Source organism: Pristis pectinata, chromosome 4 (assembly GCF_009764475.1).
Source record: "Pristis pectinata isolate sPriPec2 chromosome 4, sPriPec2.1.pri, whole genome shotgun sequence".
NCBI classification, from domain to species: Eukaryota; Metazoa; Chordata; class Chondrichthyes; order Rhinopristiformes; family Pristidae; genus Pristis; species Pristis pectinata.
Genome location: NC_067408.1, coordinates 113,091,201 through 113,163,289, shown reverse-complemented (window position 1 = coordinate 113,163,289; position 72,089 = coordinate 113,091,201).

Genomic DNA, 72,089 nt, shown 5'->3' with positions numbered 1-72,089 from the left:
CAACTCATTCTAAATACGCATCACCCTTTGTATGAAGCTGCTGCCCCAATGTCCCTTTTAAGTCTCTCACCTCTGATCTTAAACTCATGTCCTCTTCCTTGTAGCTCCCCCTCCTTGCAAAAAAGACTGCTTTCACCCTGTCTATGCCCCTCATGATCTTGTATACCTCTATCAGGTCACCCCTCAATATTCTAGGTTCCAGGGAATAAAGTCCTCATCCACAAAACCTCTCCTTGTAACTCAGGCCCCCAAGTCCAGGCAACATCCTGGTAAATCTTTTCTGCAATCTTTCTAGTTCCATAACATCTTTCCTATAACAGGGTGACCAAAACTATACATAATACTCCAAATGCAGCCTCCAAGGGTAGTATGGAAGAATAAGATTTCTCAGAAGCCTATAAAAGTCTAGTAGGACTAAACAGACGCAATACAGGGAAGATGTTCCCAGTGACTGGAGAGTTGGGAACCAGAGATCACAGCATCTGGACATGGAGTGCACCATTTAGAATTGAGGTCAGGAGAAATTACTTCATCCAGAGACTGGTGAACCAGTGGAATTCTGTACCTGAGATGTCAGTGGGGGCCAAGTCATTAAATATTTTCAATTAAAAAAAAGTAGATGTACTTCTTAATGCCAAAGGGATTAAGGGATATGGAAGGAAGGTGAGAAGAGGATACTAAAATAGATGGTCAGCCCTCAATCCAATATTTGCTCCTCTGTACCTCTTCCTCTCATCTGGTTTATGGAATATACCCAGCAATACAATGTTCTCTCCCCCATTCCAACAAACAGCAACCAGATTCCAGCATCTACTGTCTGGTAACTGGTTTATTTATTATAATCTGGGCAAGTTGATGGTAATTGGTTTAGTATTGTCACATGTACTGAGATATAGTGGACAGTTTATGACAGGGAATAAGTAATTTTATATTTAAAAAGCAGGAAGTACAGACAGAGTCAATGGAGGGGAGGCTGGATTTTGTGATAGACGGGGCTGTTCACAACTCTTTGCAATTTCTTTCAAGTCTTGTGCAGGGCAGTTGCCAAACCAAGCCGTGATGCATCCATATAGGATGCTTTCTATGGTGCATCTTTAAAAATTGGTGAGGATCATCGGGGACATGCTGAATTTCCTTAGCTTTGAGGAAGTAGAGGTGCTGGTGAGCTTTCTTGGCCATAGTGTTGATGTGGTTGGACCAGTCTTCTCTCCCATTTTGAAGCTTTAACCAGATTGTACCTTTGACCCCTCTGACCCATCCTGTCTTGCACTGTAATGTTCCCTTGAATCAATATTCAAGGGAATATTACCTTTCGCTGCCTTGGTGACCTCATGATCTACCTTGTGACCTTGCACCTTATTGCATTGCACTTTCTCTGTAGCTGTGACACTTTGTACTGTTATTGTTTTTATCTGTACTACATCAATACACTCTGTACTAACTCAATGTAATGGCACTGTGTAATGAATTGACCTGTATGATCAGTATGCAAGACAAGTTTTTCCACTGTACCTTGGTACAAGTGACAATAATAAACCAATACCAATCGGTATTGTTACCACTTCTTTTAGTTCCCATCCTTCTTGCAGAATTTGTATCCAGGAATATTTCACACTCAGTCCTGCCCCCCTTTGAGCTGAATTTCTGTTATTGCCACCACATCATTTCACAATGCTATCTGTACCTTTAATTCACCAAGCTTACATCAGTGGCTCATAATACAAGTTTACTTCAAGCTTATATCAAATAGATGTGATTATTCCTTGCGGTCTATTGGGTAAATGCATCTCATGGGGTGGAATGAAGGTGTACAGATTGGAATGACCAGCTTGCTGTTTGTGCTGTTGGCTGAATGTTACACTTGGCCACTGTCACTTGGAGAGAGGCAGCAGAGACTATTCAATATTGTGGTTGTCAACTGCTCTCAGGTTACTCATTTCTGGAGAGTGCAGATATGTGAAGGGTCAGACCAGGACAGGCTCAGATTCACCATCGGCATTTCACATACAAAGAAACCTTGTATTTATGTAGAAGTCAAAAGTTGAGTTTATTGTCACATGCACAACTATATCTATGCACAGTGCAATGAAAAACTGTACTTGCAGCAGCATAGCTGCACGTACTTAACATTCACAAAGACAAGTTGTACAATTTTTAAACATTTAAAAATTACAATAAACTTTTTATAAGAAAGATCACAATTAGAACAAAAAAGATCTATTTTAGTGCAAAATGATTAAAGTGGTCATAGTGTTGCTAAACTGCAGTGATTAGGGTTGTGCAGGTTTGTTCAAGAACCAAATGGTTGAAGGGAAGTAGCTGTTCCTGAACCTGGTGGGTGGGACTTCAGGCTCCTGTACCTCCTGGCCCAATGATAGCTGCAAGATGGCATGGCCCAGATGGTGGGGATCTTTGATGATAGAAGGCAACATCCCCTGTAGATACTACCAATGGTGGGGAAGGATGTGGGGTGTGCTGGCTGAGAGAAGGTGTGAAGGCTGGTTGATTGCAGCAGAGAAACAAGACTGCCGATGCTGGAATGTAGATGAAATACACAATGATGCTGGAGGAACTCAGCAGGCCAGGCAGCATCCATGGAGACAAGCAGGCAGTCAAAGTTTTGGTTCTGAAGAAGGGTCCTGACCCTTAGTTCTAGTCACCTCACTACAGGAAGGATGTGGAAGCCATAGAAAGGGTGCAGAGGAGATTTACAAGGATGCTGCCTGGATTGGGGAGCATGCCTTATGAAAATAGGTTAAGTGAACTTGGCCTTTTCTCCTTAGAGTGGCAGAAGATGAAGGGGGACCTGATAAAGGTGTATAAGATGAGAGGCATTGATTGTGTGGATAGTCAGGCTTTCCCCCCCCCCCCCCCCCCAAGGGATGAAATGGTTGCCACAAGAGGACACAAGTTTAAGGTGCCAGGGAGTAGGTATGGAGATGTCAGGGTAAGTTTTTTTAAACTCGGTGGTGAGTGTGTGGAATGGGCTGCCAGCAACAGTGGTGGAGGCGATTACAATAGGGTCTAAGAGACTTTTGGATAGGTACATGGAGCTGAGTAAAATTGAGGGCTATGGGTAAGCCTAGTAATTTCTAAGGCAAGGACATGCTTGGCACAGCTGTGTGGGCCAAAGGGCCTGAATTGTGCTGTAGCTTTTCTGTTTTATTCAAGACTCTTCATCTGGACTGAAGATAGGAGAGGTAGTTAGTATAAAGAGGTGAGGGGAAGAGGTGGAGCAAGAGCTGGCAAGTAATAGGTGGAGCAACAAACCATCTGCTTGTGGAACTCAGTAATATTGCAGGGTTTTGAACTGAAACGTCGACAGTTCCTTTCCTCCCACAGACGCTGCTCGACCCGCTGAGTTCCTCCAGCAGATTGTCTGTTGCTGCAGTTTCCAGCATCTGCAGCTTCTTGTGTCTCCAGGTGAGGTAGGGTGATAGGCAGATGTAAGAGGGAAGAGTAGAGATAGTGAGGCTGGGAGGTGATGTGGAGAACAAAGTAGATTAGAGGTCCACAGAAAGTTTGGGAGAATGAGGCCTGGAGCTTGGGAGAGAAAGAGTAAAGGCCAGAAGGTACAGACACATGGTTGAGACATGAAGGGTAAACTATTGGGAGAAGCAATGAATGGAGTGTAAATCCTGGCTGGGAGCAAACTGGGAGGCCTGCAAATGGAGCTGGAAGCCAAACAGGGTATCACTCAAGATGCTGGAGGAACACAACAGGTCAGCCAGCATCTGTGGAGGGAAACAGACAGTTGACGTTTCAGGTTGAGACTCTTCATCTTGTTTGTAGATTCCAGCATCTGCAGTCTGTGTCGCTAAGATCGCTTGCAATGTTGGTTGAGGAAAGTACACCCCTCTTCTTCAAAATAGGAAAGAGGAGTATAGGACACAAGAGAGACTGCAGACACTGGAAATCTGAAGCAGGATGAGAGTCTGGTTTGTGTCAATTGAAAGACATTACCTCTGAGTGTGGCACTACCTCAGTGCTGCTTTTGAATGCCACCAAGTGAAAAATTACACAATATTACTCAGATAGAGGACATGTAGCTTCTGATGGAGATGGTGCAGAGGTTAATCCATAATAGCATAATTAATAACCAGTGTTTTAGACAAGACTGGTAGTTAGCATTGAGGACCACAAAACTAAGATTGTTATTAATACCCACTGTGTTCACTAATATTTTTTGGATGAGAGGAGAAACTCTGCTAGCTTTACCCAGTCTAGCCTTTGTGTCTACTGACCAACATGGCTGTCTCTTAAATGCTGCTAAACTCAAGGGATGGTCAATAAATGCCAGCTCATAGCCATATATAGAACATAATAGCACTGTACAGGCCCCTTCCCTATTATTAAAGGGAACAGCCACAGGGGTACTCTGCACTACCTGCCTATTCTCCATCTTTCTGACAGTCACCCAGCTACCTGCCTCCTGTAGCTTAGGAGTGACTGCCTCCCTGTAGTTCTTATCTATGAACTCCTCATTATCCCATAGGAGCCAAAGGTCATCCAGCTGCAGCCCCAGTTCCCTAACATGGTCTGTAAGGAGCTGCAGCTGGATGCACCTCATGCAGATGTAGTTATCAGGGAGACTGGATGTCTCCCAGAACTCCCACATCTCACAAGATGAACACACCATTGACCATGGAGCCATTCTAATTACTCTTGCCTGGCACTAAAGGAAAAAAAAATCAAACAAAGGAAGAAAGAAATTTGTCAGAGACTTACCTTAATCTCCACCTCCTTTTGCTGAAGCCTCTTGAGCCAAAGCCTCAAATACTCCACTCCAACCCTGGTCCACTCACACAATAGCTACTCTGCTCATACCTACTTTCCTTTTATTTGTTGCTGTTCATCAGCCAATCAACTATTAACAATTTGCAAATGTGCCTCTTTTAGACTCTTGCAAGGTGAAACTCACAAGCACACGCACAGAGACTCACCTCTTTTCTAAGCTCTTGCTCCAAATCTGGCTCCAATTCCCAATTCTGCAAGGTGAAACTCATTTGATATGTCCAGATCTTGAAAAATTAAATAGCTTTAAGACAAGATAAGATAAGATAAGATTTCTTATTAGTCACACGTACATCTAAACACACAGTGAAATGCACCTTTTACATAGAGTTTTCTGGGGCAGCCTGCAAATGTCGCCATGCTTCCGATGCCAACATAGCATGCCCGCAACTTCTTAACCCGTACGTCTTTGGAATGCGGGAGGAAACCAGATCACCCGGAGGAACTCACGCGGGACACGGGGAGAATGTACAAACTTCTTACAGACAGCGGCCAAATTGAACCTGGGTCGCTGGCGCTGTAATAGCGTTACGCTAACTGCTACATTACCGTGTTTAAGCTCTCCTCATTGCGTATCCCACATCCAACTTGACCGGCATAACAATCTATTCTCTTCTTCCCTATATCCCTGCAGATTTGCTTTAATTGCAAAACACTTACTTTTCTTGACTCCTTGAGGTCTTGGCTTCCACATCTTTCATTTTCTGTTGACAGTGACAATGCACAGCCTTTCAATCAGTTGACTCTTCTAAGCAGGTGAATTTGATGTGTTTCTCTCATGCTTTCAATGAAGTAAAAATCTAGCGATGCGTCACAGTAACATTGACAAGTCATTTAAGGGGATATTGCAGACAGTGTTGACTTTTTTTTTTTTGTGTTGAAACACACACGTTGCTGCTATAGATAGCATTTTTGGGGAAATATACCTGAATTCTTAAATTGGTTACAATGACCAAGCATGACAACACAATTGAGATCAGGGTCAATGGGCAGAAACTTGGTCAAAGAGGTAGGTTTAAGTCCATCTTAAAGCAGGAAGGATAGCGGACAAATGGAGAAATATTAAGGAGGAAACTCTGGGGTTCAGGCAGCTGAAGGAATGGCCACCAATGGGAGGGGCAATTATATTTGGGAATGATTAAGTGGTCGGAACTGAGGCAACACAGAGATCTGGGAGGGCGGTGCGGAAGGACAAAATTACAGAGCCAGGGAAGAGTGAGACCTGTCTCCATAACGACACACATTCACTAACTGTCAACACAACCATGAAAAAAGATACAATAACAAACGATCTACTGGAGGAACTCAACTGGTCAAGCAGCATCTATGGCAGGTGGGGTGCGGTCTGTATCTCCATGAGAGGATATGGTAACATTGGAGGCAGTCTTAAGAGGTTCACCAGGCCAATTCCAGGGGTTGAGAGGGCTGTCTTATCACGAGAGGTTGGGTCTGTAATCGTTGGGTTTTAGAAGAACGAGGGATGACCTAATTGAGACATATAAGATCCTAATTGGGACATGACAGGATAGGTGTTGTGATGTTTTTTGCTAGTGGGAGAGTGTTGAATGAAGGAACATAGCTGCAAGGTAAGGGGCTGGTCATCTGAAGGTGTAAAGAATTTTCTTTTCACAGAGTGTAGTGAGTCTCTGGAATTCTCTATCCTGGAGGGTTGTGGAGGCCAGATCAATAGAGTCATAGAATCCCTCATGATTTTATACACCTCTATAAGATCACTCTCAGTCTCCTACGCTCCAAGGAATAAAGTCCTAGCCTGTCCCCACCTCTCTCTCTATAACTCCATCAAGTCCCTCAAGTGCTGGCACATCCTTGTAAATCTTTTCTGCACTCTTTCTGGCTTAATAACATCTTTCCTATAGCAGGGCAACCAAAACCAAACACAATACTCCCAGTGCGGCCTCACCAGCATCCTGTACAACTGCACCATGACCTCCCAACTTTTATATTCAATGCCCTGACTGATGAGGGCCAAGATGCCAAAAGCCTTCTTCTCTACCCTGTCTACCTGTGACTCCACTTTCAGTGAACCATGTACTTGAACTCCAAGGTACTTCTGTTCTACAACACTCCCCAGGGCTCTACCATTCAATGTGAAAGTTCAACCTTGATTTGACTTTCCAAAATGCGACACCTCGCACTTATCTGAATGGAAGTATTTAAGAATAGATAACTGCCGGGAATTGAGTGCTATGGGGAACTGGCACAGAAGAGGAGCTGAGGCCAGCCATAGAGAAGCCAGAATCATATTGAATAGCAGTGAGGGCTTGAGTGACCTGGTGACCTACTCCTTCTCCTGTTTTCATGTAACTCTGTTGAGTGGAGTTAATCCCATTCAGGAGTGTGTCTTGACTTCAGATCCTCATGCCTCTGGAGTTCTTGTAGGTTGTGCCACTAAAGACTGTTTGTTGAATTTCAGTCTTCTAACCATGATTGTAACTTTTACAGTTTACGAAAACCTCAGGCTAACCTTAAACTGTGCCTGATCGTCCCTCGAAGTATATTCCACCATCTGAGATATCCATACAGTTCACATCACGGGCACTGTAACAAGATACCGAAAAGGCAAATTAAAGCAGGGCACGTTGATGGCCCAAATTCTGCTCAGCTCTTAAGTGGATTTTAAAAGCAAATAAAGTTCAAAGCCTTGAGCTTGGCTGTTTCTTTTTTTTCTTAAATAATACATGTTTTTTTTAAGTGAAGTCAAGAATGATGAGGATGTCAGGCCCATTAATGGAAGACTTGGCTACATCAGGATTGGCTTCAGACTGAGTTTGAGGAGCTGAAAATAATGTGAGCTCTCCCACTCCATCCTGTAGTCAAGCTCTTTAGCTTTCAAAAACTTGTGGTGCACATCAGTCGAAATGTCACACCCTAAACAAAATGTTAGCAACACATGCTGCAGCTCCACTGCTGGGCTATTCCAGAACAGTACCTCCCTTTAGTGTGACGTAGTGTCTCAGCTAGAAGAGCTTGCTGCCTCACAGCATCCGCAATCCTGGTTCAATCCTGGCCTCGGGTGCCTGTCTGTGTGGAGTTTTCACATTCTCCTTATGACTGTGTAGGTTTCCCCCTGGGTGCTCTGGTTGCCTCCCACAAAGATGTGAGGGTTGGTAGGTTAATTGGCCACTGTAAGTTACCCCTCATGTGTATAGCTGTTAGCGTAACACTATTACAGCGCCAGCGACCCGGGTTCAATTCCCGGCCCGCTGCCTGTGAGGAGTTTGTACGTTCTCCCCGTGTCTGCGTGGGTTTCCTCCGGGTGCTCCGGTTTCCTCCCACATTCCAAAGACATACGGGTTAGAAAGTCGTGGGAATGCTATGTTGGCGGCGGAAGCGTGGCGACACTTGTGGGCTGCCCCCAGAACACTCTACGCGAAAGATGCATTTCACTGTGTGTTTCGATGTACATGCGACTCATAAAGATATCTTATTAGGTGAGTGGTAGGATCTGGGAAGAGTTGATGGGAATGGGGGAAGAATGGATTTCAGGGAAGATTAGTGGGGAATGGAATTACTTTGCAAGTTGGCATGAACCCAATGGTTCAAACTCATCTCCAATGTCGTAAGAAAATATTGACACAAGGAAATCTCTTAACCTCTATCATCAAGGACAAGGGCCTCAGGGGCAGAGGAACACTGCTGGTTCCCCACCAAGTTGCAGACCATTCTGACTTGGAAATATATCGCCAGTCATTCATTGTCACTGAGTATAAATCCTGGAACTCCCTCTCCAACATCACCATGGTGCACCATGTCAGAAGGACTCCAGTGAATCATAAAGGCAACTACCAAATCCTCAAGGGTGTTTAGAGATGGGCTAATAAATGGTTGTCTTATAAGTGACTCCCACATGGAACATAGAACATTACAGCACAGTACAGGCCCCTCGGCCCACAATGTTGTGACAACATTTTATCCTGCTCTAAGATCTATCTAACCCTTCCCTCCCACATAGCCCCCCATTTTCTCTATCATTCATGTGTCTATCTAAGTGTCTCTTAAATGTTCCTAATGTAGCTGCCTCCACCACCTCTGCCGGCAGTGCATTCCACGCACGCACAATGGCCGCTCTGCTTTATACCTACCTTCCTTTTATTCACTACTGTTAATTAGCCAATCAACTATATAACAATTTGCAAATGTGACTCTTTTAGACTCTTGCAAGGTGAAACTCACAAGCTCAGGCACAGAGACTCACCTCTTTTCAAAGCTCCCACTCAAATCTCGCTCCAACTCCCGAATTCTGCATCTTGTAGAATGTAGTAACAGAAAGCAGAAACTGTTTTCTCCTCAAACTGCTTCTGTTATTATTGGGCCATGAAACTGCTCAGGGAAAGATGACAGTCAGTGGTAGTGATAAACCTGCTTCATTGGTTGGACTAGGGAAACGAGCAGTGATCGTTCTCCATCCAAAATGATCAAGACAAAACCTCATCCAGTGATAATCTTGGCTTGATCTTATCCCAGGACAATTTCTGCACAAGATTGGGGCCACTTTACGGGCTTAATCGTGTTAACATAGAACAGTACAGCACAGGAACAGGCCCTTCGGCTCACAACATTGTGCCAAACTAATTAAACTAGGAATCAAATGCCTAACTAAACTAATCCTTTCTGCCTACACAATATCCATATCCCTCCATTCTCTGTGTATTCATGTGCCTATCTAAGAGCCTCATAAATGTTTCCATCACCATCCCTGGCAGTGCATTCCAGGCACCCAAAACTCCCTGTTTAAAAAAACTTGCCCCGTACATCTCCCTTGAACTTACCCCCTCTCACTTTAAATGCATGCCCTCGAGTATTAGACATTTCGACTCTAGGAAAAAAATACTGGCTGTCTACCCTATCCATGTTTCTCATAATCTTATAAACTCCTATCAGGTCTCCCCTCAGCCTTCGCCACTCCAGAGAAAACAACCTAAGTTTGTCCAACCTCTCAGAGCACATGCCCTCAGGCAGCACCCTGGTGAACGTCTTCTGCACCATCTCCAAAGCCTCCACATCCTTCCTATAATGGGGCGACCAGAATTGAATGCAATACTCCAGGTGTGGTCTAACTAGAGTTTTATGAAGCTGCAACATAACTTCCTGACTCTTGAACTCAGTGCCTCAACTAATAAAGGCAAACATGCCACACGCCTTCTTTACTACCCTATCAACCAGCCATTTTCAGGGAGCTATGGACTTGGACCCCAAGATCCTTCTATACATCAACACTATTAAGGGTCCTGCCATAAGCGTACTGTCCCTTTACATTTGATCTCCTAAAGCTCAACATCTCACAATTGGCCTGATTAAACTCCATCCGCCATTTCTCTGCCCATATCTGCAACTGATCTATATCCTGCTGTATCCTTTGGCAGTCTTCTACACTAACCACAACACCACCAATCTTTGTATTGTCTGCGAACTGAATGCAAATTCAAAACATTTCATTTTGATTGGTAGGATTCCTTTCCTGTAGCATTCTGATTGGGTGAACTCCAGGACGTTTCCTCAAATAATCTGCATCAGCTCACCACACCACTCTCCAAGTGTTATCCTTCAGCTGCCCAACACTTCAAACGTCATGGAAAATTCTTCTCCCACTTCCAGATGGAAAGTCTTTGTCACCTGATGAATTGACTCATGAACCTTAAGATTTTTTCCAGGATTTTTCTGACCTATTAATAAATGTGTTTTGTACAAAGCAAAAAAGAATTTTTAACGGTCTTTTAGTTATCTTTTCTGGTTATGCAGCTGTGTAGTAGAGACAAATCCTGGAAAGTCCAGGAACATCATTTTGAGTCTGACAATTCTGGTTGTTTTGAACATGGATTTGGACCCAGTTCTTCTGCATCATAATTGAGGTGCAGTGTACAAAAGCAGGAAGATTATGTTGAACAGTTTAAAATGCTATACAGAGTGCAACTGGGGTACTGTGTACAGCTGTGGTCACCTAAACTCTGGGAGGATATGATTGATTATCAGAATAGATCCAGAGATTTCAGTTAGACTGGAGAAGCTGTTCTCCTTGGAGCAAAGAAGGTTGAAAGCAAAGCAAATTGGGCAGAGGAGACCTCAGATCCAACGTGGGTAACTGGATGCAACACTTAGCACGGACATGGTGGGCTGAAGGACTGTTTCTCTCTCTCTCTGTGACTCAATGACTCTATGAGATTTGATAAAGGTGTATACATCATGTTGATTGTGTATACATCAAGAAGATTTACTTGGATAAACAGAGGGAGCTGTTCCCACTTGTGGAGGGTTCAGGTACTAGAAAGAATCGAAGCAGTGCCTTCAAAACAGATTGAGCACTTGAGGGGGATATAAGGGATTTCAAAAGGGAATTGCAAAGGCAGTTGGGGAAAAGTAACTGCAGAACTCCGGGGAAAGAGTGAGGGAATATATATTTCAAGGTCGGTATGAAATGTTGGAAGGCTAGAAGGGAACATGTTGATGGCGGTGTTTCTAAGTGTGTGCTGCCCTGGTCTTACTGCATGGTAGAGACTGCAATTTGGGAAGTGCTGTCGGAAGAGCTTTGGCAAGTGAGTGCACATTGATTGATTTGAGGTACAAGAATGCAAATAAGTGAAGGATGGAAATATGAGAGATTCCCTGTTCATCCTGAAAGAAATTTGGCATGTCCCCTTTGACCCTCACTAATTTTTATCAATGCATCATAAAAAGCATCCTTTCTGGATGCATGACAGCTTGGTATGGCAACCGCTCAGCCCGAAACCGCAAGAAACTGCAGAGAGTTGTGGACACAGCTGAACACATCATGGAAACCAGCCTCCCCTCCATGGACTCTGTCTACACTTCTCGCTGCCTCAGTAAAACAGCCAACATAATCAAAGACCCCACCCACCGGGATCATTCTCTCTTCTCCCCTCTCCCATCGGGCAGAAGATACAAAAGATTAAAAGCACATACCACCAGGTTCAAGGACAGCTTCTATCCTGCTGTTATAAGACTATTGAATGGTCCCCTAGTACAATAAAATGGACTCTTGACCTCACAATCTATCTCATTATGGCCTTGCAGTTATATTCCAGGTACGGTCTCATCAACATTTTGTACAGCTGTAATATAACATCCAAGTCTTGTACTCAGTACTGTGGAGACTCAGTTGCTGAGTATATTAAGAAACAGAGATCAATAGGCTCTCATATATTTGAGGAATTAAGGGGTGCAGGGTTAGTGCAGGAAAAAGGTGCTGAGGCAAATGATGTTTTTTACTGAGAGAGTGGTGAATACCTGGAATGCGTTGCCTGACAGGGTGGTGAAGGCAAATTCAGTGGGGGTTTTTAAGAGGTGCTTGGATGGGCACATGAATGAGGGGAAAATCGAGGGATATGGGCATTCTGTGGGTAGGAGGGATTAGCTATGTCGGCACAACATTGTGGGCCAAAGGGCCTGTTCTGTGCTGAAGTGTTCTATGTTCTAAGCCATTGACTTATTGAATGGTAGAGCAGGGATGAGAGGCCAAATGGCTTATACTACTTCTATTTAATTTCTTCTTAATCAGAAGGTTGGTGCCTGCACTCCTTCTGTACTGCAGTGGAGGGTTAGGTTAAATTTCATGCTGACCTCTGGGCTGAGAGGGAGAGTGAGTGGATTGTTCTGTATCCAGCATCAAGGATAAAGAGTAATCGTGCAGCTCCAGCGGGAACCTGCTGCATGTGGCAAACAGAAATTGGGAAAAACAAACTACTTATTGCTGCTTAATGGAAAGGAATAAATCACAGTTACACCAGGAAGGTGAAAGCAGAGGGGGAGTGGGGGGAGTTCTTGTGTAAAAAAAAGCACAAGAAAGTGAAGGCTCTGAGCCATGTTATTTCCTTTCTCCTGCCCCCCAAGGAATTTAACAATTACAGTGATATTGCTGCTTTGAGGCGAGGATACTGTGGTCACTTTTATTAGCCAGATGATTTGTGGGGAACTGTGGAGGTGTAACACTGGAAGCTCTCTATGCCCTTGAGCCTGTGTTGAGGAAATCAGATTTACAGCACTAAGTTGTTTGGCTTTCCTTTTGAAGTGTTGGTGTGTTGTATTGTCAGATATCCAGCAGTCATTCAGAGGATCGTACTGCTGGTTCTGTGTGTGTGCACTTGTGTGCACGTGTGTGTGTGTGTGTGTGTGTGTGTGTGTGTGTACACTTGTGCGTATGTGTGTGCACTTTGTGTGTGTGTGTGTACGCCTATCTCTATGTGCATGCATGTGTGCCTATGTGTGTGCATGTGTGTGTGCATGTGTGTGTGTGTACACATGTGTGTGTATGCACTTTGTGTATGTGTGTGTACATCTATCTCTATGTGCATGCATGTGTGCCTGTGTCAATGTGTGTGTGTTTGCGTGTGTGTGTATGCCTATCTCTATGTGCATGCATGTGTGCCTGTGTGTGTGTGCGTGTGTGTGTGTTTGCATGTGTGTGTGTGTGCGTTTGCGTGTGTGTGTGTGTGCATGTGTGTGTGTGTGTGTGTGCGTGTGTGTGTGTGCGTGTGTGTGTGCGTGTGCGTGTGTGTGCGTGTGTGCGTGTGTGTGTGCGTGTGTGTGCGTGTGTGTGTGCGTGTGTGTGTGTTTGTGTATGTGTGCGTGTGTGTGTGTGTGTGTGCGTGTGTGCGTGTGTGTGTGTGTGTGTGTGTGTGTGTGTTTGTGTGTGTGTGTGTGTGTGTGTGTCTGTGTCCTTGAACACAATCCATTACCAGAGATTCAAATTCTTGTGAGTTTCTGAAAGTCGTTGTAAGTGGGTCCAATAAGGGAAACAGCATGAGTTTTAATTGGAGGATCTGCTATCCCTCTCGTTTCGCCATGGGCCAGAATGTTCTGCCCCAGAAATTCAACTGATCCATCAGATGCTTGAGTGGGAAGTGATGAAGAATCCAAATGGCTTGTGATTTTCACTGGAATATTAATCATCCTGTCCACCTGCCTGAAACGGATGACAAATCCATTGCTTGGCCAAGTGAAGGCCTTACAAGCTGGACCAGGCCCCTTGTGGTACTGGGTCACTCCACCAACCAACAAACCTTAGAGAGATTTCTGGAGGTAAGGAGGAAAGGAAGGAGGTTCTCATTAATACAGAGTTAGGATGCAGCCCTCCACATACCTCCTGTTGTATCACTCCCTCAATGACCTGTGTCTTTCCTTTGGAATCATCACCTCCCAGGGATGATAGGTGCTTAATTGCCAGCCTTTCCAGGAGTAGGACAAACTCTGGTCCTGTAGAAGTTCAAGACCATCTGTAGTGAAGAAGATATATCGACTGATATAAGATAAGATCTTTATTAGTCACATGTACATCAAAACACACAGTGAAATACATCTTTTGTGTATCTCAGCATAGAACAGAATAACTCAATGTTACCTGCCCACTTGATCTGATCAGGTGTGGAAGGTATTGCTCAGCATGTACTTTGTAAAGTAGGCCAGTCCTAGCTGATCAGCAGGGTTCCAGCACAGCACAGGATCCTTCCAAATCCACCACCTGAAATGTCCTGTCAGTTAGTCCTGTAAGCTCTGCCTCAAGGCTTACCAGCAGTTACAGTTCTCAAAGAACTTGAATGTTAATGAGAGTCTTCCTCATTCACAAATAGTGAAAATCTGCTAAAATAGTAAGCACACCAATAAAAGAATTAAAATTAGCCCATGATTTTGAAATTACTAATAAAGTAAAAAGACTCTATGACTATGATGAAGAGTGGGACAGTGGCATAGCTGGTAGAGCTTCTGCCTCACAGCTCCAGCAACCTGAGTTTGTTCCTGGCCTCTGGTTCTGTCTGTGTGGAGTTTGCACATTCTTTCTTTGACTGCATGAATTTCCTCCAGATGGGCTAGTTTCCTCCCACATCCCAAAACCGTGCGGGTTGGTAGGTTAATTGGCCACTATAAATTGCCCCTAGTGTCTAGGTGAGTGGTAGAATCTGGGAGGAGTTGATGGGAATATGGAGAATAAAATGGGTTAGTGAGGAATCAGCATAAATAGGGGCTTGATGGTTGGGACGGACTCAGTGGGCTGAAGACCCTGCAGCTTATGACTATCTATGGTTATTAAAATACATAACAGTACCAGAAAAACAAAAGATACGTGCATAAATTAATTCTTGTATGATAAGATGGACTCTTGACCTTACAATCTACATTATGACCTTGCACCTTATTGTTTACCTGCACTGCACTTTCTCTGTAGCCGCTACACTTTACTCCGCATTCTGTATTGTTTTACCTTGTACTACCTCAATGCACTGTGTAATGAATTGATCTGTCTGAATGGTATGCAAGACAAGTTTTTCACCGTACCACGGTACAAGTGACAATAATAAACCAATTCCAATGCCAGTTCCAAAATCAATGCTAATTCTATTTACTCATCACCTCTCAAATGCTCCACATCCTCCCAATGAACAGGTTTATTGGAATTGGACCATCCGAACTGGCACAGATTCAGTGGAAAGATTTCCCATAAATGCCGGGAAACCTGCAAATACTCGTGACCCGGGAGCGGAGGATAGAATGCACTCAGAAAACCACAGGAGATTAGATGTGCGGAAGCTCAGCATTTGGCATTGGGGCTGGACTCTCGAGTTTACGGAGGAGAGTGAAGCCATTTCCTTTAGTTGAATGGACCTCAGAAGTTTCAGAAGTAGAACTAAACAAATGGAAGAAGTTTGTGTCATTGTGAAGCTGTGACGACTGCCTATGTAATCTGTGAAATGGGTGTGTGTCCGGGGACAGGCTGACTTTTGAGGGCGCGTTGTTCCTTTTGCCTTATTTGTTCTCATCCTGGTAGAGTCACCGTGGACGCTAGGAAATAGGAAGGGAAAAGCAATCAAAAAGGAAATCCTACCAGAACGTGGCAGTCTAATCCTAGAAGGAGAGGTTAACACATGCTTCCTTCCTGCACTGTGGTAGGGGTATTTTCAAAACCTCCATCAGTCATTTCCTCTTCAGTGGTGGGTGGATGGCAGTGTGGCCCTGAACTTGCAGCACAGATGGTTAACGTGTGCGTTGCTGTGCGTTGGAGAGGGGATGCAGGAAGTCACAGCCAGGATTTGAAAGGATGGCAAGGTTGTCCTGGATTACTAATTGGGAGTGTCAAATATCTCACTGGGAATTCAGATTGGGTGTAGATCTTTTTTACATATAAAAATACAGGAAATCCCAAAGAATCAAATTTGCAGGTTGCAATGAATATTTCAGTCCGTGGCATTTTTTGTTGTAAATTGTCAAATTTGCTACAGCTTTCCACACTGCTTTCTTTGTACCACTGACTGATTCAACAGTGCTCACTCCTTCAGCAACTTACACAAGTGAGTTTATAGCTCATTTTCAACTTTCTCCTCTGATAGCCTGGATTTTGTTTTGTTAAACCTCGATATCATAGAACACATTGATGAATCTGCAAGTGTTTGTCCATCCCAAATTGTGATGGTGAGTTGCCCTCTTGAACTACTACACTCAGCCAACTCCATCACGGGCACAACCCTCCCTGCTATCGAGGACATCTTCAAGAGGCGGTTCCTCAAGAAGACGGCATCCATTACTAAGGACCCTCACCATCCGGGACATGCCCTCTTCTCGTTACTACCATCAGGGAGGAGGTACAGGAGCCTGAAGACCCACACTGAACGATTCAGGAACAGCTTCTTCCCCTCCACCATCAGATTTCTGAATGGTCCATGAACCCATGAACACTACCTCGTTATTCCTTTTTATTTGCACTATTTATTTATTTTGTAACTTATAGTAATTTTGATGTCTTTGCACTGTACTGCTGCTACAAAACAACAAATTTCACATCATATAAGTCAGTGACAATAAATCTGATTCTGATTCTGTGTCACAGAGTCAAGAGGTCACACAGCACAGGAACTGAACCTTCAGTCTATCAATCCTGTGCCACCAGGCATCAAGCCCAAATTTTACACGAAACCTATTGATTTTTCCCACACTTCCGTCAACTGACCCCAGATTCTACCCCTCACCCACAAACTAGGGGCAATTTACAGCGGCCAGTTAACCTACTGAACTGCATGTCTTTCCGATATGGGAGGAACCTGGAGCACTCAGGGGAAACCCACTCGATCGCAGGGAGAACGTGCAAACTCCACACAGACAACACCCGAGGTTGGGATTGAACCTGGGCCACTGGAGCAGTGAGGCAGCTACTTACTCACTGCACCTTCATATATAATTCCCAAGATTTCCCAATTCCCAATAATTCCCAATAATTCTTAGATAGAAAGGTGCATGATTTTATCCCATTGACAATAAAATGTGGTACCAGAGAGGGCTGTGCTTCTGTGTTCAGTGTTAGCAATCTGAGGCAAAGATTGTGGATTCAGGCTCCTTTTCTGGAATCTAGATTTTCAGTTGACACATCAGCACAGCAAGGAATAGGAGCAGGAATGAGGCAAACAACCCAATGACCCTGCTGTGAAATCTAATTAGATTGTGGCTGATCTGATCTTGGAGACCTGCACTGTTGGAGGTTGTATCTTTGAGATGAGAATGAATTGTATTCCATCTCAGGTGAGTTCATCGACATGTTGAGAGCCCTTGCTGATATTTATACCTCAGCCATCATGATATTGGATTATCTGGACATAATCTCATTGCTTGTAGGACCTGACAAGAACATAATTTAAGGCTATGGACAAAATGGCTGCTGTGTTCCCCGTGTTAAAATATTAGCTCCAGTTCAATGGTGGTAATCGGTTTCAGAACCTTCTGAGGCTGAAATGGTGTTTGGTTTGTTTGTTTGTGAGGAATGGGTGTTGCTGGTTAGGCCAATATTGATTGACCACCTCCAATTTCATTCCAAATTGTCCCCTGAGCAAAGAGGTTAATCAGAAGGCAGTTAAGAGTCTGAAGTCACATATAGGTCAGACCAGGTAAGGATGGAAGATCTCTTTTTTCTGAAGGACCTTGGTGAATCCAATGGGTTCAGCAGTTTCATAGTCACCATTACCAATAACCTACTTTTTAAGGTGCTTTATGAATGCAACTCTTTCTCTCTGGTTCCCAAATTGAGAGAAAGTAATTGGTATATCTGGCAGGCATGGGAGCGTAACGGTTAGCGTAACGCTATTACAGTGCTAGCGACCTGGTTTCAATTCCACCGCTGTCTGTAAGGAGTTTGTACATTCTCCCCGTGTCTGTGTGGGTTTCCTCCAGGTGCTCCAGTTTCCTCCCACATTCCAAAGATGTACAGCTTAGGAAATTGTGGGCATGCTATGTTGGCGCTGGAAGTGTGGCGACACTCACGGGCTGCACCCAGCACATTCTCAGTAATACAAAAAGATGTATTTCACTGTGTGTTTCAATGTACATGTGACGAATAAAGAAATATTAAAATATTATATTATTATAATTGGTTTATTATTGTCACATGCACCAAGATGCAGTGAAAAGCTTTTGTTTGCATGCCATCTAGACAGATCATTCCGTACATAAGTATATTGAGGTAGTACAAAATAAAAAACACAGTAGAATACAGAATAAAGTGTTACAGTTACAGACAAAATGCAGTGCAGGCAGACAGTAAGGTTCAAGGGCCATGAGAGGTAGATTGAGAGATGAAGAGTTCATCTTTAATGTATAAGAGGTTCGTTCAAGAGTCTGATAACAGTGGGATAGAAGCTCTCCCAGGGCCTGGTGGCACGTGTTCTCAAGCTTTTGTATCTTCTGCCTGATGGAAGGGGGGAGACGAGAGAATGAGTGTAACATGCGGTGTCATTAGGACTTCAGGTGATTTCCCCCCATTCCAACTTAACCCATGGGATCTTTCTATGCAAGTAACACACACTCCTACTTCATACCAAAATGATCAGCACACACTAGACGGGGTGGGGGGGGGGGGATGTGGTGAGGTGAGTGCAGATGTAACTGAAGAAGGTTGTCTGTGGGATATCAGGGGGAGAGCTCATACAACCTTGAGGCAGATTGGTTCGGTCATTACTTTCCAGCGAACCATTCTGCAATCTTTGCTCCTTCGTGCTGACTCTGCAGCGGAAACCTCCGCCGTACGGCGATACTAATGAAAGCCTAGACATGACTCTGAGGCTGAAATGGAAAGTCTTCCGCCTGACGGCACTAACATCTCTTTCCATAATGAGAGAGAAAAACAAAATCCCACAATATATTTTCCAACCTGATAAAGGGAATTCTCAGCTTCAAAGGACCGCAATGAAAACTTGTTAGGATTGTTCCTTCTGCAAGCATAATTTTAACAAGGTTAATTTTGACAGAATGTCTCCACTCCATAGTTTCCCATTTGGATTTAATTCTTGCTTCGGGTTTAAGGTGGCTTTAATTAGGAGTGCCACATGGTGTAAATTAGAAAAAGCTTGTGAGTTTTTCTCAGACCGGCCACATCTCATGAAATACCGGATGAGGCAGTGCTGCTTACGTCTATTTACTCGTGCTTACAGACCTTTGATGGCATTTAATGTAGAAATGGGAACCTTTCCCACACTGGATTGGTTTTTTTGTTCCCTGCGATGGTTTGGCTTGGTGAAGGATATAATAAGGCCATCAGGTTTCAGATTGGTCGTCAAGAAAGAATCCCAGACTGCAGTCACAGACTGTGAGGTAACCAAGGCATTAAACCAATAAACTCTGTGGTGTATTATATATCTTCCTTTCCTTTCAAAATTAATATCATTGAGTGTTGGTTGCTCTGTTGATGACGGGAATTCATCAGGTTCAATTCGTCCATTAACACTGAATCAACTGGGGAACTAAAGTAGGCCTCTGAACCTCTGTCCTAATGAAGGTCTGCTGAGGTCTACACTTTGAGTACCGGGTACAGTTTTGGTTGCCCTATTATAGAAAAGGTGTGGTTACACTGGACAGGGTGCAGAAAAGGTTTACACGGATGTGGCCAGGACTAGAGGGCCTGAGTTATAGGGAGAGGTTGGCCAGGCTAGGTCTTCATTCCTTGGAACGTAGGAGAACGAGGGGCGACCTCATAGAAGCGTTTAAAATTATGAGAGGCAGAGATAAGGTGGATGGTAACACCTTTTCCCCAGGGTAGGGGAGTCCAAAACTAGGGGGCATAGATTTAAGGTGAGAGGGGAAAGATTTAAAAGGGAATTGTGGGGCAACTTTTTCAAACAGAGGGTGGTGAGTATATGGAACGAGCTGCCAGAAGAAGTGGTTGAGGCAGGTACAATAGTATCATTTAAGGAGCACTTGGATAGGTACATGGAGGGGCGGGGCCTGGAGGGATATGGGCTGAACACAGGAAATTGGGACTAGCTGGTTGGGCACCGTGGTCAGCATGGACTGGTTGGGCCGAAGGGCCTGTATCTGTGCTGTATTGCTCTATGACTCCATGTAGTACTACCCCGCTCTCACTGGTACTGGTAATGTCTCAATCCCCTTGCCCTGGTACACTTTACACCCTGAGTTTTGTCATGTTATATGACCATAGCATTTCCACTGAGGTCTGTTGTAATGCATTGGGTTATACCTTTCTGTCCAGAGGTTGGAGTAAACCTTGGCTTCTTACACTGTGATGGAAAGAACATGGAACCTACAACAGTACAGCACAGGAACAGGCTCTTCAGCCCACCGTATCTGCAACAACCATGATGCCAGTTTAACTTAAGCCATCTGTCTGCATATGGTATATATCCTCCACTCCCTGCCTGTTCATGTGTCTGTCTCAATGCCTCTTCAATGCCCCTATCGTATCTGCTTCTACCACCACCCCTGGCAGCACATTCCATGCACCTACCACTCTCTGTAAAAAATTTGCCTCGCAAATCTCCATTAAACTCTTCCTCCCTCACCTTAAAGCTATGTCCTCTAGTATTTGACATTTCCACCCTGGGCAAAAGGCCCTGATTACCCTCTCTATGCCTGTCATGTAGCGACTCACCGCACCGGCATCGAACCGGCTCCCGACATCGCGAACGTCGTTGGAGGCCCCGATCCAAGATGGCATGGGGCCCTCCTTCTTCCCCATCGTCGGGCTAGGAAAGCCCGCGCGCGGGAAGGTCAGGTGACCCGCGTGTGATGTCAGCATGGGAACTGTAGCGCGGGAAGTTTTGGGATATTAAAGGCGCACTACGCCCCTGTCATTCATTCGGCTTCTGATTTCGAACCAGCGACTCTGTGTCTTCATTTCGTAGTGTGTAGCTAGCCGCTACAGTCATAAATTGATATACTTTTATCAGGTCTCCCCTCAGCCTCTCCTGTTTGTCCAACCTCTCCTTATAGCTAAAACTCTCTAATCCAGCCAACATCTCGGTGAACCTCTGTACCCTCTTCAAATCCCCCACATCCTTCCTGTAATGTAGATGCCATGGCCAAGAAAGCTCACCAGTGCCTCTACTTCCTCAGGAAGCTAAAGAAATTTGGCATGTCCCCGTCGACCCTTACTGATTTTTATCAATGCACTGTAGAAAGCATCCTATCTGGATGCATCACAGCTTGGTATGGCAACTACTCTGCATGCGACTGCAAGAAACTGCAGAAGGTTGTGGATGCAGCTCAGCACAAAACAGAAACCATCTTCCCCTTCATGGACTCTGTCTACACTTCTTGCTGCCTTAGTAAAGCAACCAGAATAATCCAAAGACCCCATGCACCCCAGACATTCTCTCTTCTCCCCCCTCCCATCAGGCAGAAGATACAAAAGTCTGAAAGCACATACCAACAGGCTCAAGGACAGCTTCTATCCTGCTGTTATAAGATGATTGAATGATTTCCTAGTACGATAAAATGGACTCTTGACCTCACAATCTACCTCATTATGACCTTGCACCTTATTGTCTGCCTGCACTGCACTTTCTCTGTAACTGTAACATTTTATTCTGTATTCTGTTATTGCTTTTATCCTGTACTACCTCAATGCACTGTTTAATGAATTGATCTGTACAAACGGTGTGCAAGACAAGCTTTTCACTGTACCTTGACAGTAATAAACCAATACAGTAATGTGGTGACCAGAACTGCACACAGAACTCTAAATGTGGCCCAATTAAAGTTTAAAAACTGAACTGTTGAAGTGAAGCTAAATTGTAAACTCGCAGAAAATCTCCTCATCTCCTGACTGGACTCAATATTACGGTCAATAGATTCAGATAGCCAGTCATTGCAGCCATCAGTCTGACATTTTCAGAATTCAGAATTCCAGAATCTTTTATTTCTTCCAGTAACTTCAGATTTCAAAGAGTCATACAACACAGAAACAGGCGCTTCTGCCCACCATGTCCATGCTGACCATTGTACTCATCTGTATTTGTCCCAGTTACCTGCATTTCATTCCTGGGAGTGAACATCACCAATAGCCTGTCCTGGTCAAATCATGTAGATGCCACGGACAATAAAGCTCACCAGCGCCTCTACTTTCTCAGGAGGCTAAAGAAATTCGGGATGTCCACTTTGACACTCACCAACTTTTATCGATGCACCATAGAAAGCATCCTATCTGGATGCATCATGGCTTGGTATGGTAACTGCTCTACCCGTGACTGTAAGAAACTGCAGTGAGTTGTGGACACAGCCCAGCGCGTCACAAAAACCAGCCTCCACTCCTTGGACTCTGTCTATACCTCTTGCTGCCTTGGTGAAGCAGCCAGCATAATGAAAGACCCCACTCACCCGAGTCATTCTCTCTTTTCTCCTCTCCCATCAAGTAGAAGATACAGGAGCCTGAGGGCACTTACCACCATGCTTAAGGACAGCTTCTATCACCATAGAAGCATAGAACCATAGAACAATACAGCACAATACAGGCCTTTCGGCCCACCATGTTGTGCTGACCTTCAAACCACACTTAAGAATATCTAACCCCTTCCTCCCACATATCCCTCTATTTTAAATTCCTCCATATGCTTATCTAACAATCTCTTGAACTTGACCAATGTATCAGCCTCCACCACCACCCCAGGCAGAGCATTCCATGCACCAACCACTCTCTGGGTGAAAAACCTCCCTCTGACATCTCCCTTGAACTTCCCACCCATTACCTTAAAGACATGCCCTCTTGTATTGAGCATTGGTGCCCTGGGAAAGAGGCGCTGGCTGTCCACTCTATCTATTCCTCTTAATATTTTGTACACTTCTATCATGTCTCCTCTCATCCTCCTTCTCCCCAATGAGTAAAGGCCAAGCTCTTTTAGTCTCTCCTCCTAATCCATACTCTCTAATCCAGGCAGCATCCTGGTAAATCTCCTCTGCACCCTTTCCAATGACTTCACATTCTTCCTATAATGAGACAACCAGAACTGGACACAGTACTCCAAGTGTGGTCAAACCAGAGTTTTGTAACGCTGCATCATTACTCCGCGGCTCTTAAACTCGATCCCACGACTTATGAAAGCTAACATCCCATAAGCCTTCTTAACTACCCTATCCACCTGTGAGGCAACTTTCAGTGATCTGTGGATATGAACCCCCAGATCCATCTGATCCTCAACACTACCCAGAATCCTGCCATAAAACTTGTACTCCGCCTTGGAGTTTGTCCTTCCAAAGTGTACCACCTCACATTTCTCTGGATTGAACTCCATCGGCCACTTCTCAGCCTAGCTCTGCATCCTATCAATATTCCTTTGTAAGCTTCGACAGCCCTCCATACTATCCACAACACCACCGATCTTTGTGTCGTCTGCAAACTTGCTAACCCACCCTTCCACCCCCTCATCTAAGTCATTAATAAATATCACAAAAAGTAGAGGTCCCAGAACCAATCCCTGTGGGACACCACTAGTCACAGCCCTCCAATCTGATTGCATTCCCTCCACGACAACCCTGTGCTTTCTACAAGCAAGCCAATTCTGAATCCACACTGCCAGGCGTCCCTAGATCCCTTGGCCTCTGACCTTCTGAAGAAGTCTACCATGTGGAACCTTGTCAAACACCTTGCTAAAATCCATATAGACCATATCTACTGCACTACCCTCATCAATCTTCCTGGTCACCTCCTCAAAGCACTCTATCAGGCTTGTGAGGCAAGATCTTCCCTTCACAAAGCCATGATGGCTGTCCCTAATCAGACCGTGATTCTCTAAATGCTCATAGATCCTATCTCTTAGAATCCTTTCTAACAGCTTGCCCACCACAGACGTAAGGCTCACTGGTCTGTAATTCCCTGGACTATCCCTACTACCTTTTTTGAATAAGAGGACAACATTCGTCACCCTCCAATCCTCAGGTACCATTCCAGTGGACAACGAGGACTCAGAGATCCTAGCCAATGGTTCAGCAATCTCCTTCCTCGCCTCACAAAGGAGCCTGGGGAATATTCCGTCAGGGCCCGGGGACTTATCTGTCCTAATATTTTCTAACAGCTCCAATACATCCTCTCTCTTGATATCTACACACTCTAGAAAATTTCCCGTACCAACACTGTCCTCAGCGTCATCAAGACCCCTCTCCTTGGTGAATACTGAAGAGAAGGATTCATTGAGAACCTCACCCACTTCCGCAGTTTCCAGGCACATCTTCCCACCTTTGTCTTTAATCACACTTACCTTTCCCTAGCCATCCTTTTGCTCTTCACGTACGAGAAAAAAGCCTTGCGATTCTCCTTAACCCTACTTGCTAAAGCCTTTTCATGTCCCCTTCTTGCTCTCCTCCAGCCCTTCTTAAGTTCCTCCCTTGCTACTCTATATTCCTCACGAGCCCTATCTGATCCTTGCTGCTTACACCTTATGTATGCTGCCTTCTTCCTCCTAACTAGTTGTTCCACCTCTCTTATCACCCATGGTTCCTTCACCCTGCCATTCTTTCTCTGCCTCACCGGGACAAATTTATCCCTAACATCCTGCAAGAGATCCCTGAACATCGACCACATCTCCATGGTACATTTCCCTTCAAAAATGTCATCCCAATTTACACTCTCAAGTTCTCGCCTAATAACCTCATAATTCACCTTTCCCCAATTAAATATCTTCCCGTCCTCTTTGCTCCTATCCCTGTCCATGACAATGCTAAAGGATATGGAGCGGTGGTCACTGTCCCCCAAATGCTCACCCACCGAGAGATCTGTCACCTGACCCGGTTCATTACCTAAAACTAGATCTAATATGGCATTTCCTCTAGTCGGTCTGTCAACATACTGTAAAAGGAATCCGTCCTGGACACACTTAACAAACTCTGCCCCATCTGAACCTTTGGCATTAAGCAGGTGCCGGTCAATATTTGGGAAGTTGAAATCTCCCATGATAATAACCCTGTTATTTTTGCATCTATCCAAAATCTGCCTCCCAATCTGCTCCTCGGTATCCCTGCTGCTACCAGGGGGCCTATAGAATACTCCCAGTAGAGTAACTGCTCCTTTCTTGTTCCTGACTTCCACCCATACTGACTCTAGAGAGGATCCTTCTACATTATCCACCCTTTCTGCAGCTGTAATTTTGTCCCTGACCAGTATCACCACCCCTCCTCCTTTTCTCCCCCCACCATCCCTTTTAAAACACTGAAAACCAGGAATATTCAATATCCATTCCTGCTCTGGTGTCAGCCACGTCTCTGTAATAGCCACAATATCGTAGTCCCATGTACTTATCCAAGCTCTCAGTTCATCACCCTTATTCCTGATGCTTCTTGCATTTAAGTAAATGTACTTTAGCTCATCCACCTTTCTACTTATATAGCCTGTACTCTGCTTCTCCTTCCTCAAAGCCTCTCTACCTGTTAGATCTGAATGTTCCCTATCCCCTTCTTCCTCTGACCTACCCCTCCGGTTCCAATCCCCCTTGCAAACTAGTTTAAACCCTCCCGAACCACCCTAGCAAACCTGCCTGCAAGGATATTGGCCTCCCTCGGGTTCGGGTGTAACCCATCCTCTCTGTACATGTCCCACCTTCCCCAGAAGAAATCCCAATGATCCAAAAATCTAAAACCTTCCCTCCTGCACCAATTTCTGAGCCACGCATTTATTTACCATCTCCTCCTATTCCTACCTTCACTATCACGTGGCACAGGCAGCAATCCCGAGATTGCTACCCTTGAGGTCCTGTTCTTCAGCCTTCTGCCTAGCTCCCTAAACTCACTTTTCAGGACCTCATCCCTCTTTCTACCTATGTCGTTGGTAACAACATATACCACGACTTCTGGCTGCTCTCCCTCCCACTCAAGAATTCTGTGGACCCGATCAGAGACACCCCGGACCCTGGCACCTGGAAGGCAACAAGCCATCTGGGATTCATGCTCACTTCCACAGAACCTCCTATCTGTTTCCCTGATTATCGAGTCTCCTGTCACTACTGCCTTCCTCTTCTCCTCCCTTCCCTTCTGAGCAGCAGGACCAGTGCCAGAGGCCTGGCTACTGCTGCTTGATCCCTGCAGGTCATCCCCCTCACAGTTTCCAAAGCAGAAAACCTGTTATTAAGGGGAACAGCCTCCGGGGTCCTCTGCATTATCTGCCTGTTCGTTTTCTTTTTCTTTTTCCCTCCCCTGACAGTCACCCTTCTATCTACTTCCTGGACCCCAGAAGTACCTGCTCTAAGGGGGGGCTGACTGTCTCCTGATGTACAGTGTCTACATAATTCTCTCCCTCCCTGATGCTGCGCAGTGTTTGAGCTGAAGTTCCTCCCGCCTCAACCACTGACTGCAGATGTGGCCATTGTGGACCACAGCAAGGTCCACGAGCTCCCACATCAAGCAGCTGCAGCACACCACCATGTCCTCCATCTGAACTAATTCTTTATTTTCCTTTTCTTTTCCCCCCAATCTAGTTTTTTCCCTACTTAAAAATTTATAACAGATAACAGGTAAACCTTACCGTTACTTACCAGCTACTCTCTTGACCTTGCTCCTTTACACCGAAGTCCCTTGAGCCAAAGCCCAAAACACTCTGCTCCCACTCATTCAGCTGCCTGCTCCGACACTGCCCGCTGGATATGGCAGTCTTCTTTTTAAACTGTGCGCACTACCAACTGACATCGTGCGCCTGCGCAGTTACTCCCCGCTATCCCCGAACCGTTAGAAGAAGAAAAAAAACTTATCTCTTTGGAACTCCTCGGCTGCTTCTGTTCACTTGCCTCTTGCTCCCGATCGAGCGATAGAGCACTGTGATAAGACTATTGAATGGTTCCCTTATATGATGAGATTGACTCTAACGTCACAATCTACCTTGTTGTGACCTTGGTCCTTATTGAACTTCCTCTGTAGCTGTGACACTTTACTCTGTACTGTTATTGCTTGTACCTATACTACTTCAATGCACTCTGTACTAACTCAATGTAACTGCACTGTGTAATGAATTGACTTGTACGATCGGTATGCTGTTAGGCTGTTGGGATTATCCACAGTAAAAACCTTATGTCTACTGACATCCCCACTGCTGAGATTTGACCCAAGTCATTTAATAACCTTTCCATAATTCTCATCCCACAACATCACACCAATTCCCACAATATCACCACGACACACCACCGTCCCTGCACTGATCCCTCTACCAACCCCATGAGTCCTTGGACCTATGATACTATTGAAAATTGCAACAAGGAACCCAGGAATATTGGTACTGGTATCGGTTTATTATTGCCACTTGTACAAGGTACAGTGAAAAACTTGTCTTGCATACCGTTCATACAGATCAATTCATTACACAGTGCATTGAGGTAGTACAGGGTAAAAACAATAACAGAATACAGAGTAAAGTGTCACAGCTACAGAGGAAGTGCATTGCAGCTAGACAATAAGGTATAAGGTCAGACAAGGTAGATTGTGAGGTCAAGAGTCCATCTCATCGTATAAGGGAACCGTTCAATAGTCTTACCACCATGGGATAGAAGCTGTCCTTGAGCCTGGTGTTATGTGCCCTCAGGCTCCTGCATCTTCTGCCTGATGGGAGAGGACAGAAGAGAGAATGACCCGGGTGGGTGGGGTCTTTGATTATGTTGGCTGCTTCACCGAGGCAGCAAGAATTATAGACAGAGTCTATGAAGGGGAGGCTGGTTTCTGTGATGTGCTGGGCTGTGTCCACAACTCTCTGCAGTTTCCTGCGGTTCCAGGCAGAGCAGTTGCCATACCAAGCTGTGATGCATCCGGATGGGATGCTTTCTCTGGTGCATCGATAAAAGTTGGTGAGTGTCAAAGGGGACATGCTAAATTTTTTTAGTCTCCTGAGGAAGTAGAGGCGCTGGTGAGCTTTCTTGGCCGTGGCGTCTACGTGGTTGGACCAGGACAGGCGATTGGTAATGTTTACTCTTAACTTGCTGATTGAGAATGCTCATTTTACTACAATTTGCCTCCATATTTCTGACACCAATCATTGCAGTCGTACATCACACAATGGAAGATGTTTGGAATCATTGGGGGTCAATCATCCCAGCCCCAGGATATCACTGCAGGAGTCTCTCAGGGTAGTGCCCTGGCCCCAACCACCTCCAGTTGCTTTATAAATAATCTTCCTTCCACTATAAGATTAGGAGATAATGAGTTCACTAATGACATTCAATAGCAACACCAGTGCCAAACCTTCCACCATCACACACCATCCCTCCAGCCTTCCATCACCCATTTTCTTGTGTTCTTTGTTAATAAAAGTCCCCTCCTATTTCTTCTGCCTAAATTTAGGGCAAATTCCCTGAATGTAACCTCTCGTGTTGGTATGGGAAAAGAAAATGAGGTAAGTCATAGAGTCATGTAGCACAGAAGCAGGCCCTTCGGCCCGTCATGTCTCTGCTGACCATCAGGTACCTATCTGTACTAATTCCATTTACTGGTGCTTGGTGGTAATGGTTGGTAATGTTGCTGGCTTGGACTCCCTGGTGCCCTGTCACTTGGGGTGATGAGTCTCAACATTCAGTCCATTGTGGGACGTCACTCCAATGTTGCCAGCAGTGTGAGGCCAAAGAACTGTGTACTCTGATATGAAGCTCACACTTCCTATGAGATCATAGATAGAACTAAGGAAACTGTGAAGCAGTAAATGCAAAGCTGCTCTCATGATATCTTGACAAGTTAATCTGACTCGATCAGGAAAATAGAGAACGTGTTTATGTTCTTGTAACTTGAAGCCATCCACATGTTCAGGCCGCTGGTCATTGTGAAATCTTGCTGGGAATTTATAACTCCTTAACCCAGCTGCTTGGGAATCTTGGTGAAAAAGGAGAGGCTTTTATAATTGAATCGCATAACACTGTTTATATTTGAGTGTTTTGAAATGACAAATAATTTTATTTAGGATTAAAATGCAATAACAATTATTTTCAGGTCATTTTATGTCACTCAGGAAATTCAGTGGTACACATTCCAGTGTGAGTCCAGAAGTTAGACCAGGTCATAGAGTCATACAGCTCGGAACAGGCCATTTGGCCCAACTGGTCTATGATGACCAAGATTCCCATCTGAGCCAGTTAAATTTGCTCACATTTGGCTCATATCCCCCTAACCATTCCTGTCTAAGTACCTTTTAAATGTTATTAATGTATCTGTCTCAACCACTTCCTCTGGCAGCTCGTTCCATGTACTGACCACCCTCTGGGTGTAATCGTTGCCCCTCAGGTCCCGATGAAAGTTCTCCCCTCTCACCCTAAACCTGCGCCCTCTAGTTCCTGATTAGCCAATTCTGGGAAAAAGACTGTGCGCATTCACCCTCTCTAGGCCCCTCATTATTTTATACACCTCTATAAGATCACCCCTCATTCTCCTACACTCCAATAAAAAAAGTCTCAACTTGCTCAACCTCTCTCCGTAACTTAGTCCCTCAAGTCCAGGCAATATCTTCATAAATCTCCTCTGCACCTTTTCCAGCTTAGTGGCATTTTTCCTATAGCAAGGTGACCAAAAATGAACACAATATTCCAAATGCAGCCTCACCAATGCATTGTACAACTATAACATAACAGCCTGATTTCTATACTCAGTGCCCTGACTGATGAAGGCCAGCATGCCAAAAGCCTTCTTCACCACCCTGTCTACCTGCGAGGCCACCTTCAGGGAAGCATGCACCTGTACAGGTAGCCATCGGAGCAATCGTGATTGGCCACACTCTTCTGTGGCATAAGCGAGGGACTCAGTAAGGTAATCCCCTTCATCCTTCACAACCACCAACGCTGCATTTATCCCAATACCTTTCCCCACTCAAGTGTTGCTCCTGACCTTCTGAGGCCCAAGCTGTGATGCCTACCTCATCCCGATTCAATCAGTATCTTTCTCCCAGAGTTGAAATGTCTAATACTAGAGGGCATGGATTTAAGATGAGAAGGGGTAAGTTCAAACGAGATGTGCGGGGCAAGTTTATTTTTACACAGAGAGTGGTGGGTGCTTGGAATGCACTGCCAGGGGTGGTGGTGGAGGTAGATACAATAGAGGCGTTTAAAAGGCTCTTAGATTGGCACATGGAATGGAGGGATATGGACATTGTGTTGGCGGAAGGGATTAGTTTACTAGTTTAATTGGTTTGGCACAACATTGTGGGCCGAAGGGCCCGTTCCTGTGCTGTACTGTTCTATGTGCGGTGCTCCACTTCCAAACAGGCGGTAAACCTGCCCTTGCACTCTTAACTGACAGGGTAGCACAGTGGCAGAAGTTCTGTCTCACAGCTCCAACGACCTAGATTCAATCCTGGCCTCCAGTGCTGTCTGTGTGGAGTTTGCATGTTCTACCTGTGACTGTGAAAGTTTTCCTTGAGTTCTCCTGTTTCCTCCTTATCCCACAGACATGCGAGTTGGCAGGTTAATTGACCGGAATAAGTTGCCCCTAGTTTGTAAGTGAATGGTAGATGAGGATTTAGGGAAAATAAAATAGGATTGGCACAAGTGTGTGCTTGGCAGTCAGTGTGAACTCGATGGGCCGAAAAGTCTGTTCCTGAGCCATGTGGAACTAGGGGTGGGATGCCCAGAGGCTCATTCCTGATAACAGTGTATCCCCACACCTGCATAGTAGTGTAGCAGTTAGCGTAATGCTATTACAGCACCAGCGACCCAGGTTCAATTCCGTCCGCTGTCTGTAAGGAGTTTGTACGTTCTCCCCGTGACTGCGTGAGTTTCCTCCAGGTGTTCTGGTTTCCTACGGGTGTTTCGGTTTCCTCCCACATTCCAAAGACGTATGGGTTAGGAAGTTGTGGACATGCTATGTTGACGCCGGAAGCGTGGCAACACTTGCAGGCTGCCCCCAGAACACTCTATGCAAAAGGTGCATTTCACTGTGTGTTTCGACGCACATTTTACTAATAAAAAAATCTTAATTTTAATCTTAATTCTTGAATGTGTAACAGCAGCCTTTTCCTTTGCCAACAAGAACTGTCAGCTTCTGTTATTTCTCACTGATTTGTTAGGACCATTCATATTTTTGCTTTACAGTGTATTCAAGGTAAGTGTGCACAAACGTTAACACAGAAGTTGCAGCCTGAAGCAATAACAGATTCCGGCTGTGTGGAATTATCCACTTTACCGGGATGGTGATTGCTACTTGTTACCCACAGAGTGAGTCACAGCTGATGAAAGAATGTTCTGGCAAGTCAATGTTTGAATGACACAAGTCAGAAAAACAGATTGTTTTTTTTTCCGAAGCTGCAACTTGAGGCCTTCCCTGTGTTCAGCTTTCTCGAAGTTACAGAACGTTCATCCACAGTCCTTCCAGCTCCTGTCAGGTTTGTGAGTCCTTCTGGCACCAGCAACCTCCAAACAGCTACTGTATATTGAACATCAGGCTTCTCACAGGCTTTACCCAGTGAAATACTTCAGTCTAGTGTTTCCTTTCAAATCTCAGGCTTCTGCAGCTGAGTTCCTGACAACTGTTGTAATTGGATACCTTCATCGTGAAACGCTCAACTCAAGGTGAACCAGCGTTGACCAAAAGTTGGCTGAAAGCTCCCCCAGCATGCCTTCCCAGAGTACCAGGGCTGGTCTTTTCAAACAGGCTATAAACTGAAAGGAAATCTTGAAGACTGTGTTGATACAGGCACCAGCTTTACTCTGGACCCCTGCAATGTAGTAATGTCAGCAGAGGTTTACGAGGATGGTTGGATGTGTCTGCTCCTGTTCCCGATGGTGTTTTGGAAGTAGTAATCATCAGAATAAAGCCCTTTCACTGAACTTTCCAAAGGCTAATATGTGCTCACATGTTTTTTCATCATCAAAATATCTTTGTAAATTGGTAAACTAAATTGGTAGACGTACGAAGGACTGCAGATGCTGGAATCTAGAAGAAATACACTATGATGCTGCAGGAACTCGGCAGGCCAGGCAGCATCTGTGGAGAAAAGCAGGCAGCCAATGTTTCGGGTCAGGACCCTTCTTCAGAACTGTTCAATGTTTTGGGTCAGGACCCTTCTTCAGGACCTGAAGAAGGGTCCTGACCCGAAATGTTGACCGCCTGCTTTTCTCCACGGGTGCTGCTTGGCCTGCTGAGTTCCTCCAGCATCGTTGTGTTTTTCAAATTAAATTGGTAAATTGGTTTATTATTGTCACTTGTACCAAGGTACAGTGAAAAACTTGTCTTGCATACCGTTCATACAGATCAATTTATTGCACAGTGCATTGAGGTTAGTACAAGATAAAACAATAACGGAATGCAGAATAAGGTGTTACAGTTTCAGAGAAAGTGCAGTGCAGGCAGACAATAAGGTGCAAGGGCCATTAAGAGGTAGATTGAGAGGTCAAAAGTTTATCCTTAGTGTCTAAGAGGTCCGTTCAAGAGTCTGATAACAGTGGGATAGAAGCTGTCCTTGAGCCTGGTGGCACGTGTTTTCAAACTTTTGTATCTTCTGACCGTTGGTAGGGGGAGAAGAGAGAAAGACCAGGGTGGGGTTCTTGATTATGTCAGCTGCTTTCCCACAGCAGCGGGAAATGTAGATGGAGTCAATGGAGGGGAGGCTAGATTTCCTGATAGACTGGGCAGTGTCCACAACTCTCTGCCGTTTCTTGAAGTCTTGGCAGAGTAGTTGCCGTACCAAGCTGCGATGCATCTGGATAGGATGCTTTCTATGGTGCATCTGTAAAATTTGGTGAGGGTCAACGTGGACATGCTGAATTTCCCTAGCCTTCTGAGGAAATAGAGGCACTGGCGTGCTTTCTATAAGAGTTGATCCCCTGTGCAGAGGTAGAACGAAATGTGAGTATATGTCACAGGTTATTGTTGAGGATTCAAGTTGTACAAAATTCTGTCATATGATTGTGTAATAATATGTGTGGAGTTTACATATTCTTGTTGTGACTGGATGGGTTTCCCCTAGGTTCTCTGATTTCCTCCCACATGCCAATGCATGCTGGTTGTTAGGTTATCTGGCTGTTGTAAAGTTGCCTCCAGTGTAGGTGAGTGGTGGGATAATGGGTTGTGGGGGAAGTTCAAATTAAGGAGAATGTGAGAGGTAAAACATGATAGGATTTGTGTAAACAGTTACTTGATGATTAGTGTGAATTGCAATGGGATAAATAACCTGCCTCTATGCCATACAACACTGTGACTATTAAACCTTAACGTTAAAAGTTGGCATTAGTTCATGAGATAAAGATAGGAAATATATGCATGAGTTGCAGAAGTATTAAAGTAATATCTTTGTCAGGCATGTAAGTTTACCCACCATGTTGTCAATGACGGCAGTGGATTGAAGGGTTAGGCAGGCCATGTGAAACATCATTATAACAATATTGTTCTAAAGCAAAAAAAAGCATTATTTTTTCTTCACAATGAGTCAACTACAGGGTTTTCTCCTTGGTGAGTGGACGATGCGGTGACTTCATACACTGACCTCTCAGCCTGGGCATGAATCCAGCCTTGGGTGACGAAAACATTCCTCTCCCTCTCTGAGCTCGCCCTGAAGGGAAGCAGACTTGGCCTTTGTGAACCCAGTTTCTTGAGAACATGAGCGGCCAATGCTGTGCCCCAGAACTGGCAGTACGCCAATAATACTGCTTAGGAAAGGTTGCATGTTGCAAGCAATCCAAAGCTGTGAGAAACTTGGTTTAGGAAGCAATTCAGCGGATGATCCAATATCGCTGTGTTTTGGAGTATTGGTATCTTCAGTCTTCCATGAGTTCTGAAAGATCAGACACAATTACAACAAAGTTCTACATCAGCTTCTACAGCTTGTTGTACCCATCTTGCCACACACGTTTTATCTCATACAGGGACTTAACATGAGTAAAGCCTCTGAATGCTCATTTGGACAATATAGTGAGCTATTGACCCATCCCAGCCATTTTAGCTGTATTGAAAATGGTCAGGATCGAAGGACTGTATGGCCAATTGGCTTCCTTCACTTCAGGATAGGTAGATTAGCCAGGGACCACTCTCCCAGCTCACTGTCCTCCATGGATAATTCAGCAAGTCCATAGTCCAGAGCTCAAGGTGGCAGCATGTTTCCTCAGCAATGGTGCAGAGCTCCGTTGTTCCATACCAGTGCTTACATCTGAGGTTTTCCCTCCTGAGAAATGACCAGTCTTATGACATTGAGGTCTTAGAAAGACAAGATAAGATATCTTTACTAGTCACATGTACATCGAAACACACAATGAAATGCATCTTTTGCACAGAGTGTTCTGGGGGCAGCCCGCAAGTGTCGCCATGCTTCCGGTGCCAACATAGCATGCCCACAACTTCCTAACCTGTACGTCTTTGGAACGTGGGTGGAAACCGGAACACCCGGAGGAAACCCACGCAGACATGAGGAGAACATACAAACTCCTTACAGACAGTGGCTGGAATTGAACCCAGGTCATTGGCGGTGTAATAGCGTTACGTTAACCGCTACACTACTGTGCCTGCCCAGAAGGCACCTATAGGGCTGATTTTCCTTACAGTTGCACAGAAAACAGTATGGGTTCCCTGGGCGCTGCCATAGAAGAGACACTGCAGTCCAGGCGAAGGGTCTCGACCCAAAACGTCAACTCTTTATTTCCCTCCACAGATGCTGCCTGACCTGCTGAGTTCCTCTAGCTGTTTGTGGCTCTGGATAGCATATTGTCAGGTTTCTGCCCCTGCTGCATCCCCTTGGGACTTTTGGGAATGGGATATTTGCACACTGTCCCAGCAAACATCAAAGACCCAGTGTTGCTCTGAAGAAGTGAAAGGTCTAAATATCAGAGCAATCTCTAAATCGTTCTCTCAGACCCTCCAGGTGCCTTTGAATCTCAATGGCAGCTCACAAGCTGTAAATTGACAGCAGGTAACCACACCATCTTCCTTCCCCAGTATGATCTTCAAGCCTCTGGGTCTTCCGACTGGACAGAAAGCAAAGTAACCTGAGATACCTTGTCCTGGGCACAGGGCAGGTCAGTGGCTGGCTGGCCTGCCCCTAGGATGGAGGATTAGGTTGAGGGTTAATGTTCAATCAAGCTAAGGTATCATCATAGGATCTTACCCTGTGGGGAGAGTGGGTTTGCAATCCAGAGGCTAGAGCTGACATTCCAAGGATGTAAGTTCAAGCCCATCTCATCAGTTCTGATCACTAAATAAATTCTGGAATTCTAGTATCAGTTTTGCAGTTAAAAAAACTAACTGGTTAACTAATGGTTAACTAATTGTCCTTTGGAAAGTAAAGTTGCCAGATGGTCCCAATCTGGGCAATACTGTATTTAACCCTTAACTTTCTGCTGAAGTTAACAACCAAACCCTTAAAAGGACAACAATGAATGAGCAACTAAGTGTGGCATTGCCAGAAACATTTACACAGTGTAATGGTTCTTTGACTTGATCTGTGCCCTCTGCGTTTTCACACCAGCCCTGTGACTAAGTAAAGAATTGAAGGCTACATTAGCATATGGCAGGCAAAGGAAATTTTTGACGATTCTAACCTTTTGGTATTGGTATTGGTACTGGTTTATTATTGTCCCTTGTACCGAGGTACAGTGAAAAACTTGTCCTGCATGCCGATTGTACAGGTCAATTCATTACACAGTGCAGTTACACTGAGTTAGTACAGAGTGCATTGAAGTAGTACAGGTAAAAACAATAACAGTAGAGAGTAAAGTGTTACAGCTACAGAGAAAGTACAGTGCAGTAAGGTGCAAGGTCACAACAAGGTAGATCGTGAGGTCAGAGTCCATCTTATCGTATAAGGGAACCGTTCAATAGTCTTATCACAGTGAGGTAGAAGCTGTCCTTAAGTCTGGTGGTACAGGTTGGCAGGTGAACTGGCCCTAGTGCATAGGTGAATGGTAGAATTTTGGGGGGATTTGATGAGAATGTGGGGAGAATATGAATGAAGTGGATGTAGTATTAGGCTAATGTACTTGATTGGTGCAGCACTTGATGGTCAACAGGAACTTGGTGGGCCGAAGGGCCTGTTTCTTGCTGTATGACTGTGATGAAGGAATGAGCCGAGCTTATTGACAATGTCATTATTTTGCTGCCAAGTTTAAGAATTCTATTTGATTAAGGGATCGGAAGTGTTGACATAATTTTTAGCACATTTGATTCATTTTAGTGGATTTCCCATGGTGGATGCCTGTAACAAAAACGATGCGCTGAATGCCCCGGGGAAATGATCTCGTCCTTGGGTGACTGAATGTCAAGCCTCACCTGCGATTCACAACAACGACACTACCTTGAAAAAAGTCTTTGTCACTGTTGCAGTCCTGCTACGGAGGAAATGATAAATGAACAGGCAGCAGCCAGGGACGTTACATTAATGTCTATCAGCGTCAGGTCCTCTTGTAATCTGAGCCCCAGAGACTTCAGGAGAAAAAGCATATGCATGTATCGTGTTCATGATACAATAATTAATTTGATTATGAAAGATTGGATTATTCAGTTCTGTAGTGATCTGCTATCAATTTATACTTGCGTAATCTCATAGCCTGTGTGAAACCCAAAATGAAACCCAGTAGCTTGTTTTCCAACTCAAATTGTGCCAAGTTCTTTCCGCACGTTTTATTGTCTGTTCTGTGGAAGCACATACAAGAAGCTGGCCAACAAAGTGTGATGTTGCAAGCGGAGAGCAGGCAATACCGGCTCAATTAGCATCAGCCTGAGTGGCTCGTAGGATTTACATAGAACATAGAACAGTACAGCACAGAACAGGCCCTTCAGCCCACAATGTTGTGCCAACATAGCTAATCCCTCCTACCTACAGAATGCCCATATCCCTCTATTTTCCTCTCACTCATGTGTCCATCCAAGCCCCTCTTAAAAGCCCCCAATGAGTTTGCCTCCACCACCCTATCAGGCAAAGCATTCCAGGCATCCACCACTCTCTCAGTTAAAAACATACCCCTCACGGCTGTTCTGAACATACCCCCTCTCACCTTAAATTCATGCCCTCTGGTATTGGATCGCTCAATCATGGGAAAAATGTATTGCTTGTCCACCCTATCGATGCCCCTCATAATTTTATACACCTCCAACAGATCACCCCTCAGCCTCTGCTGCTCCAGAGAAAAGAGCCCAAGTTTGTCCAGCCTGTCCTGATAGAACATGCCCTCTAATCCAGGCAGCATCCGAGTAAACCTCCTCTGCACCCTCTCGAGTCCGTTCTCTCTCACTTCTCTCAAGCTTGACATCCTTCCTAAAGTGAGGTGACCAGAATTGCACACAATACTCTAAATGTAGCCTTACTAGAGTTCTATAGAGATCTATGGAGATCTCAGTCAGATTAAAGACTGGTATTTGTGTAGCACCTTCTCAAGCTCTGGATGCCCTGAAGTAGTTCACATTACATTGTTGTAGTGGAGGAAGAGGGGCAGCATCAATGTGATATTGTTAAGATGATCGGGTTTACTCATGGCGAAGAACTGGCTTGGATACTGAGGAGCTCCCTCTCCAAAGGTTCACCACCCTCTGGGTGATGGAACGTCTTCTCATCTCAGTCCTGAATGACTGACCCCTTTCTCTGCTGCCCAGAGCTGATTGTTGACTTCAGGAAGGGGAAGGAGGGTGAACATGCGCCAGTCTGCACTGGGGGATCGGCAGTGAAGAGTGTCAGCAGCTTTAAATTCCTGGGCATTAACATATCAAATGACCTGTCCTGGGCCCAGCACAGAAACGCAATCACATGGAAAGTGTGCCAACGTCTTGACTTTCTCAGGAGGTTAGGGAGGTTTGGCTTGTCACCGAACACTCCAACAAACTTCTACAGATGTAATGTTGAAGATGTCCTGGCTGGTTGCATCATGGTCTGGTACGGCAATTCAAATGCACAAGAACATAAGAAGCTGCAGAGAGTCGTGGCTTCAAGAAGGCAACATCCATCATCAAAGATCCCCACCATCCGGGCCATGCCATCTTCTCGCAGCTACCATCGAGCAGGAGGTACAGAAGCCTAAAGTCCCACACCACCAGGTTCAGGAACAGCTACTTCCCTTCAACCATTTGGTTCTTGAACCATTCTGCACACAATAATCACTACAGTTTAGCAACACAATGATGACTTTGATCACTTTGAACTAAAATGGACGTGTTTATTTTGTTTTTGTCCTTTCTTGTAAAAACTGTGTTAAATTTATGTTTAATTTATGTTTTTCTTGTGGATGCTGCTTACATGGTGCTATGTGCCTGTGATGCTGCTGCAAGTAGGTTTTTCATTGACCCTGTGCATACATGTACTTGTGCATATGACAATGAACTCGACTTTGACTTTGAAAGGTCTTGGACCTGGAATCTTAACCGTTTCTCTTTCTGCTGATCTGCTGAGTTTTTCCAGCGTTTTCTGCTTTTACTCCCAGATATGTATGTGACTACAACAGTGAATCCACCGTAATACCCCACCCTAACCCGGATATGAGGCCTGTGTAGCTCCCAAGGCAAGTGGATAAATAATTGCAAATATATTGGAGATACAAGAGACTGCAGATGCTGGAATCTGAAACAACAAACAATCTGCTGGAGGAATTCATCAGGTCAAGCAGCAGCTGTGGGAGGAAAGGAATTGTCGACGTTTTGGCTTGAAAACCCAATATCAGGGCTGAGAGTGGAGAGGGGAGGTGGCCAGTATAAGGAGAGGGGGAGTGGTGGGACAGGAGCCCGAGGTGATTGGTGGACTGAGGAGGGGTGAAATATGACAGGCAGGTAGTGCCAGGTAGGGGAGGGGGAGGGTGGAGTTGGGAGACAGTAGCAGGTGGATGATAGACATGCTGAATTCCTTCAGCAGATTGTTTGTTGCTCCAGTTGGAAATATATGTCTACATCCATTTCACTTGGGCCTGCCAGGGAATTGGTGTCATAATCTGGGCTTCTGTGCTGTTGTGACACTGACCAAGTGCTGAACTGTCCTTCAGCGAGCTTTCTCTGTGGATATTTGACATACAAATCAGGATGAACAGTCTTCGTAGTTCTCACAAGACAAGAAAGAGACCACTTGGCCCATCGGGTCCATGTCAGCTCTCAGAGAAATCCCATAATCCCATTCTTCCATTTATCTTCTGTGATTTATTTTCAGGGAAAACTGCACACAGACATCACCAGAGGTCAGGATCGAATACTGGTCACTGGAGCTGTAAAGCAGCAGCATTACTGGATAGATGTGAAGTGGTGCTCCTTGACAGGACAAACGTCAAGAGGCAGTACACTCTTAAGGGCAAGACCCTTAACAGTGTTGAAGAGCAGAGAGACCGTGGGGTGCAAGTCCATGGCTCATTGAAAGTGGCTACACAGGTAGATAGGGTGGTTAAGAAGGCTTATGGAATGCTTGCATTTATTAATCGCGGTATTGAGTATAGGAGTCATGATGCATCTCTATAGAACTCTGGTTAGGCTGCATTCAGAGTATTACGTGGAATTCTGGTCACCTCACTATAGGAAGGATGTCGAGGCTTTAGAGAGGGTGCAGAGGAGGTTTACTCGGATGCTGCCTGGATTAGAGGGCATGTGCTATCAGGAGAGGCTGGACAAACTTGAGCTTTTTTCTCCGGAGCGGTGGAGGCTGAGGGGTGATCTGTTGGAAGTGTATAAAATGATGAGGGGCATAGATAGGGTGGACAAGCAATGTCTTTCTCCCACTATTGAGTGATCCAGTAGCAGAGGGCATGCATTTAAGGTGAGAGGGGATAGGTTCAGAATGGACATGAGGGGTAAGTTTTTTACAGAGAGAGTGGTGGATGCCTGGAATGCATTTCCTGATAGGGTGGTGGAGGCAAATTCACTGGGGGATTTTAAGAGGGGCTTGGATGGACACATGAATGAGAGGAAAATGGACAGATAGGGGCATTCCATAGGTCGGAGGGATTAGGTATGTCGGCACAACATTGTGGTGCGAAGGGCCTGTTCTGTGCTGTACTGTTCTATGTTCTAAAGGAGCATTTCATTGCTGGGATCTTGCTGTTCCATGGTGTCCATGTTCTTCAGAGGATTCATCATATAAACTCTTAAAAGAAATATCCAGATGCAACAATAAATTTGTTTCGATGAACTAGTTATTCAGTACCACCAGTTAATATGTTTCCTATAAGAGAGTGGGTCAAAGGGCCTGCTGCGGTACTGAATGTTTCTATGTTCTGCGTTCTAATAAAAGAAATCATTTCCCAATAACAGCTCAGCCTTGCAAATGCAAAACAAACTGAAATAATAGTTGCTGGAAAGATCTGCTTCCAGTCAAGTTCAACTTCATTGTAAATACCAGAAAGGAGAATTTCACCTCAGGGTACTATCTCAGCGCACATTCCATCCATTCTGAACGACAAAATAACTCACATTTTCCTTTTCCCAGAAAGTCCAAACAGATCACATTCACAGACAGAACAGAAACTATGCCGCCTGGATTAGAGGGCATGTGCTATGAGGAGAGGTTGGACAAACTTAGGTTATTCTCTCTTGAGCGGTGGAGGCTGAGGGGAGGTTTATTAGATAATGAGAAGCATAGATAGAGCAGACAGCCGGTATCTTTTCCCCAGGTTGAAATGTCTCATACTAGAGGGCATGCATTTAAGGTGAGAGGGGGTAAGTTCAAAGGAGAAGTTTTTTACACAGAGAGTGGTGAGTGCCTGGAATGCTCTGCCAGGGGTGGTGGTGGAGGCAGATACGAAAGGAGCATTCAAAAAGCTCTTAGATAGACACATGAATGTGAGGGAAATGGTAGGGTATAGACATTGTGTAGGCAGAAGGGATTAGTTGAGTTGGGCATTTTATTATTAATGTAATTGGTTCGGCACAATATTGTGGGCCGAAGGGCCTGTTCCTGTGCTGTACTGTTTTATTCTCTATGCTCTATATGTTATATTGGAAATCTATACCGGAATTAAACTGCAATGAGTAAACTGACCTGAAATGTAAATCCCTCTTTCTCTTCCACCTTTACAACTGATAAAAATACCAGTTGATTTATTTATTCACCTCAAAAAAGAAACTTTCCTCAATCACAGCTCCTAATCGACTCCTGAGCTCTTTGCTCCACTTCTGCATCTTGATTCCCTGTGGGTTGTTGTTCTTGGTGCAAGACAGCTTAATATTATGATATCATTCTCACTTTTGGTTCATTTTAACCCTGGCTTCCATGTTCTTCTCAATCACGGGCCTAGAAATTAAATCATGCAGTGCCAGTATTTCATGGTTGTATTATTGTGACTCTTAATATGCTGAGTGATTACTGTGTGTGTCCATAAGAGGCACAGATCGAGTGGACAGTCAGAGACTTGTTCTCAGGGTGACAATGGCTAACATGAGGGGGACATAATTTTAAGGTGATTGGAGGGAGATATAAGGGGGATGTCAGAGGTAGGTTTTTTACACAGAGAGTGGTGGGTGCGTGGAACGCACTGCTGGCAGAGGTTGTGGGGGCAGGTACATTAGCGACATTCAAGAGACTCTTAGATAGACACATGAATGATAGAAAAATAGGGGGCTATGTGGGAGGGAAGGGTTAGATAGATCTTAGAGCAGGATAAAATGTCGGCACAACATTGTGGGCCGAAGGGCCTGTACTGTGCTGTAGTGTTCTATGTTCTATGTTCTATGAAGGTCCAGGAGCAAAACTCTGCATTCAACTGTGTGAGAACTTTGTGCCCAATAATCCTGCAAGAAGCTGGCATGGGGTCACCTATCTAGCACCATTTCAGCACACCTTTCTTTGCACATTCAGAGTTACTTTCCCATTGAATCTTTCAGCAGATTAGGATATCAGCCCATCATCCCAATACTGGGTCTTTGAAAGAGCTATTCAATTGGTCCTTCTCTGCTTTTTCCTTACGACTCACTTGTTATCTTCCCTTCAAGTACTTAACTAACTTACTTTTAATTTATTTCCACTTCAATTTCTGTATAACAATTCACTGTACAAGCAAATGAGACTAGCCCAATTGGGCAACTTGATCAGCATGGACGAGTTGGGACGAAGGGCCTGTTTTCTGTTCTATATAGCTCTATGACTCAATGGTGATTGCTAACCAAGTGGGTTGCTTTGTCCTGGATCGTATAGAGCTTCTGGAGAGCTTGCTGAAGTTGCATGCTCCTTATAGCAATTCACTACATCAAAACATGTCTCTCCATTTGACTATTGCCTTTCTCCCCAAATACTCGAAAAATCTTGGAGATTTCCTTCCAAATTCCTTTGGGACTTTTAGATGATCAGTCTGCAGTTTTGTTACTTCATTCTGTCATCCCTTGTGTCTTTCTGTGTATGCTAACCTCCATCCCTTCATACACCTGCCCTTTGTTCCTATAAGATAAGATAGCTTTATTAGTCACATGTACGTCAAAACACACAGTGAAATACATCTTTTTTGCGTAGAGTGTTCTGTGGGCAACCTGCAAGTGTTGCCACACTTCCGGCGCCAACATAGCACGCCCACAACTTCCTAACCCGTACGTCTTTGGAATGTGGGAGGAAACCGGAGCACCCGGAGGAAACTCACGCAGACACAGGGAGAACATACAAACTCCTTACAGACAGCGGCCGGAATTGAACCCGGGTCACTGACGCTGTAAAGCGTTATGCTAACTGCTACACTACCGTGCCTGCCCCTTAGGTACAGGACCCTAAGTGTATATATCACCAAGCTCAAGGACAGCTTCTATCCCACAGTGATAAGACTATTGAACGGTTCCCTTATGTGATGAAATGGACTCTTAACCTCACAATCTACTTTGACCTTGCACCTTATTGTCTACCTGCAATGCACTTCCCTGTAGCTGTGACACTTTACTCTGTATTGTGTATTGTTTTCACCCTTGTACTACCTCAATCCACTGTGTAATGAATTGATCTGTACGAACAGTACAAAAGACAAATTTTTTACTGTACCTCAGTAAAATGACAATAATAAACCAATACGAATACCAAATACCACTGCACTGTAAAATCGGTTTTATCTCTAACTCATTGATGAATTGGCCTTAAATGCAGAAAGTGCAGTGCAGGTAGACGATAAAGTGCAAGGCCATAACGAGGTAGATTTTGAGGTCAAGAGTCCATTTTATCACACTAGGGAACTGTTCAATAGTCTTATAACAGTGGGATAGAAGCTGTCCTTGAGCCTGGTGGTACGTGCTTTCAGGCTTTTGTATCTTCTGCCCAATGGGAGGGGGAAGAAGAGAGAATGTCCGGGTTGGGTGGGGTCATTGGTTATGCTGCCTGCTTTACTGAGGTCGTGAGAAGTGTAGACAGGGTCCATAGAGGGGATGCTGGTTTCTGTGATGTGCTGGGCTGTGTCCATAACTCTCTGCAGTTTCTTGCATTCACGAGCAGAGCAGTTGCCATACCAAACCATGATGCATCCAGTTTGGATGCTTTCTATGGTGCATTGATAACACTTCATTCTGCATTCTGTTATTGTTTTACCTTGTACTACCACAATGAAATGTGTAATGAATTGATCTGTATGAATGGTATGTAAGACAAGTTTCTCACTGTACCTCTGTACATGTGACAATAATAAGCCAATTTAACAATTTCTGTTTTACCATCCACCGAGTTTCTCTGCTCTCAGTCATCAGTAAAATGTTGGAAGGTGCCATCGACTGTGCTATCAATGGTTATCATTTCTCCAGTAACAGGGTGATTGATATCCAGTTGGGTTTTGCCAGGAACACTTGGCTCCACACCTCATCACAATCTCCGTCCATAAAATAGTCCAAAGAGCAGAATTCCAGAGATGAGATGAGAGTGACTGTCTCTGATGTGAAGGCAGTATTTGATCGAATTTAGCATCAAGGAACCATGTAAAACTGAAGGGGAAAACACTCCAATAGATGGGGCCATATCTTAGTGAAGGCGGTTGTGGTCATTTGACATTAATCACCCCAACATCAGAACATCACAATAGGTCCACTCATCACAATTCTCTTTCTACTTCACCAATGACTTTCTTTCCATCATAAGGTCAGAAGTAGAGATGGTCCTTGGTGATTACACAATGTACAATTCCATTCACAACTCCTCAGCAACTGAAACAGTCCATACCTGCACACATTAAAACCTGGACATTAGGCAAGGTTGATAAATGGCACATAACATTTATGCCAGGCAACAGCCATCTCCAAGAAGAGAAAGTCTCACCACCTGCCCTTGATACTTAACAACGTTGACATAGTTGAATTCCACCACCATCAACATCATTGACCAGAAACTCAACTGGACCAGTGGCCACAAGGGTAGGTAAGAGACTGTGAATGTTGTAGGGGAGTGACTCACCTCTTGATACCCCAAGCCCTTCCACCATCTACATGGCACAAGAATGGAGTATGATAGAATATTATCTGGATGAACATTATCTCGTTTATCTGGATGCGTGCAGATCCAACAATTCTCAAGAAGTTCTATACTATCCAGGACAAAGCAACCTGCTCGGTTAGCAATCTCCATTGAGTCATTGAGTCATAGAGTCATAGAGCTATACAGCACAGTAAACAGGCCCTTTGGCCCAACTAGTCCATGCCAACCAAGTTGCCCACTTGAGCTAGCGGCACAGTAGTGTAGCGGTTAGCATAAAGCTATTACAGTGCCAGCGACCCTGGCTGAATTCCCGCCATTGTCTGTAAGGAGTTTGTACATTCTCCCCGTGTCTGTGTGGGCTTCCTCCGGGTGCTCCGGTTTCCTCCTGCATTCCAAAGATGTACAGGATAGGAGCCGTGGGCATGCTATGTTGGCGCCGGAAGAGTGGCGACACTTGCGGGCTGCCCCCAGCACATTCTCAGTAATGCAAAAAGACATATTTCACTGTGTGTTTCGATGTACATGTGACTAATAAATAAATATCTTATGTTATATCTTACCTAGTCTCACTTGCCTGTATTTGGCCCGTATCCCTCTAAACCCTTTCCATCCATGTAGCTGCCTAAGTGTCTTTTAACCATTGTAATTGTACCCACCTGCATAGCTTCCTTTGGCAGCTCGTTCCACATACCCACTACCCTCTGTGTAACAAAGTTGCTCCTCAGGTCCCTCTTAAATCTTTCCTCTCTCACTTTAAACCTGCGCCCTCTAGTTTTAGACTCCCCTACTCTGGGAAAAAAAAACTGTGGCTATTCACTTTATTGGCACATGTTAAGTCAACGGTAAGGGATATACCAAGCAATGATGTTACAGATTGCAGTGGTGTATCGTTTTTCTGCTGTTGATGGTTCTCATGGATATCAGTTTGATTAAGCTGCCTGAAGTTAGAAGGACAAGGGCAGGAAAAGCACGAGGAACATCACCCCCTGGAAGTTGCTCTCCAAACCACACACCATGCCAACTTGGAAATATATCACCGTTCCTTCACCGTCGCTGGGTTGAAATCCTGGCACTCCCTCCCTAACAGCGTTGTGGGTACACCCACACCTCAAGGACTGCAGCAGTTCAAAAAGCCAGCTCACTACCACCTTCTCAAGGGCAACGAGGGACGGGCAATCAGCCTATGAAGCCCACATCCCTTGAATGGATAAGAAAAAGTGGGTTTTTACAAAAATCTGGAGGTTTTCTGGTCATGGTTAACAATGACAAGTTTTTTTTTGCTCATTGAAATTTCCGATTATTAACTGAATTTGAATTCCACAGCTGCCAAGGTGAGATTTGAGCTCATGCCTCTGGCTCCTAGGCCAGTGCCTTAAGCACTGCACCACCACTCAGACTGCTGTGCCACTTCACCCTACATCCTTAGCTTTGGCAGGAGACCGAGTTGAAGCAAAACATGTTAATTATAGTGGGAAAGCTTGAATGACCAAAGGCTCTGTCGTAGATGGATAATTCTGGCTTGCAAAGTGTAGAGTCGGAAACTCAATGGGTTTCCTTTGACTTTCTCTCTCCAATTCAACGATTAATTGCCCATGAAATATTTAAAACTTCCTTTTAAACTGAGACATTAGATCAATTTAAACAATGCACTTTTCTTCAAATAACTTGCAAATAAGAAATTAATTTTGCAATATCCAATAACTTGATAAGAGCTCATTGTTTTTAGTGAAGCAGGAGTGACCGCTGGCAATCATATTTTGAAATATTATTTCCCTCTTTACCCACCTAATCAAAAACATCCAAACATTAATTTTGATTTCCAGAACATCTGATGACCTTCTGAGCTCGGTTAACTTAAATTGTAACCTTCAAATCCCAAGGCTTGCAGTAAATTGTTGATCATAGGAATTGAGACGTCATATTTATTTGTCCTGTTGATTACTGCGATAAATCACTGGTAGGTTTGGGTACAGCCTCTGCAATGAGTCCAATTACTAAGCTATGTTTAAGCACCAGGCTTGGTACCAGAGAGCTGACAACACTTAAACGTGTAATCAGGTTACTCCAGAGAATTTCTGTACGTGATCTTCTGCCAAGGTGAAATGCAAAAGGCTGAATTTACTGTAAGACAACTGGTGTTCTAATAGCTGACCACGAGCACACACATATCCATCTAATGGCAAGTTCCCCTTTCACAAGTAAAACCAGATGCAATGAGTTGGAGCTCTTAAGAACAGTACATTCCATTAACCACTTGATGACGTCTACACATTCATGGAGGTAATAGTATAGCCCAGTTATTAATTCAAGTGCACTTCCGAAATAAATTATTAAATGGCTTTCTTAATGCAAGTGCCTGGAATACACTGAAAGAACAACGATTTTAATTGATGTTTTTATTCTTAATCCAACGTCAATGTATGAGAGTTCATGGTTTGGTACAAATTCTTGCACAATACTTCTTTTTGGAAGGGAGCAAATCTTCACATGTTCGTCACTATGAGGGACTTGTTGGGAAAGTAAAACCATTTCCTATTTCAGTTCACTGTACAAGCATCAGGAGTTTCCAAGTGAGATTCATCATAAATTCAAAACTGTCCCTATCCTTGCTTTTCTTATAGGATAAGTCCAACCCATCTTTGCAAGATTGTCCAGACACGCCACAGCTTGGTTTGGCACGTGTCCTTCCCAAGACCGCAAGAAATTGCAGACAGTTGTGGACACAGCCCACTCCATCACAAAAGCCAGCCTCCTCTCCATTGACTCTGTCTTCACTTCCCGCTGCGTCGGGAAAGCAGCCAACATAATCAGGCACCCGTCATTCTCCCTCTCATCAGGCAGCATAGACAAAAGCTTGAGAACACATACCACTAGGCTCAAGGACAGCTTCTATCCCACTATTATCAGACTCTTGAACAGACCTCTTGTATGATAAAGATGAACGCTTGATCTCTCAACCTACCTCATCATGGGCCTTGCACTTTATGTGTCTATCTGCACTGCACTCCCTCTGTAACTGTAGCACTTTATTCTGCATTCTGTTTTATTTCCCTTTGTACTACCTCGATGTACTTACATATGGAATGATCTGTCTGGATGGTGCACAGACAAAAGATTTTCACTGTACATGTGACAATAATAAGCCAATTATCAATTACCTGTTCTGATGAAGGGTCACAGACCCAAAACAATGACTGTTTCTCTTTCCATAGATCCTACCTGACCTGCTGAGTTTTTCCTACATTTTCTGCTTTCAGTTTCAGGTTGGCTTCAACATCACTTTGCTGCAAAATTTCCACAATACTCTATGCACTGGAAGAGGTTCCATGTGGTCTTCAAGAGAACTGAAAAAGAAATGGTGAGGAAAAAACTGTTAAGTTTTTTTTTAGTATTCATTCAAGGGATGTGGGTTCCGCAGGCTGAGCCAGCATTTAATTATCCATCCCTGGTTGCCCTTGAGACGGTGGAGGTGAGCTGCCTTCTTGAACGGCTGCAGTCCTTGATGTGTGGGTATACCAACAATGCCATTAGGGAGAGAGTTCCAGGAGTTTGACCCAGTGAAGGAACGGCGATATATTTCCAAGTCGGCGTGTGGCTTGGGGGGGCAACTCCCAGGGGGCGGTGTTCCCCATGGTTTTGCTGCCCTTGTCCTTCTTACTGGTAGAGGTGGTGAGTTCTGTCTGAGGAATCTTGGTGAGTTGCTACAGTGCATCCTGTAGATGGTACAAACTGCTGGTGGAGTGAGTGCGTGGTTATGGATAGGGTGCCTATCAAGTGGGCTGCTATGTCCTGTATGGTGTCGAGCTTCTTGAGAGTTGTTGAAGCTGCACTCATCCAGGCAAGTGAAGAGTCTTCCATCACACTCCTGACTTGAGCCTTGCAGACGGTGGACAGGCTTTGGGGAGTTGGGAGATGGGTTACTCACCACAGGATTCCTAGCCCCTGACCTGATCTTGTAGCTACATTGTGTAAGACAAGATATCTTTATTAATCACATGTACCTCGAAACACACAGTGAAATGCATCTTTTGCGTAGAGTGTCCTGGGGGCAGCCCGAAAGTGTTGCCATGCTTCCGGCGCCAACATAGCATGCCCACAACTTCCTAACCCGTACGTCTTTAGAGCGTGGGAAGAAACCGGAGCACCTGGAGAAAACCCACACAATCATGGGGAGAACTTACAAACTCCTTGCAGACAGTGGCCGGAATCAAACCCGGGTCGCTGGCGCTGTAATAGCGTTATGCTAACCGCTACACTACCGTGCCTGCCCATATGGCTACTCCAGTTCAGTTTCTGATCAATGGTAATCCCAGGGGGATTTGGTGATCTAGGGTAATGGCATTGAATGTCAGGGGTGATAGCTGGATTTTCTTTTTTTTTGGATATTGCCTTTGCCTGGCACTTGTGTGGTGCAGGATTTGCCACCCGTCAGCCCAGTCCTGGATATTGTTCAGGTCTTGCTGCATTTGGTTGTGGACTATGGTGTCACAAATGGTGCTGAACGTTGTGCAATCATTAGCAAACATTCCTGCATCTGACCTTATGATTGAAAGAAGGTCATTGATGAAGCAGGTTAAAATGACGACACCAGGACACTACCCTGAGGAACTCCCACAGGTATGTTCTGTGGCTGAGATGATTGACCACCAACCACCACAATCATCTTCCTTTTTGCGAGGTATGATTCCAACCAGCAGAGGGTTTTCACCCTTATTCCCATTGACTCCAGTTTAACCAGGGCTCCCTGATCATACCCGATCAAGTACTACCTTGATGTCATGGCCAGTTACTCCTAATCTCCTCTGGAGTATAGCTCTTTTCTCTAAGGCTGTAATGGGGTGGTTAGCTGAGAGACTTTGGCAGAAACAAACTGAAATCTGTGAGCAGGTTGTTGCTAACCAAGTGCCACTTGACAGCACCATCAATTACCCCTTCTGTCACTCCGCTGATGCGAACTGGTGGGGTGGTAATTGGCTGGGTTAGATTTGTCCTGCTTCTTATAGACAGGGCAGTTTTCCACATTGTTGGGTAGATGCCAGTATTGAATGACTTCTCAACCAAGTTCAACTCAACCGAGTTGTTCTCAACCAAGAGCAACTCAACCAAGTACAAGAACACAAGTCTTCAGTACTATTACCGGAATAGTTACAGAGCCCATAGATCTGCAAGAGAGGTGGGGTGTGTGGGACATGATGGGCCAAATGGTCTCTTTCTGTGCTACAACCATTCTATGTAACATTGCAGTTAAATAATTAAACAATGGTCTTGACCAGTTGGACTGTAGGTCTTATAATATTCTATGAATACATAAGCAAAGTTAGTTCCTGTGCTGAATGCTCCTTCTATTAAATTCATTTTTCTGGATATGGGTGTGCAGGGAAAGCCAGCATTTATTATTTATCGCCTTTAGAGTTATTGTATCAAGAACTGAGTTCAAAGCAAAAATATGGTTCTACAGAAAAATACTATAGATAGAACATAGAATCAGAATCAGGCTTACTTTCACCGACTTATATGTCGTGAAATTTGTTGTTTTGCAGCAGCAGTACAGTGCAAAGACATAAAGTTACTGTAAATTATAAAAGTAATAAATAGTGCAAAAAAAAGGAATAACGAGGTAGTGTTCATGGGTTCATGGACCGTTCAGAAATCTGATGGTGGAGGGGAAGAAGCTGTTCTTAAGTCATTAAGTGTGGGTCTTCAGGCTCCTGCACCTCCTCCCCAATGGTAGTAATGAGAAGAGGGTGTGTCCCAGATGGTGAGGGTCCTTAATGGATGCTGTCTCTTGAAGATGTCCTTGATGGTCGGGAGGGTTGTGCTTGTGATGGAGTTCGCTGAGTCTAAAATCCTCTGCTGTCTCTTGCGATCCTGTGCATTGGAGCCTGCATACCAGGCTGTGATTCGACCAGTCGGGATGCTCTCCACCGTACACCTATAGAAATTTGTGAAAGTCTTTGGTGACGTACCAAATGTCCTTAAACTCCAAACTCCAAACAAAAGCCTTCGTCATGATTGCATCAATTGTTGGGCCCAGGATAGATCCTCAAAGATGCTAACGGCCAGGAACTTGAAGCTGCTCACCCCTTCCACCACTGACCCCTCAATGAATACTGGTGTGTGTTCTCCCGACCTCCCTTTCCTAAGTCCGCAATCAATTCCTTGGTCTTGCTGACATTGAGTGTGAGGTTGTTATTGTGATACCACTCAACCAGCCAATCTCTCTCACACCTGTACACTTCCTCGACTCCATCTGAGATTCTACCAACAGTGGTGTCATCGGCAAATTTATATATGGTGCTTGAGCTGTGCTTAGCTACAGTGATGAGTGTAGAGAGAGTAGAGCAGTGGGCTAAGCATGCATCCTTGAGGTGCGCCTGTGTTGATTGTCAGCGAGGAGGAGATGTTATCACCGATCCGCACTGACTGTGGTCTCCCGAAAAGGAAGCCGAGCATCCAGTTGCAGAGAGATGTACAGAGCCCAGGTTTTGAAGCTTCTTGACTAATACTGAGGGGATGATGGTGTTGAACGCCAAGCTGTAATCGATAAACAACAGTCTGACTTAAGTTTTGCTGTTGTCTAGGAGAACCAGTGAGATTGTGTCCACTGTAGACCAGTTGTGGCAGTAGGCAAATTGCAGCGGGTCCAGGTTCTTGCTCAGGCAGGAGTTAATTCTAGACATGACCAACCTCTCAAGGCACTTCATCACAATAGGTGTGAGTGTTACCGGGCGATAGTCATTGAGGCAGCTCACCCTGCTCTTCTTAGGCACCAGTATGACCGGTGACGAACATAAGGTGACATAAACTTAAGTTAACATAATTTACATGACAAAAGAAACATACTGACACTAATGCAAGCTGAGAGAGAAAAAGAGAAAAATCTAGTCTGAGGTAGTGTTAGGGTTTTTCAAGATCAGTTCAAGAACCTGATGGCAGTGGGGAAGAAGCTGTTATAGCGTCATAGAATCATATAGAGCCAGACAGCATGGAAACAGGCCCTTCAGCCCAACCATGCCAACAAACATGCCGATGTACTCTCATTTGCCCACGTTTGGCCTATGTCCTTCTAACCCTTTCCTATCCATGTACCTATCCAACTGTCTTTTAAAAGTCGTTATTGTACCTGACTTAACCACTTCCTCTGGCAGTCCATTCAACATAGATACCACCTTTTGTGTAAAAAAAGTTAACCCTTAAGTTCCTACTAAATCTTTCCCCTTTCACCTTAAACTTATGCCATCTAGTTCTTGATTCCCCAAACTTGGGAAAAAGGCTGTGTGCATTCACCCTATCTATGTCCCTCATGATTTTGTACACTTCTATAAGATCACCCCCAAGTCTCTTATGCTCCAAGGAATAAAGTGCTAGCCTGTCCCACCTTTCCCTGTAGGACTCAGTCCCTCAAGTCCTAGCCAAGTGCATTTCCCCTGGACTGTTCCATTTTCCTCCCACATCTCAAAGAGGTAGAGGTTGGTAGACTAACTGGAAACAGGAAACTCCCCCTAGGGATTGGAATTGCTCAATGGGTCAGCATAGACACTATGAGGGGCCAAAAGGGTGTCCTTCTGTGTTGAAATTGGAGAAGGTGGAGAAAGGAGCAGCTGGGATGGTATTGAGAACCTCAAGACCATACAGAAGCCCTGTGTAGGCAGCAAAAGAAGTGCACCACCTCACAAATTACCCACACACCCATCCTGTCAGCCATAATCTGCCCCATCCATGGAAGAGTGACGGTTCACACATTGGCTTCACTTAGCACCTTCAAAACCATAAAACTGGAGTGGAAACAAGCCATCATTAATCTCGAGTGAATGCAGAAGAAGCAGTACCTTTATTAATCTGTCATTGTTGACCTTTATCAACTAACAAGGCTTGAGCTGATAATCTAGGTTGACACTTCAATGCTGTATCAAGACAGCTCTTTAACATCCAGAGGGTGATGCCACCAGCGATAATGTTTCTGGAGCATCTGACACGCTTAGATTTATTATTTAGCAATTAATAAATTCCCCAAATCCAACAGTTTCAGCTGACTCTGCAGCTTTGCACAGTGATGAAATACAGTCTAAACATTGTTGTGTCTTATGGAGATAACCATGCAATCTGGAATAACCTGGGCTGCTCCAGAAGGATAAATCACTTGGCATTCAGGATGAAGTAGTCAATTGGATTCAACATTGGCTTAACAGGAGAAGCCAGAGAGTGGTAGCAGATGGTTGTCTCTTTGACTGGAGACTGTGACTGGAGGTGTGTCACAGGGATCAGTGTTAGGTCCATTGTTGTTTATCAGCTATGTTAATGATTTTGATGATAATGTGGTAAATTGGATCAGCAAATTTGCAGATGACACCAAGATTGGGGGCATAGTGGACAGCGAGGAAGGCTATCAAAGCTTGCAGTGCGATTTTGACCAGCTAGGAAAATGGGCTGAAAAATGGCAGATGGAATTTAATGCAGACAAGTGTGAGATGTTGCACTTTGGGAGGACAAACCAGGGTACACAGTGAGTGGTAGGGCTCTGAGATGAGCGGTAGATCAAAGGGACCTGGGAATACAGATCCATAATTCCCTGAAAGTGGCATCACAGGTAGATAGGGTCACAAAGAGAGCTTTTGGCACATTGGCCATCATAAATCAGGGCATTGAGTACAGGAATTGGGATGTTATGTTGATGTTGTATAAGACATTAGTGAGGCCGAATTTAGAGTACTGTGTGCAGTTTTGGTCACCTACCTGCAGGAAAGATATCAATAAGCTTGAAAAAGTGCAGAAAAAATTTACAAGGATGTTCCTGGGACTTGAGGACCTGAGTTACAGGGATAGGTTGAATAGGTTAGGACTTTATTCCCTGGAGTTCAGGAGAATGAGGGGAGATCTTATAGAGGTATACAAAATTATGAGGGGTATAGATAGGGTGAATGCATGCAGGCTTTTTCCCCTAAGGTTGCGTGAGACTAGAACTAGAGGTTATAGGTTCAGGGTGAAAGGTGAAATATATAAGGTAAATCTGAGGGGGAACTTCTTCACTCAGAGGGTGGTGCGAGTGTGGAACAAGCTGCCAGTGGAAGTGGTAGATGCAGGTTCAATTGTAACATTTAAGGAATGTTTGGATAGGTGCATGACTGAGAGAGGTATGGAGGGCTATGGTCCGGGTGCAGGTAGATGGGACTAGGCAGAAAACCAGGCCAGCATGGACTAGATGGGCCAAAGGGCCTGTTTCTGTGCTGTAGTACTCTATGACTCTATGACTCTAAATATTGAGGGAAGTGAAGGTTACTGGAGTTTGGAGCCTGTAGCAGGTGTTTAATGTGATCACTAACTTGACAGTCAGTACACTTCACTCCCAACTTGTCCGATGCATGATTCCGTTCATGATAACACAAGGACCGTGTTGTGTTCTGAATTTAGATGCTGGGGCTTGAGATCTGGCACTGGAAATGAGCCTTCCTCCTCTCCGTCTCCATCTCCACCCCCACCCCCTGCTGCTCCAACAATATGGTTGCGGTTAGGGTTTGGGGTTAGGGTTAGGGCCTTGGTTGAGAGCGGGGAAATAATCCATCAGCTGGATGTCTGCCAAGGGGTTTTCACGCCTACTTAACTGGACTTTGTTCAAGTGGTGCATTCCAGTCTCAGAAACTGAGACCAGCTGGGTTTGACCTACCTGAACATAAACCACTGTTGAAGTCGATAGAAAAACTTTAGAAAGAGGAGTAGCAGATTATTTCTTTACATCGTGTTTCTGGCTGCTGAGTTACTGGCAAGAAATCATGGTGGAAAAATAAATATTAAGTTAGATGTCTCCTTCCCCACTACCTCCCACCCCTAACCACATGTGGTTGCTCTGCTAAAATTTGGCTGGCATTGGTGGAACATCTGTTCGACCTTCAGTCTGTTGAACTGCCACTATTTCCAACATGAACCTCATTATATTAATGTGCATGAGACACCAGACAAGTTTTTGATTTGCAAGATCACAGAAACAGCAGCTGATCTCATTTTGGTGAGAGATGAATCCTCGCCAAGGTTGTATTTCAGCACTGTTACAAAATCATATCATGAGATGCACAACATTCACCTGAAGAGTGAGATAAGTCCTTGTTCTAAAGTCCCATCAGAAGCTCACACCTGATAGTACAGAAACGTGATAACTTGAACGCCAGAGATTTGAAATGCAAGCAGAAAATATTGGAAGTAATCAATGTGCTAAATTCCAATGGAGCTCAAAGTAAGCACTTCACCTTCCAACTGGGCATGTTACAGCCTTCTGGACTCAACACCGAGTGCAATTTTAGATGATGAATATTTCTGGCATTTTTATTCCAGATTTCCTGAATTCCTTCCATATTCCTTTGATAAACTTCAGATAAATTCTTTGAGTTTTCACCTCTGTAAGGCTTTTGCTATCCTGTACCATGACTAATTAATCTCTCCAATTCCGTTCCCCACCCTATTACAGAACTTTCTTTATCTTCTCTCCCACATTTTTTCTTCTTTTTCAGCCAACTTGTCCATGTCAACCAAGTTGATGACTTGAGCTTATCCCATTTCCCTGCATTTGGCCCATATCCCTCTCACCACTTCCTATCCATGTACCTGTCTAAGTACTTTTTAACTGTTGTAATTGTACCCGCCTCTACAACTCCATCTGGCAACTCATTCCGCATACCCACCATGCCCCTCATGCCCCTTTAAATCTTTCCCCTCTCACAAACCTCTGCCCTGTACAGTTAGGCTCCCCCACCCTGGAAAAAGACTATAACCATTCACCTTGTCTATGACCCTCATGATTTTATAAACCTCTATCAGGTCACCCTTCAGCCTCCGATGCTCCGGGGAGAAAAGCCCGCCCTATCCAGCTAGAAGGGATGCAGGAAAGATTCACAAGCATGTTACTGGGACTGAAGAATTTGAGCTATCAAGCCCGCCAGTCCCGGTAACATCCTAGTGAATATTTTCTGCACCTTTGCCAGCTCAATGACATCCTTCTTATAGCTGGGTGACCAGAACTGGGCACAGTATTTCAAGTGTTGTCTCACCAACAGCTTGTACAGTTGTAACATGATGTCCCAACTCTTGTACTCAATATCTTGATAGATGAAGGCAAGCGGGACAAACGTCTTCTTCACCACCCTGTCTACCTGTGAAAGTACTTTCAGGGAAGTATGTACCTGTACCCCTAAGTCTCGCTCTTCTACAACACTTACCATTGCCTTACCATTTCATTTAAAACGTGTTTACTTATAGCTATTCACAGTTCTGATGAAAGGTTGCTGTACTGAAACGTTAATTCTTTTTCTCTCTTTCCACAGGTGCTGTCTGACCTGCAAGGTATTTCCAACAAGTTCCTCTTCACCTCTGACAATAGATGGTTCTCAAGGTGATAGAGTTGCCAATGTACGATAAAACACGATACTGTGTGGCTTGACAATGTCGGTTGTACAATGCACATGTCTTCTGGCTCATTGGTCCCCAACCTGGGGCTTGGGAAGGTGAGGCAGCAAAGATTACAGGCTCCATGAGGCTTAGACTATGTTGCGCTAATTTACTTCAGAAGTACATTAAAAAAAATTAATTTATTACAGGTAGACAGGGTGGTGAAGAAGGCGTTTGGCATGCTGGCCTTCATCAGTCAGGGCACTGAGTATAGAAATTGGGATGTTATACTGCAGTTGTACAAGAAATTAGTGAGGTAGCACCTGGAATTCTGTGCAGAGTTTTGGGTACCCTGTTATAAGAAAGATGTCATTAAGCTGAAAATAGTGCAAAGAAAGTTGAGGAGAATGTTGCCAGGATTCGAGGGCCTGAGTTATAGGGTGAGGTTGGGCAGGCTAGGACTTTATTCCTTGGAGTGTAGGAGACTGAGGGGTGACCTCATAGAGCTGTATAAAATCATGAGGGGCATAGATAAGGTGTATGCACACAGTTACTTTCCCAGGGAAAGGGAAACAGAAGCAAGGGGACATAGGTTTAAAGTGAGAGGGGAAAGATTTAAAAGGGGCCTTCACACAGGCAGTGGTGCCAGCTGCCAGAGAAAATGGTTGAGGCAGGTACAATAACAACATTCAAAAGACATTTGGGCAGGTACCTGGATAGGGAAGGTTTGGAAGGATATGGGCCAAACATGGGCAAATGGGACTAGCATGGTGGGCACCTTGGTCATGAACTGTTCCATGTTGTATTACCCTATGACTCAATGGAAAAGCAATTTGGGTCACGTGTAAAGTAGTTTTATGCGATGGGATCAGCCACTTTTGCCTTATCAAATTTCAAGCCCTCCTTCCCTCACACTATCACAGACACTAAGTGCTCTCCATCCTGCATACAATTGTGATGTCTCCATGATAAACAAAGACCTGAGCCACTTGATGATGAAAAAATATAACCAAAAGAAACCGTATGGAAATCTACCCTTATACAACATCAGTGAATCCACTTGAATTTTAAAATGCATCAATGAGCGTAAAAACAATTTTCTGAAGGAACTTTCACATCTGTTTCTGCAGTTCTGATCTCTCAATTAGCCTTTCTCAATCTCACTTTCTGGCGCCGTATCTCACTCCCCCACAGTCTCTCACGCCCTTGCTCCTTCCATATGTTTTTCTCTCTCTCTCTCTTTCAGAGAGACACATACACAGGCATTAGTATTCACAGATGCTCATCATCCACAGGCACAAACAATAATAAGCACCGTGCTCTGCTTCATGAACTTGCACTGTTCACAGGTAATGTGCACACTCTGTGTATTGCACATGGTTAGTGTCCACAGCCGCTGTACGCTCGATCCCACAACTTGACACAATTTCATGGTAGTCTCATGTTATCTTACCCAGTTCCTCACCAGCTGGAAACAGTGGGAAGCCCCATTTAACCATGTGTGCACAAAAAAGTTACTGCATTTCCAACATTATAGCAGTAACCATACATCACAAAGAAACTAATTGGCTTTTTCTATATTGAACATAAAAAGAGGTTATTTACCCCTATCAAATCTATGATTGTTCACACAGCGATCCCATTCCCTACAAGTTTTTCCCTGCAACCTTTTCTCCCCACATTCCCATCAATTCCCCTCAACTTCTCCAAACTCCTAGACCCGGGTCTCAACTCATCTCCAGACTCCTAGATCGATCTGGGACTCAACATCTCTCTTTGCAGCTGGATCCTTGACTTCCTGGACAGCAGACTGCAATCAGTGAGGATAGGCAGCAACACCCCAACCATGATTATCCTCAACAATGAAGCCCCACAAGGCTGCGTCCTCAGCCCCCTACTATACTCCCTATATACACACGACTGCATGGCCAGACTGTGCTCCATCTACAAGTTTGCAGATGACACCACCACAGTGGGCCGAATCTCAAATAACAATGAATCAGAGTACAGGAAGGAGATAGAGAGCCTAGTGGCATGGTGTCATGGCAACAACCTTTTCGCTCAGTGTCAGCAAAACAAGGAGATGGTCATTGACTTCAGGAAAGGGGGCGGTGTACATGCTCCTGTCTACATCAATGGTGCTGAGGTCGAGAGGGTTGAGAGCTTCAAGTTCTTGGGAGTGAACATCACCAACAGCCTGTCCTGGTCAAGTCACATAGATGCCACGGCCAAGAAAGCTCACCAGCGCCTCTACTTCTTCAGGAGGCTAAAGAAATTTGGCATGTCCCCTTTGACCCTCACCAGGACAATACCAGTGAAGTTCAAGACCATTCAGGCCACTTGAGAGGCAACAGTCTCCACCTTGAGTCTCCCTTCCCTCCACTATGAGCCCACTATGGTTACAGTTTATGCTACGTATTGGATCCACCATAAAAAACCACCAAAACTTTGACAGCATTCCCACCACCTAGAACAGAAGTTCCCAATGTTTTCAAACGAAACTCTCACTAGATCACGTTCAATAAAATATGCACCCCTCCCCCTACTGCTATAAATGTCTGATGATGTTGCGATCCACTAATTTTCAGGAGATGGGATGGTCTGGATATTCCCAGGAACTGACAGTTGATCTAAACCTGGAGCATCTAGCATTCTAGGTATGTTGTACACAATACTCCAAATGCGGTCTCACCAACGTCTTGTACAACTGCAACTAAACATTCCAACTCCTATACTCAGTGCCCTGACCGATGAAGGCCAGTGTGCCAAATGCCTTCTTCACCACCCTGTCTACCCGTGATGCCACTTTCAGCGAACTATATACTTCTACTCCTTTTTCAATCTTTTCATTAGTTTTCAAATTAATACAGATTAATATATCAATGTTTATACATGTAATACAAAGAGATCAGGAGAACAACCATGACATGGATAACCAGAAAGAACAATGAAGTATAAAAAAAAATCTGTAGATCCAACGATCTGTTAGTGAATGAATATAAAAGAAAAAGATTTAATATAAAATATAAAAGAAAGAAAAAAAATCCCCAAAACAATAAGAAAAATTATAAACAATATATCAAACCAAACTAAGCTAAAGAAAAGAAAACAGGAAAAAAAACTGGACTAAAATTTCTATATACATCTACTCCTAGGTCCCTCTGTTCCACAACACCCAGGGTATAAGTCCTACCCTGATTTGACTTTCCAAAATGCAAATGACCTGAATTGAAAGGCATTTGCCTGTCCTCAGCCCACTTACTCAGCTGATCCAGATCCCCCTGTAATTTCTGATAATCTTCACTGTCCACTACACCACCAATTTTAGAATAATCTGCAAATTTACTAACTATACCTTGTACATTCACATCCAGATCAATTATATAATTTGTTTATTGGTGTTAATGTATAAGATAATTGGTCAGCTTGTAGAATTGCCCCTCAGTGTGGTGTTACCAAACTATAAACTAAGTTGAATTAGGCCCAGTGGTAAAATTTGTCAAGGACATTTTGCTACCAGGATTGCAAACTATTTAGAGGATGGAGGTGCAGTTGCCAATCCTGCAGCTCGTTGTGTAGCACCCGGAGGAGCTTGAATCATGGACCATATCAATGAGTGCAAATCCCTTGGGATGTCCTCTCCTTGAATCCCAGCAGTGTGTGTGCTGCTGTCTCCGCTTCCCCATCTGTTGCTCCGATATTCCAGCATACACCTTATTCAACTTGTAAGTATTATAGGAGGGAAACAAGCAGTTTGGCCCATCAAGCCAGTTCTGATATTTTCCTCTACACCATCCCTCCTACTCACACCTCAATCCTGTTGATATTCCATTGCTTCAAAGAACTTTCCAGTGAAAGGTTATTGCTCTGAAATGTTAACCCCGTTTCTCCCTCCACAGATGCCCAAATCATTCATGCCGACTGTGTTGACCAGTGAGCTAGTCCCACTTGCCCACGTTTTGCCGATAGCCCTCTAAACCTCCCCTATCCATGTACTTATCTAGATAGCTTTTGAATGTTGCTAATATGCCCACCTCAACCACTATTTCTGGCGGCTCATTCCAAATACGCACCACCCTTTGCGTGAAGAAGCTGCCCCAGATGTCCCTTTTAAATCTCTCACCTCTGATCTTAAACTTATGCCCTCTTGTTTTTAGCACCCCCTCCCTGGGAAAAAGACCATGTGCTTTCACCCTGTCTATGCCCCTCATGATCTTATATACCTCCATCAGGTCACCCCTCAATCTTCTAGGTTCCAGGGAATAAAGTCTTGTCCACACAACCTCTTCTTGTAACTCAGGCCCCCAAGTCTAGCAACATCCTGGTAAATCTTTTCTGCACTCTTTCTAGTTTAATAACATCTTTCCTATAACAGGGTGACCAAAACTGTGCACAGTACAGTCATTGAATGATTGAAATGATATGACATTATCTGTCTTGCAACCTTTCATTTCCATTTACTGCTTTCACATTTCGTCTCTAAATGTCTCCATTTTACGCCCTCCTCTTTCCGATTCTTTCCTCTGTTGTACCCCTGTGTGTCTTTGTCATTCTTTCTTTTGCCAGACTATGTCTTTTGCTGTTATTATGACCTGCGGTTGTCTCTCACCATTGTTGCTCCTGTTAGTAATAACCAATCACTGATCCCTAATGGAAGTCTTCTCATGGAGGCTGCAGAGACGGACTCGAGGGAGGTTGGCTCATCGATAATCAATACCAAGCAAAGTCTCATGGTCAGATACATGCATGAATCATAATGTAACATCATTAAAGCAGCAGGGTCCACGGTAGGGCCCTTTGAGTCTGCTCCACCATTCAATAAGATCATGGCTGATTTGATCCCTAACCAGACTAGTCCCATGTGCCTGTGTTTGGCCCATATCCCTCTAAATCTTTTCATGCAACTGTCCAAATCTCTTTTAAATTGGTAATTGGCAATTGGTTTATTATTTTAACATGTACACTGGAAAACTTTGCTTTGCATGCCATCTATACAGATGTACATCAGTACATCAGGGTAGTTCAAGGGGAAAAGCAATAACAGAATACAAAGCATAGCTTTACAGTTACAGTTACAGAGAAAGGGCAGTGCAGGTCAGCATATAAGGTGCAAGGGCCATGATGAGATAGATTGTGAGGTCAAGAGTTCATCTTTATCGTAAACGGCATAATTGTACATGTAAGTGTGAGATAAATATTAACTGGGAGACACAGGCTTGGCTGACTATTCCAAATGTGTACATCACCAAGAATTGACAAAGTGGGTGAGTCCTTTTGGATATCTGATCAGAATGAAACAAATAACACACAGCATCGGTGTTGTGTTGTTGGGACACTATGAAAAGTAACGAATAGCTAAAGTTACTGGGTAGTAGTCAGAGCCCTGGAAGGTTGACTTGGAGATGTTGGTTCGAATCCCACCTTGGCTGCTGAGGAGTTTAAAGTCAAGTAATTAAATAATTCTGGAATTAAAAGAAATTCAATTGTGGAGACCATGGAACAGAAAGATTGTTATAAAAATCACCTTGTTCACAAATGTCCTTCAGCAGAAAAAGTCTGCCACCCTCACTGGGCCTATACATGACTCCAGATCCACCAGTGTGGTTGACTATTAATTGCCTCTTTCCTTCAGGATAATTAGAGATGGGCAAAAAAAAACAAGCTGCTGGAGGAACTCAGTGGGTCAGACAGCGTCTGTGGAGGCAAAGGGATGGTCGACTTTTCGGGTCAAGACCTTGTATCAGTCCTGAATTGCCTCCACAGATGCTGCCTGACCCGCTGAGTTCCTCCAGCAGCTTGTTTTTTTAGGTCCAGACCCCAGCATCTGCAGTCTCTTGTGTTTCCCAAGAAATTTGTTCCAATGAACCTGAGCAAACCAGGCTTTACATTCAAGTGCTGAGGAGATGTTTCCCTTCATGGCAGAACCTAGAATAAAGGGGCCAAGGATCAGAATAAAGAGTCACCCACTTAAGATGGAGTTGAGAGCAATATCTTCTCTCAGTGGATCATGAACCTTTACAGTTCCTTCCCCAAGGGACCTGTGCAGGCTAAGTCAATGAGACGGAGCATTCTTGCCTTTTGTTGACTGTTTGGAAGATAATCGCTGGCAAACTCCTCTTAAACATCTGTAATTGTACTGAGTACAAATATGTTTTGGCAGAAAATTCCTCCAAAACCTTCTCACCTTTGTTTCCCATTTCAAGGATGCTGTTTGAAGTTGGCGACTGCTGAGGACTTGCTGCATCTGTTGAACTGAGAGGGGTCAACAAGCCTGCCCTTTCTCAGGATGGGGAAGGAAATTATGTCTCTAACATACAGGTCTGAACTTCTAAAAGTAAGGAGACACAAGAGATTCTGCAGATGTTGGAATCTGGTCAGACACCAGCGCATCTGATCTCCTGCTCTGCTGCTAGATTCAACTCAGGAACTGACCCCTTAGTTCTGCACAATGGCACAGAGTCCAGTAGTGCTGAGCTGTGGAGCAGGTTGCACTTCATATCTGGCTCCTCAATATTATGCCTGTCATGACTTGCTTATGCAGCCCAGTCCCATTCATCGGAATGGGTGATTGACCTGGATGGAAAAGACCAGTTTAAGTAAGTGGTTTGCTTTTTAATCTTTAACTTAGTTACCAATATGTTTAAGTTAAGTTAGAAATAGTTCCAATACAGAGGGTGCAGAGATTTACCAGGATGCTACCTGGACTGGAGAGCATGTCTTATGAGGATAGGTTGAGTGAGCTCGGGCTTTTCTCTTTGGAGAGAAGGAGGATGAGAGGTGACTTGATAGAGGTGTACAAGATGATAAGAGGAATAGATTGAGTGGACAGTCAGAGATTTTTTCCCAGTGTGTCAATGGCTAACACGAGGGGACATAATTTTAAGGTGATTGGAGGAAGGTATAAGGGGGATGTCAGAGGTAAGTGTTTTACACACAGAGTGGTGGGTACGTGGAACGCACTGCCGGCAGAGGTTGTGGGGGCAAATTCATTAGGAACATTTAAGAGTCTCTTAGATAGACACATGAATGATAGAGAAATGGAGGGCTATGTGGGAGGGAAGGGTTAGATAAATCTTAGAGCAGGATAAAATGTCGGCACAACATTGTGGGCCGAAGGGCCTGTACTGTGCTGTAATGTTCTATGTTCTATGTTTTAAAGGAGTAATTCAGCCCATCATATCCATGAAAAGCCTCTAGTTCTGTCCTCATTTGCAGAGGAAACACTTTTTCCATGTCCAATCTATCAAATCCTTTTAGCCTCATCTTATCTGGGGAAAACTGGACCAGCCAGTTCATGGATTCCTGACTGCAACGATCATTCTCAAGGAGGTTAGAAGAATCATTGAATGGGTGGCACAGTGGGGTAGTGGGTAGAGCCGCAGTCTCACAGTGCCAGAGACCCGGGTTCAATCCTGACCACGGGTGCTGTCTGTGTTGAGTCTTTACATTCTCCCTGTGAGTGCATGCGTTTTCCCCGGGTGCCCTGGTTTCCTCCCACATCCAAAAGAAGAGCAGGTTGGTCGGTTAATTGACCACTGTACATTGTTCCCAGTGTGTTGGTGAGTGGCCGAATCAGAGGGGAGTTGACGGGAACGCGGGGGGAATTAAAAACTAGGATCAATGTAAGATCAGTCTGAATGGATGGTTGGTGGTAGGAGCAAACTCGCTGAGTTGAAGCTCTCTATAACTCTGTGACTCATTCCAAGTGCAATGGGAATGACTTCCCCCTGCTTCTGGGGAAGCTAAAACTTAAATCTTATTCATGGAGTCACAGAGTTGTACAGCACGGAAACAGGCCCTTCAGCCCAGTTGGTCCATGCCAACCAAATGTCCATCCAAGCTAGTCCCATTTGCCCCCATTTGCCCCACCTCCCTCTAAACCTTTCCTATCCATGTACCTGTCCAACAGTCTTTTAAATGTTGCTATTGTACCTGCCTCAACCACTTCCTCTGGCAGCTCATTCCATTTACAGACCATCCACTCCTTCAAGAAGCAATTCGCATGTAATGTAGAATTATTGGGGAAACAAAGGACTGCAGTTAATGGAATCCAGATGAAAAACATGACGGTGCTGGAAGAACTCAGCAGGCCAGGCAGCATCCGTGGAGAAAAGCAGGCGGTCAATATTTCGGGTCAGGACCCTTCTTCAGGACTGAAGATGGGAAAAGGGGAAGCCCAATATATAGGAGGGAAAAGCAGAGCAGTGATAGGTAGACAAAAGAGGGGAGGTGGGGTGGCCACAAGATGGTGATAAGTAGATGCCAATAAGAGACAGTGATAGGCAGGTGTGGGAGAGGAGGCGAGAGCAGATTCACCCAGGGATGGGTCAAAGGTAAGGAGGAAAAAAGGGGGGTAGAAAGAGGTAGGCTCATAAAGGGCAGGAAAGAAGAGGCATGGCTGGGGGTGGGGGGTGGGGGTCATTTAGTCTACATTTGGTGTCACCAATGTAGAGGAGGCCACACTTGGAGCACTGAATGCAGTACATGATATTAAGGGAGGTGCAGGTAAATCTCTGTGTCATCTGAAAGGAATGTTTGGATCCCTGGATGGAGGTGATGGAGGTGGTGTAGGGCCTGGTGTTGCACCTATGGCGGGGGCAGTGGAAAGTTCCCGGGGTGGGAGTGGGATGGGTCTGGAGGGAGGAGTGAACTAAGGAGTCACGGAGAGACCAGTCCCTGCGAAAGGCAGAAAGGGGTGGGGAGGGGAAGATATGCTTGGTGGTGGGGTCCCATTGGAGATGGTGGGAGTGGCGGAGAATGATGTGTTGGATACGTAGGCTGGTGGGATGAAATGTGAAGGCAAGGGGGACCCTATCCCTGTTGGGTCTGGGAGGGGTGGGGGTGAGAGCGGAGGTGCGGGAAATGGCAGAGATGCGGGTGCGAGCTCTCTTGACCACAGCTGGGGAGAAGCCATAGTTACTAAAGAGGTTGAACACCTCGGATATCCTGCAGTGGAAAACCTCATCATGAGAGCAGATGCGGAAAAGGCGGAGAAATTGAGAAAAAGGGATAGCTCCTTGCAAGAGAATTATTGGAACATGCAGCACAGATGGAGGTATTCAATCCACTGTGTTTTGCCTTCAGTAAGCAACCCAATTAATCCCACTTCCCTGCCTTTGAAGTATTCTTCCTTTACCTGCCAGTATTCATCCAATTCCCTTTGCAAGTTACGATTGAATCCTTTTCAATTAATCCTTCAGGGAGGGAACTCCAGATCATAACATCCTGCTGCACAGATCAATTGTTCCTCATATCTCCCTTGTGATATTACTCTGTTATCACAGATCTCTGTCCTCTGCCTTTTCAAAATGCAATGAGTGCTAGGTGTTGCATTTTGGAAAGTCAGTTCCGGGTAGGACTTTCACAGTGAACGGCAGGGCCCTGGGTAGTGTTGTAGAACTTGGGGTACAAGTACATGGTTCACTGAAAGTGAAGTCAAATGTAGATAGGGTGATGAAGAAGGCTTTTGGCACCTGGGCCTTCATAAGTCAGGGCATTGAGTATAAAAGTTGGGAGGTCATGGTGCAGTTGTGCAGTACACTGGTGATGCTGTGCTTGGAGCATTGCATTCAGTTTTGCTCACCTTGCTATAGGAAAGATGTTAGTAAACTGGAAAGAGTGCAGAAAAGATTTACAGGGATGTTGCCAGGACTTGAGGGACTGAGTTATAGGGAGAGGTTGGACAAGCTAGGACTTTATTCCTTGGAGTGTAGGAGACTGAATGGTGACCTTGTAGAAGTGCATAAAATCATGAAGGGCATAGATAGTGTGAATGCACTCAGTCTTTTTCCCAGGGTTGGGGAATCAAGAACTAGAGGGCATAAGTTTAAGATGAGAAGGGAAAGATTTAATAGGAACTTGAGGGGCAACTTTTTTACACAAAGGGTGGTATCTATGTGGAATGAACTGCCAGAGGAAGTGGTTGAGGCAGGTACAATAACAACTTTCATGGACAGGTACATGGATAGGAAAGGTTTAGAAGGGATATGGGCTAAATGTGGGCAAATGTAATTAGCTTGGATGGGGCATATTAGTTGGCATGGACCAGTTTGACTGAAGGGCCTGTTTCTGTGCTGTATGACTCTATAAACTCTGTGACTCTGTGCATCATGGAGAATCACTGTTTTACTTCCTGCTCCTATCCATTGTGGGATTGTCATTTCCATCAGTTTATATTATAAACAGCATCGCTTTGCTGGAAAATCTGCAGAGAAGACCCACCTTGAATTTTCTTCCCCGCAATCTGCATTCAGTAACATTCAACTGGGAGTAATCAGCAGGAGAGAAGTTGTGTAGAATTTCACAGCAATGCACTGGAACCCTCTGACACTGATGTTTGCCATGTTGGGACTGATCCACCCTTTGGCAGAGGCCAGGTGTGTGGTGATGTGTGTTACATGCAGTGAAATGACTCTCTCCTCAATTAAAACAGTGTTGATATTGGAAGAATGGTAAATAAAGATTCAAACCCTAACCCATTCCACCCCATTCACCAACAAATGCAACCCCCATCCCCACTCCCTTGCCCCACTAATGCAAAATCAATTATAGAGAATAATCAGTTTAGCAGTTGTCCTGCAGGAAAGAAAGGAAATGCTTTTTAGATTGGCTTCCACGTAACTGCTTCGTCAAGCATCTGAGATGGCTATTTGCAGTACTTTGGACGCCAGGAAAGGAGCCATGCTTTCTGTGGCTGCCACTGAGTGCCTGACCCCTTACTCTGCAAAACTCATTTATTCAGCTCAGGTTTCTAGGAATTTATTTTGCTATGATTTCCAGCGCTGGAGTTATATTTCATAGAATCGTAAATTTATGGAGTCCGGCGTTACGGGAGAAGACCATTCAGCCCATTGTTCTTGGAAGGAGGGCAGTTAGTCCCATTTCCCCCAGCTCTGAAAATGTGCCTTTCTCAAGTAAATAAACAAATGCTTTTTGAAGTTATTCTTGAACACATTTTCACCTCTGCCTCCCCTATCACGGATCATGGCAGCTTGCAGCAGAAAGATCCTTTTGCAAAGAACTTTTACCTTCTTAACGAGAAGGTGGAATTCATCAGGTAGGCCAGCATTTACTTTTTAATTTGTGAAAGTTCAAGTTCAAGTTTGTTGCCATGGGCATACATACAAAGGGTATAAATGCCATGAAAATTAACCTTTTGCAGCAGCAGCACGGTATGTTTCAAACATGACAAATATAAGCTAATATAAACTTAAATTAACATTAATTATACATAATCTACGTGACAAAAAAACATAATGACACTAGTGCAAGTTGAGAGGGAGATAAAGAAATACAGTCTGAAGTAGTGTTAGGGTTTTTCAGGTGGGTTCAAGAACCTGATGGCAATTGGGAAGAAGCTGTTGTTGAACCTTGAGGTGTGGGTCTTCAGGCTCCTGTACCTCCTGCCTGATGGCAGCATTGAGGAGAGAGCATGGCCCGGATGGTGGGGGGGGGTTCCTGATGATGGTTATTACCTTCCTGAGGCATCACCTCTTCCAGAAGTCCTTGATGCTGGGGAGAGATTGAAGTGTTGGTATTCAGAGGGACCTGGGTAACTGTGTGCACACATCATTGAAAGTCAAGGAGACACGAGTGACTGCAGAATCTGGAGCAGCACCCAATCTGCTGGATGACCTCAGCAAGTCATGTCCTGATGCAGGATCTCAACCTGAAACATTGACAATTCCCTTCTGCCCACAGATGCTGCTCGACTCGTTGAGTTCTTCCAGCAGATTGTTGGTTGCTCACTGAATGTCAACACCCAGATACCTCTAATCAATAAGAAGGCAATTAGTACATTGGCATTCCTTGCTGAAGGATTTGAGTGCAGAAATAAAGACATCTTACTTTAATTATATAGGGCCTTAGTGAGACGGCATCTGGGTCTAATGTATTTGAGTCTGGTCTTGTTCCCTAAGGAAGGATATACTTGTGGTAGAGGTAGTGAAGGATCATCAGATTGCTTCCAGAGATGTGGGAAGTGTCCTGTGAGGAGACACTAAGCAGTTGGATGATATTCTCCAGAGTCTAGAAGAATGAGAGGTGATCTGATTGAAACATTTATATTGACAAAGTGAATGACAGAAGCAAGGGGCATAGAATATAAGAGTTAGGATGTTATATTGCAGCATTACAAAACACTGTTAGACCACACTTAGAGTGTTATGTGTGATCCTGGTATTAGCATTGGTTTATTACAGCGCCAGCGATCGGGGTTCGATTCCCGTCACTGTCTGTAAGGAGTTTGTACATTCTCCCATGTCTGCGTGGGTTTCCTCCGGGTGCTCCGGTTTCCTCCCACATTCCAAAAGACGTACGGGTAGGTTAATATGGGTTCAAAATGGGCGGCGCGGACTCATTGGGCCGGAAGGGCCTGTTAACACGTTGTAAATAAAATTTAATTTTAAAAAATTTAATTTAATTTATTATTGTCACATGAACCAGATACAGTGAAAGGTTTTTATTTGAGTGCTATCCAGACAGATCATTCCATACATAAGTACATCAAGATAGTAAAAAGAAAACAGAATGTAGAGTATAATGTTACAATGACAGAGAAAGTGTAGTTCAGGTAGAGAAATGAAGTGTAAGGGCCATGATGAGGTAGGTTGAGCGATCAAGAGTTAATCTTTAGCATATAAGACATCCATTCAAGAATCTTATAACAGCAAGACAGAAGTTATCCTTGAGCCTGGTGGTACGTGCTCTCAAGATTCTGCCCTACGGAGTAGATGGAGTCAATGGAGGGGAGGCTGGTTTTCATGATGGACTGGACTACATTCATATTGCCTGCAATTTCTTGTGGCTTTGAGCAGAGAAGTTGCCTTACCAAGCCCTGATGCATTAGGATAGGATGCTATCTATCACAATCAGAATCAGAATCAGAAGCAGTTTTATTATCACTGACGTATGTCATGAAATTTGTTGTTTTGCGGCAGCAGTACATAAAGATATAAAAATTACTATAAATTACAAAAATAGTGCATAAGAGGAATAATGGACCGTTCAGAAATCTGATGGCAGAGGGGAAGAAACTGTTTCTGAAACATTGAGTGTGGGTCTTCAGGCTCTCGTACCTCCTCCCTGATGGTAGTAACAAGAAGAGGTTATGTCCTGGATGGTGAGAGTCCTTAGTGTCCTTGATGGCAGGGAGGGTTGTGTCCGTGATGGAGTTCGCTGAGTCTACAATCCTCTGCAGCCTCTTTCGATCCTGAACATTGGAGCCTCTACACCAGGTGGTGATGCAACCAGTCAGAATGCTCTCCACAGTGATGAGCTGGCTTCTTGAACCACTGCTGATGAAGGCACACCCAGGACTTAGCTGACAAACAAGCGGGGATATATTTCCACGTCAGGATGGTATGTGACTGGAGAGAAAGCTGCAGGTGGTGGTTCTCTGACTTTCCTGGTGCTTTGGAAGGTAGTATCCTTTGCTCTGGTCAAGGAAACAGATGATTAAGCAATCTGAAAGACCATCTTTCTTGTGTGCTTTGTCTCACGTGAAATAAACAGAAACTAAACCAAACCTTAGTCCTTCCTTGAGTATAGAAGAGGGACTGCCAATGCATTGAGAGGCAGACGTAGGAGAGGTGTCATTATTCAAAGGAGATGCTAAACCAATTTCCCTCCCTCTCTCTGATGGATGTGAAGGCAGCCAATCCACTCCATTGACAGTGATGATGTGAACCGATTAACGTCCATCGCACAAACAACGTGATCAAAGCAGACAACTTGCTCATCGTCACAATTGCTTATGGAAATTTGCTATATGCAAATGATCTACATGTCATAGTGTCATAGAGTCATAGATCAACACAGCACGGATACAGGCCCTTTGGCCCAACCAGTCCATGCCGACCATGGTGCCAACCAGCTAGTCCCAATTTCCTGCGTTCGGCCCATATCCCTCTAAGCCCAGCCCCTCCATGTACCTATCCAAGTGCTTCCTAAATGATACTATTGTACCTGCCTCAACCACTTCCTCTGGCAGCTAGTTCCATATACTCACCACTCTCTGCGTGAAGAAGTTGCCCTTCAGGTCCCTTTTAAATCTTTCCCCTCTCACCCTGAATCTATGCCCCCTAGCTTTGGACTCCCCTACCCTGGGGAAAAGACTGTTACCATACCCCTTATCTGTGCTTCTCATAATTTTAAACATTTCTTTAAGATTGCCCCCCATTCTCCTACGTTGCAAGGAATAAAGACCTAGCCTGGCCAACCACTCCCTATAACTCAGGCCCTCAGTCCTGGCAACATCCTCATAAATCTTTTCTGAACTCTTTCCAGTTTAACCACATCTTTCCTATAACAGGGTGACTAAAGCTGTACACAGTACTTCAAGTGCGTTCTCTCCAATGACTTATACAACCGCAACATAATGTCCCAACTCCTATACTCAATGCTCTGACTAATGAAGGCCAGTGTGCTAAACGCTTTTTCACCACCCTGTCTACCTGTGATGCTGCTTTAACTAACTATGCACTTGTACTCCTAGGTTCTCTGTTCTATTACATTCCCTAATGTAGGGCGGCACAGTAGTGTAGCGGTTAACGTAATTCTATAACCGCGCCAGCGACCCGGGTTCAATTCCAGCCGCTGTCTGTAAGGAGTTTGTACGTTCTCCCCGTGTGTCTGCGTGGGTTTCCTCCGGGTGCTCTGATTTCCTCCCACATTCCAAAGACATACGGGTTAGGAAGTTGTGGGCATGCTATGTTGGCACTGGAAGCGTGGTGACACTTGCGGGCTGCCCCCAGAACACTCTACGCAAAAGATGTATTTCACTGTGTGTTTCAATGTACATGCACATTTTGACTAATAAATAAATATCTTAAATATCTTATCTTATATCTACCATTCTTAGTATAAGTCCTATGCTAGCTTGACTTCCCAGCCTTATCTGGTTTGATGTTTCATAGAACATAGAACATTACAGCACAGAACAGGACCTTCGACCCACAATATTGTGCCGGCATAGCTAATCCTTTCTACCTACAAAATGCTATATCCCTCCATTTACCTCTCATTCATGTGCCCATCTAAGCCCGTCTTAAAAGCCCCACCACCCTATCAGGCGACGCATTCCAGGCATCCACCACTCTCTCAGTAAAAAACGTACCCCTCACGTCTGTTCTGAACCTACCCCCTCTCACCTTACGTGCATGCCCTCTGGTATTGGATCACTCAATAATGGGAAAAAGATATTGCTTGTCCACCCTATCTATGCCCCTCATAATTTTACACACTTCCAGCAGATCACCCTTCAGCCTCTGCCGCTCCAGAGAAAAGAGCCCAAGTTTGTCCAGCCTCTCCTGATAGCACATGCCCTCTAATCCAGGCAGCATCCGAGTAAACCTCCTCTGCACCCTCTCTAAAGCCTCGACATCCTTCCTATAGTGAGTTGACCAGAATTCCACGTAATACTCTGAATGCAGCCTAACCAGAGTTCTATAGAGATGCATCATAACTTCTTGACTCCTGTACTCAATACCTCCATTAATGAAAGCAAGCATTCTATAAGCCTTCTTAACCACCCTGTCTACCAGTGTAGCCACTTTCAGTCTTAGCAAAATAAATGTGATCTGCGACAACCTGAGGTGAGGTGGGAGTTTCTCCCTCTTTAAAATTGGCAGTGGCTGCAGCATTTGTAAGGATACGTTTCTAGACATTATTTTTTCTGTGCGTTCTGGTTAGGATATTCTTGGCCAATTCAGAGATTCCACAATTCAATGAGTTGCTTCTCCTCCTTCCCTTTCCTGTCGTATGGCTCCATGATCATCAGTCACTCCTCAGTGCCTTACTGAAGTGAACATAGAACATAGAATTGTACAGCACAGAACAGGCCCTTCACACCACAATGTTGTGCCAACATAGCTATTCCCTCCCACCTACAGAATGCCCATATCCCTCCATTTTCCTTTCATTCATGCGCCCATCCAAACCCCTCTTAAAAGCCCTGCAAGGAATTTGCCTCCACTACCCTATCAGGCAACGCATTCCAGGCATCCACCACTCTCTCAGTAAAAAGTGTACCCCTCACGTCTGTTCTGAACCTACCCCCTCTCACCTTAAATGCACGCCCTCTGGTATTGGATTGCTCAATATGGGAAAAAGTTGTTAACTCATCGGCAAGTCTCTGGAGAGTCCTCTGTCTTGAGGGCCAAATCCTACCCATTTCCCTTACTTTAAAACCATGCAGACCCCACATTATATTGTTGGCCAGATTCTCCCTCACATCAGCTCACCAACAACCAAGTTAGCACTGTGAGATTAAACCTGAGTTCATGCTGGCGTGTTAAGACATATTTACCAGATAAGCTTGCTAAGGCATCAAGAGGAGGTTTCTGATAAAGTCCTGAAGCTTGAGTCATCAGTGGTTGGAGACGAGATGTATGGGATGTTATTGAGTGAACAAGCAGATCATTACCAA